This window comes from Phytophthora infestans, genomic scaffold (assembly GCF_000142945.1).
Source record: "Phytophthora infestans T30-4 supercont1.4 genomic scaffold, whole genome shotgun sequence".
Classification (NCBI taxonomy): Eukaryota; Oomycota; class Peronosporomycetes; order Peronosporales; family Peronosporaceae; genus Phytophthora; species Phytophthora infestans.
The window spans coordinates 2819733-2890288 of NW_003303755.1; the positions used below are offsets into that span (position 1 = coordinate 2819733).

The following is a 70556-nucleotide window of genomic DNA, read 5'->3' on the forward strand; positions in this document are numbered from 1 at the left end:
GTGTTGGTGTGACAATAAGGAGGCAGTAAGTAGCATTAAGGACCCAGCAAACCATACATCGACAAAACACATTGATATCAAAGAGCTGTATGCTCGAGAGATTCATGATAAGGGAATAATAATATTACTATACTGCAACACAAATTATATGATTGCAGATGCTCTCACAAACGCACAACCTCAAACTCAATTTGAGAAACTCAGAAGTTTCATGGCGGTAAAGAATTTAAGCCTCCCCTTACCACAATAGGTGTGGGGTATTTGGACTTTCGGCACTCTGTATCACAAGATACTTCGAAGTTGAAGAGCCAACATGTGGCATATCCTCGCCGTCCGGGTCAAATTGAAGTGCAAAGATACTTCTCAGGACGAAGGGCAAAAGATACTCTCGAGTTGAAGTGAAAGAGTAATGGCCAAGTTGAAGTGCACCAAGGATACGACTTATGGGGTTAAAGCAAAAGCAATAAGACGTAACGTTATGATATTGGTTAACTCTCAGACGCTCACATGTCAATGGTTATGTACTAGACTACGACAGAACACGATAGAGTGCGGAAAGCAAATAAGAACCACCGTTGATCGCATCTAGGAAGAAGGGACCCCCAGCCGTGCTTAAGTGGAACATGCCGAAGCGCTCACCAGTCTCTGGAATTGGTGGTATCACAGACCGAAGCCTGGGCATTTTACTTGACTGTCGTAGCCCCCCCCCCCGGAGGGTTTCATATCGGTCAAAGGCGCCAAGTCGAACCGTGAATGCTGAACGCAAACTGGAGAGTGAATGGACTGCCGGAAATTGGTTCCAGCAAAGACAAAAATAGTAGAGGTGCAATACAGAGGCAGAATCCATAGGGAAATCAGAAATGAAAATTGGTTGGGTCACAAAATTTGTAAAATGAGGGAATAGGTGTGAGTAATGGACCGTCCCAAATTTCGGGTGTCGCAAAATTTAGGAGCCATCTATTGTGAAAAGTCACAGTGCACCCCCAGATATAGCAAATACTATCAGAGAATCAAGAAAATTCCTGTCATGCTATAGTAAGAGCCACTATAAGGCAGCCCAGAGAGTACTAAAGTATATGAAAGGAACGTCGACGTACGGACTCGTATTTGCGGTATAAAATAAGGAAGTGATATATGAGCTGTACACAGACGCGAGATTCGCGAATGCTAATGAAAACCGAAAATCAGTGACTGAGTATGTGAGTATTACGGCAGACGCGTGAATTACTTGGAAACGTTCAAGACAAAGTACTGTGAGCCTCCATGCAGCGCAGGCTGAATTAATAGCCGCGAGTGAAGGTATTAAGGAAAGCAAGGTTATGAGAGCTATTATAGGAGCTGGGATTTATGCAAACACAGCCGATATTGTGTTGGTGTGACAATAAGGGGGCAGTAAGTATCATTAAGGACCCAGCAAACCATACATCGACAAAACACATTGATATCAAAGAGCTGTATGCTCGAGAGATTCATGATAAGGGAATAATAATATTACTATACTGCAACACAAATTATATGATTGCAGATGTTCTCACAAACGCACAACCTCAAACTCAATTTGAGAAACTCAGAAGTTTCATGGCGGTAAAGAATTTAAGCCTCCCCTTACCACAATAGGTGTGGGGTATTTGGACTTTCGGCACTCTGTATCACAAGATACTTCGAAGTTGAAGAGCCAACATGTGGCATATCCTCGCCGTCCGGGTCAAATTGAAGTGCAAAGATACTTCTCAAGACGAAGGGCAAAAGATACTCTCGAGTTGAAGTGAAAGAGTAATGGCCAAGTTGAAGTGCACCAAGGATACGACTTATGGGGTTAAAGCAAAAGCAATAAGACGTAACGTTATGATATTGGTTAACTCTCAGACGCTCACATGTCAATGGTTATGTACTAGACTACGACAGAACACGATAGCGTGCGGAAACCAAATAAGAATCACCGTTGATCGCATCGAGGAAGAAGGGACCCCCAGCCGTGCTTAAGTGGAACATGCCGAAGCGCTCCCCAGTCTCTGGAATTGGTGGTATCACAGACCAAAGCCTGGGCATTTTACTTGACTGTCGTAGCCCCCCCCCCGGAGGGTTTAATATCGGTCAAAGGCGCCAAGTCGAACCGTGAATGCTAAAATCGGAAAATGAAAATTGGTTGGGTCACAAAATTTGGACATAAGGGAATAGGTGCGAGTAATGGAACGTCCCAAATTTCGGGTGTCGCAAAATTTAGGAGCCATCTATTGTGAAAAGTCACAGTGCACCCCCAGATATAGCAAATACTATCAGAGAATCAAGAAAATTCCTGTCATGCTATAGTAAGAGCCATTATAAGGCAGCCCAGAGAGTACTAAAGTATATGAAAGGAGAGTCGACGTACGGACTCGTATTTGCGGTAAAATTAGGCAGTGATATATGAGCTGTACACAGACGCGAGATTCGCGAATGCTAATGAAAACCGAAAATCAGTGACTGAGTATGTGAGTATTACGGCAGACGCGTGTATTACTTGGAAACGTTCAAGACAAAGTACTGTGAGCCTCCATGCAGCGCAGGCTGAATTAATAGCCGCGAGTGAAGGTATTAAGGAAAGCAAGGTTATGAGAGCTATTATAGGAGCTGGGATTTATGCAAACACAGCCGATATTGTGTTGGTGTGACAATAAGGGGGCAGTAAGTATCATTAAGGACCCAGCAAACCATACATCGACAAAACACATTGATATCAAAGAGCTGTATGCTCGAGAGATTCATGATAAGGGAATAATAATATTACTATACTGCAACACAAATTATATGATTGCAGATGCTCTCACAAACGCACAACCTCAAACTCAATTTGAGAAACTCAGAAGTTTCATGGCGGTAAAGAATTTAAGCCTCCCCTTACCACAATAGGTGTGGGGTATTTGGACTTTCGGGCACTTTGTACCACAAGATACTTCGAAGTTGAAGAGCCAACATGTGGCATATCCTCGCCGTCCGGGTCAAATTCAAGTGCAAAGATACTTCTCAAGACGAAGGGCAAAAGATACTCTCGAGTTGAAGTGAAAGAGTAATGGCCAAGTTGAAGTGCACCAAGGATACGACTTATGGGGTTAAAGCAAAAGCAATAAGACGTAGCGTTATGATATTGGTTAACTCTCACACGCTCACATGTCAATGGTTATGTACTAGACTACGACAGAACACGATAGCGTACGGAAACCAAATAAGAACCACCGTTGATCGCATCTAGGAAGAAGGGACCCCCAGCCGTGCTTAAGTGGAACATGCCGAAGCGCTCACCAGTCTCTGGAATTGGTGGTATCACAGACCAAAGCCTGGGCATTTTACTTGACTGTCGTAGCCCCCCCCCCCGGAGGGTTTAATAATGGTCAAAGGCGCCAAGTCGAACCGTGAATGCTGAACGCAAACTGGAGAGTGAATGGACTGCCGGAAATTGGTTCCAGCAAAGACAAAAATAGTAGAGGTGCAATACAGAGGCAGAAGCCATAGGGAAATCGGAAAATGAAAATTGGTTGGGTCACAAGATTTGGAAATAAGGAATAGGTGTGAGTAATGGACCGTCCCAAATTTCGGGTGTCGCAAAATTTAGGAGCCATCTATTGTGAAAAGTCACAGTGCACCCCCAGATATAGCAAATACTATCAGAAAATCAAGAAAATTCCTGTCATGCTATAGTAAGAGCCATTATAAGGCAGCCCAGAGAGTACTAAAGTATATGAAAGGAGCGTCGACGTACGGACTCGTATTTGCGGTAAAATTAGGCAGTGATATATGAGCTGTACACAGACGCGAGATTCGCGAATGCTAATGAAAACCGAAAATCAGTGACTGAGTATGTGAGTATTACGGCAGACGCGTGTATTACTTGGAAACGTTCAAGACAAAGTACTGTGAGCCTCCATGCAGCGCAGGCTGAATTAATAGCCGCGAGTGAAGGTATTAAGGAAAGCAAGGTTATGAGAGCTATTGTAGGAGCTGGGATTTATGCAAACACAGCCGATATTGTGTTGGTGTGACAATAAGGGGGCAGTAAGTATCATTAAGGACCCAGCAAACCATACATCGACAAAACACATTGATATCAAAGAGCTGTATGCTCGAGAGATTCATGATAAGGGAATAATAATATTACTATACTGCAACACAAATTATATGATTGCTGATGTTCTCACAAACGCACAACCTCAAACTCAATTTGAGAAACTCAGAAGTTTCATGGCGGTAAAGAATTTAAGCCTCCCCTTACCACAATAGGTGTGGGGTATTTGGACTTTCGGTCACTTTGTACCACAAGATACTTCGAAGTTGAAGAGCCACCATGTGGCATATCCTCGCCGTACGGGTCAAATTGAAGTGCAAAGATACTTCTCAAGACGAAGGGCAAAAGATACTCTCGAGTTGAAGTGAAAGAGTAATGGCCAAGTTGAAGTGCACCAAGGATACGACTTATGGGGTTAAAGCAAAAGCAATAAGACGTAACGTTATGATATTGGTTAGCTCTCAGACGCTCACATGTCAATGGTTATGTACTAGACTACGACAGAACACGATAGCGTACGGAAACCAAATAAGAACCACCGTTGATCGCATCTAGGAAGAAGGGACCCCCAGCCGTGCTTAAGTGGAACATGCCGAAGCGCTCACCAGTCTCTGGAATTGGTGGTATCACAGACCGAAGCCTGGGCATTTTACTTGACTGTCGTAGCCCCCCCCCCCCGAGGGTTTCATATCGGTCAAAGGCGCCAAGTCGAACCGTGAATGCTGAACGCAAACTGGAGAGTGAATGGACTGCCGGAAATTGGTTCCAGCAAAGACAAAAATAGTAGAGGTGCAATACAGAGGCAGAAGCCATAGGGAAATCGGAAATGAAAATTGGTTGGGTCACAAAATTTGGAAATGAGGGAATAGGTGTGAGTAATGGACCGTCCCAAATTTCGGGTGTCGCAAAATTTAGGAGCCATCTACTGTGAAAAGTCACAGTGCACCCCCAGATATAGCAAATACTATCAGAGAATCAAGAAAATTCCTGTCATGCTATAGTAAGAGCCACTATAAGGCAGCCCAGAGAGTACTAAAGTATATGAAAGGAGAGTCGACGTACGGACTCGCATTTGCGGTAAAATTAGGAAGTGATATATGAGCTGTACACAGACGCGAGATTCACGAATGCTAATGAAAACCGAAAATCAGTGACTGAGTATGTGAGTATTACGGCAGACGCGTGTAATACTTGGAAAAGTTCAAGACAAAGTACTGTGAGCCTCCATACAGCGCAGGCTGAATTAATAGCCGCGAGTGAAGGTATTAAGGAAAGCAAGGTTATGAGAACTATTGTAGGAGCTGGGATTTATGCAAACACAGCCGATATTGTGTTGGTGTGACAATAAGGGGGCAGTAAGTATCATTAAGGACCCAGCAAACCATACATCGACAAAACACATTGATATCAAAGAGCTGTATGCTCGAGAGATTCATGATAAGGGAATAATAATATTACTATACTGCAACACAAATTATATGATTGCTGATGTTCTCACAAACGCACAACCTCAAACTCAATTTGAGAAACTCAGAAGTTTCATGGCGGTAAAGAATTTAAGCCTCCCCTTACCACAATAGGTGTGGGGTATTTGGACTTTCGGGCACTTTGTACCACAAGATACTTCGAAGTTGAAGAGCCACCATGTGGCATATCCTCGCCGTACGGGTCAAATTGAAGTGCAAAGATACTTCTCAAGACGAAGGGCAAAAGATACTCTCGAGTTGAAGTGAAAGAGTAATGGCCAAGTTGAAGTGCACCAAGGATACGACTTATGGGGTTAAAGCAAAAGCAATAAGACGTAACGTTATGATATTGGTTAACTCTCAGACGCTCACATGTCAATGGTTATGTACTAGACTACGACAGAACACGATAGCGTGCGGAAACCAAATAAGAACCACCGTTGATCGCATCTAGGAAGAAGGGACCCCCAGCCGTGCTTAAGTGGAACATGCCGAAGCGCTCACCAGTCTCTGGAATTGGTGGTATCACAGACCAAAGCCTGGGCATTTTACTTGACTGTCGTAGCCCCCCCCGAAGGGTTTAATATCGGTCAAAGGCGCCAAGTCGAACCGTGAATGCTGAACGCAAACTGGAGAGTGAATGGACTGCCGGAAATTGGTTCTAGCAAAGACAAAAATAGTAGAGGTGCAATACAGAGGCAGAAGCCATAGGGAAATCGGAAAATGAAAATTGGTTGGGTCACAAAATTTGGAAATAAGGGATTAGGTGTGAGTAATGGACCGTCCCAAATTTCGGGTGTCGCAAAATTTAGGAGCCATCTATTGTGAAAAGTCACAGTGCACCCCCAGATATAGCAAATACTATCAGAAAATCAAGAAAATTCCTGTCATGCTATAGTAAGAGCCATTATAAGGCAGCCCAGAGAGTACTAAAGTATATGAAAGGAGAGTCGACGTACGGACTCGCATTTGCGGTAAAAATAAGGAAGTGATATATGAGCTGTACACAGACGCGAGATTCGCGAATGCTAATGAAAACCGAAAATCAGTGACTGAGTATGTGAGTATTACGGCAGACGCGTGTATTACTTGGAAACGTTCAAGACAAAGTACTGTGAGCCTCCATGCAGCGCAGGCTGAATTAATAGCCGCGAGTGAAGGTATTAAGGAAAGCAAGGTTATGAGAGCTATTATAGGAGCTGGGATTTATGCAAACACAGCCGATATTGTGTTGGTGTGACAATAAGGGGGCAGTAAGTATCATTAAGGACCCAGCAAACCATACATCGACAAAACACATTGATATCAAAGAGCTGTATGCTCGAGAGATTCATGATAAGGGAATAATAATATTACTATACTGCAACACAAATTATATGATTGCAGATGCTCTCACAAACGCACAACCTCAAACTCAATTTGAGAAACTCAGAAGTTTCATGGCGGTAAAGAATTTAAGCCTCCCCTTACCACATTAGGTGTGGGGTATTTGATCTTTCGGTCACTTTGTACCACAAGATACTTCGAAGTCGAAGAGCCACCTGAGGCATATCCTCGCCGTCCGGGTCAAATTCAAGTGCAAAGATACTTCTCAAGACGAAGGGCAAAAGATACTCTCGAGTTGAAGTGAAAGAGTAATGGCCAAGTTGAAGTGCACCAAGGATACGACTTATGGGGTTAAAGCAAAAGCAATAAGACGTAGCGTTATGATATTGGTTAACTCTCACACGCTCACATGTCAATGGTTATGTACTAGACTACGACAGAACACGATAGAGTGCGGAAACCAAATAAGAACCACCGTTGATCGCATCTAGGAAGAAGGGACCCCCAGCCGTGCTTAAGTGGAACATGCCGAAGCGCTCCCCAGTCTCTGGAATTGGTGGTATCACAGACCAAAGCCTGGGCATTTTACTTGACTGTCGTAGCCCCCCCCCCCCGGAGGGTTTAATAATGGTCAAAGGCGCCAAGTCGAACCGTGAATGCTGAACGCAAACTGGAGAGTGAATGGACTGCCGGAAATTGGTTCTAGCAAAGACAAAAATAGTAGAGGTGCAATACAGAGGCAGAAGCCATAGGGAAATCGGAAATTGAAAATTGGTTGGGTCACAAAATTTGGAAATAAGGGATTAGGTGTGAGTAATGGACCGTCCCAAATTTCGGGTGTCGCAAAATTTAGGAGCCATCTATTGTGAAAAGTCACAGTGCACCCCCAGATATAGCAACTACTATCAGAGAATCAAGAAAATTCCTGTCATGCTATAGTAAGAGCCACTATAAGGCAGCCCAGAGAGTACTAAAGTATATGAAAGGAACGTCGACGTACGGACTCGTATTTGCGGTAAAAATAAGGAAGTGATATATGAGCTGTACACAGACGCGAGATTCGCGAATGCTAATGAAAACCGAAAATCAGTGACTGAGTATGTGAGTATTACGGCAGACGCGTGTATTACTTGGAAAAGTTCAAGACAAAGTACTGTGAGCCTCCATACAGCGCAGGCTAAATTAATAGCCGCGAGTGAAGGTATTAAGGAAAGCAAGGTTATGAGAGCTATTATAGGAGCTGGGATTTATGCAAACACAGCCGATATTGTGTTGGTGTGACAATAAGGGGGCAGTAAGTATCATTAAGGACCCAGTAAACCATACATCGACAAAACACATTGATATCAAAGAGCTGTATGCTCGAGAGATTCATGATAAGGGAATAATAATATTACTATACTGCAACACAAATTATATGATTGCAGATGCTCTCACAAACGCACAACCTCAAACTCAATTTGAGAAACTCAGAAGTTTCATGGCGGTAAAGAATTTAAGCCTCCCCTTACCACATTAGGTGTGGGGTATTTGGACTTTCGGCACTCTGTATCACAAGATACTTCGAAGTTGAAGAGCCAACATGTGGCATATCCTCGCCGTCCGGGTCAAATTGAAGTGCAAAGATACTTCTCAGGACGAAGGGCAAAAGATACTCTCGAGTTGAAGTGAAAGAGTAATGGCCAAGTTGAAGTGCACCAAGGATACGACTTATGGGGTTAAAGCAAAAGCAATAAGACGTAGCGTTATGATATTGGTTAACTCTCACACGCTCACATGTCAATGGTTATGTACTAGACTACGACAGAACACGATAGCGTACGGAAACCAAATAAGAACCACCGTTGATCGCATCTAGGAAGAAGGGACCCCCAGCCGTGCTTAAGTGGAACATGCCGAAGCGCTCACCAGTCTCTGGAATTGGTGGTATCACAGACCGAAGCCTGGGCATTTTACTTGACTGTCGTAGCCCCCCCCCCGGAGGGTTTCATATCGGTCAAAGGCGCCAAGTCGAACCGTGAATGCTGAACGCAAACTGGAGAGTGAATGGACTGCCGGAAATTGGTTCCAGCAAAGACAAAAATAGTAGAGGTGCAATACAGAGGCAGAAGCCATAGGGAAATCGGAAAATGAAAATTGGTTGGGTCACAAAATTTGGAAATGAGGGAATAGGTGTGAGTAATGGACCGTCCCAAATTTCGGGTGTCGCAAAATTTAGGAGCCATCTATTGTGAAAAGTCACAGTGCACCCCCAGATATAGCAACTACTATCAGAGAATCAAGAAAATTCCTGTCATGCTATAGTAAGAGCCACTATAAGGCAGCCCAGAGAGTACTAAAGTATATGAAAGGAACGTCGACGTACGGACTCGTATTTGCGGTAAAAATAAGGAAGTGATATATGAGCTGTACACAGACGCGAGATTCGCGAATGCTAATGAAAACCGAAAATCAGTGACTGAGTATGTGAGTATTACGGCAGACGCGTGTATTACTTGGAAACGTTCAAGACAAAGTACTGTGAGCCTCCATGCAGCGCAGGCTGAATTAATAGCCGCGAGTGAAGGTATTAAGGAAAGCAAGGTTATGAGAGCTATTATAGGAGCTGGGATTTATGCAAACACAGCCGATATTGTGTTGGTGTGACAATAAGGGGGCAGTAAGTATCATTAAGGACCCAGCAAACCATACATCGACAAAACACATTGATATCAAAGAGCTGTATGCTCGAGAGATTCATGATAAGGGAATAATAATATTACTATACTGCAACACAAATTATATGATTGCAGATGTTCTCACAAACGCACAACCTCAAACTCAATTTGAGAAACTCAGAAGTTTCATGGCGGTAAAGAATTTAAGCCTCCCCTTACCACATTAGGTGTGGGGTATTTGGACTTTCGGTCACTTTGTACCACAAGATACTTCGAAGTTGAAGAGCCACCTGAGGCATATCCTCGCCGTCCGGGTCAAATTCAAGTGCAAAGATACTTCTCAAGACGAAGGGCAAAAGATACTCTCGAGTTGAAGTGAAAGAGTAATGGCCAAGTTGAAGTGCACCAAGGATACGACTTATGGGGTTAAAGCAAAAGCAATAAGACGTAGCGTTATGATATTGGTTAACTCTCACACGCTCACATGTCAATGGTTATGTACTAGACTACGACAGAACACGATAGAGTGCGGAAACCAAATAAGAACCACCGTTGATCGCATCTAGGAAGAAGGGACCCCCAGCCGTGCTTAAGTGGAACATGCCGAAGCGCTCCCCAGTCTCTGGAATTGGTGGTATCACAGACCAAAGCCTGGGCATTTTACTTGACTGTCGTAGCCCCCCCCCCGAAGGGTTTAATATCGGTCAAAGGCGCCAAGTCGAACCGTGAATGCTGAACGCAAACTGGAGAGTGAATGGACTGCCGGAAATTGGTTCTAGCAAAGACAAAAATAGTAGAGGTGCAATACAGAGGCAGAAGCCATAGGGAAATCGGAAAATGAAAATTGGTTGGGTCACAAAATTTGGAAATAAGGGATTAGGTGTGAGTAATGGACCGTCCCAAATTTCGGGTGTCGCAAAATTTAGGAGCCATCTATTGTGAAAAGTCACAGTGCACCCCCAGATATAGCAAATACTATCAGAGAATCAAGAAAATTCCTGTCATGCTATAGTAAGAGCCATTATAAGGCAGCCCAGAGAGTACTGAAGTATATGAAAGGAGCGTCGACGTACGGACTCGCATTTGCGGTAAAAATAAGGAAGTGATATATGAGCTGTACACAGACGCGAGATTCGCGAATGCTAATGAAAACCGAAAATCAGTGACTGAGTATGTGAGTATTACGGCAGACGCGTGTATTACTTGGAAACGTTCAAGACAAAGTACTGTGAGCCTCCATGCAGCGCAGGCTGAATTAATAGCCGCGAGTGAAGGTATTAAGGAAAGCAAGGTTATGAGAGCTATTATAGGAGCTGGGATTTATGCAAACACAGCCGATATTGTGTTGGTGTGACAATAAGGGGGCAGTAAGTATCATTAAGGACCCAGCAAACCATACATCGACAAAACACATTGATATCAAAGAGCTGTATGCTCGAGAGATTCATGATAAGGGAATAATAATATTACTATACTGCAACACAAATTATATGATTGCAGATGTTCTCACAAACGCACAACCTCAAACTCAATTTGAGAAACTCAGAAGTTTCATGGCGGTAAAGAATTTAAGCCTCCCCTTACCACAATAGGTGTGGGGTATTTGGACTTTCGGCACTCTGTATCACAAGATACTTCGAAGTTAAAGAGCCAACATGTGGCATATCCTCGCCGTCCGTGTCAAATTGAAGTGCAAAGATACTTCTCAAGACGAAGGGCAAAAGATACTCTCGAGTTGAAGTGAAAGAGTAATGGCCAAGTTGAAGTGCACCAAGGATACGACTTATGGGGTTAAAGCAAAAGCAATAAGACGTAACGTTATGATATTGGTTAGCTCTCAGACGCTCACATGTCAATGGTTATGTACTAGACTACGACAGAACACGATAGCGTACGGAAACCAAATAAGAACCACCGTTGATCGCATCTAGGAAGAAGGGACCCCCAGCCGTGCTTAAGTGGAACATGCCGAAGCGCTCACCAGTCTCTGGAATTGGTGGTATCACAGACCAAAGCCTGGGCATTTTACTTGACTGTCGTAGCCCCCCCCCCCGGAGGGTTTAATATCGGTCAAAGGCGCTAAGTCGAACCGTGAATGCTGAACGCAAACTGGAGAGTGAATGGACTGCCGGAAATTGGTTCCAGCAAAGACAAAAATAGTAGAGGTGCAATGCAGAGGCAGAATCCATAGGGAAATCGGAAAATGAAAATTGGTTGGGTCACAAAATTTGGAAATGAGGGAATAGGTGTGAGTAATGGACCGTCCCAAATTTCGGGTGTCGCAAAATTTAGGAGCCATCTATTGTGAAAAGTCACAGTGCACCCCCAGATATAGCAACTACTATCAGAGAATCAAGAAAATTCCTGTCATGCTATAGTAAGAGCCACTATAAGGCAGCCCAGAGAGTACTGAAGTATATGAAAGGAGCGTCGACGTACGGACTCGTATTTGCGGTAAAAATAAGGAAGTGATATATGAGCTGTACACAGACGCGAGATTCGCGAATGCTAATGAAAACCGAAAATCAGTGACTGAGTATGTGAGTATTACGGCAGACGCGTGTATTACTTGGAAACGTTCAAGACAAAGTACTGTGAGCCTCCATGCAGCGCAGGCTGAATTAATAGCCGCGAGTGAAGGTATTAAGGAAAGCAAGGTTATGAGAGCTATTGTAGGAGCTGGGATTTATGCAAACACAGCCGATATTGTGTTGGTGTGACAATAAGGGGGCAGTAAGTATCATTAAGGACCCAGCAAACCATACATCGACAAAACACATTGATATCAAAGAGCTGTATGCTCGAGAGATTCATGATAAGGGAATAATAATATTACTATACTGCAACACAAATTATATGATTGCAGATGTTCTCACAAACGCACAACCTCAAACTCAATTTGAGAAACTCAGAAGTTTCATGGCGGTAAAGAATTTAAGCCTCCCCTTACCACAATAGGTGTGGGGTATTTGGACTTTCGGCACTCTGTATCACAAGATACTTTCGAAGTTAAAGAGCCAACATGTGGGCATATCCTCGCCGTCCGTGTCAATTGAAGTGCAAAGATACTTCTCAGGACGAAGGGCAAAAGATACTCTCGAGTTGAAGTGAAAGAGTAATGGCCAAGTTGAAGTGCACCAAGGATACGACTTATGGGGTTAAAGCAAAAGCAATTAGACGTAACGTTATGATATTGGTTAACTCTCAGACGCTCACATGTCAATGGTTATGTACTAGACTACGACAGAACACGATAGAGTGCGGAAAGCAAATAAGAACCACCGTTGATCGCATCTAGGAAGAAGGGACCCCCAGCCGTGCTTAAGTGGAACATGCCGAAGCGCTCACCAGTCTCTGGAATTGGTGGTATCACAGACCGAAGCCTGGGCATTTTACTTGACTGTCGTAGCCCCCCCCCGGAGGGTTTCAGATCGGTCAAAGGCGCCAAGTCGAACCGTGAATGCTGAACGCAAACTGGAGAGTGAATGGACTGCCGGAAATTGGTTCCAGCAAAGACAAAAATAGTAGAGGTGCAATACAGAGGCAGAATCCATAGGGAAATCGGAAAATGAAAATTGGTTGGGTCACAAAATTTGTAAAATGAGGGAATAGGTGTGAGTAATGGACCGTCCCAAATTTCGGGTGTCGCAAAATTTAGGAGCCATCTATTGTGAAAAGTCACAGTGCACCCCCAGATATAGCAAATACTATCAGAGAATCAAGAAAATTCCTGTCATGCTATAGTAAGAGCCATTATAAGGCAGCCCAGAGAGTACTAAAGTATATGAAAGGAGCGTCGACGTACGGACTCGCATTTGCGGTAAAAATAAGGAAGTGATATATGAGCTGTACACAGACGCGAGATTCGCGAATGCTAATGAAAACCGAAAATCAGTGACTGAGTATGTGAGTATTACGGCAGACGCGTGTATTACTTGGAAACGTTCAAGACAAAGTACTGTGAGCCTCCATGCAGCGCAGGCTGAATTAATAGCCGCGAGTGAAGGTATTAAGGAAAGCAAGGTTATGAGAGCTATTATAGGAGCTGGGATTTATGCAAACACAGCCGATATTGTGTTGGTGTGACAATAAGGGGGCAGTAAGTATCATTAAGGACCCAGCAAACCATACATCGACAAAACACATTGATATCAAAGAGCTGTATGCTCGAGAGATTCATGATAAGGGAATAATAGTATTACTATACTGCAACACAAATTATATGATTGCAGATGTTCTCACAAACGCACAACCTCAAACTCAATTTGAGAAACTCAGAAGTTTCATGGCGGTAAAGAATTTAAGCCTCCCCTTACCACAATAGGTGTGGGGTATTTGGACTTTCGGCACTCTGTATCACAAGATACTTCGAAGTTAAAGAGCCAACATGTGGCATATCCTCGCCGTCCGTGTCAAATTGAAGTGCAAAGATACTTCTCAAGACGAAGGGCAAAAGATACTCTCGAGTTGAAGTGAAAGAGTAATGGCCAAGTTGAAGTGCACCAAGGATACGACTTATGGGGTTAAAGCAAAAGCAATAAGACGTAGCGTTATGATATTGGTTAACTCTCACACGCTCACATGTCAATGGTTATGTACTAGACTACGACAGAACACGATAGAGTGCGGAAACCAAATAAGAACCACCGTTGATCGCATCTAGGAAGAAGGGACCCCCAGCCGTGCTTAAGTGGAACATGCCGAAGCGCTCCCCAGTCTCTGGAATTGGTGGTATCACAGACCAAAGCCTGGGCATTTTACTTGCCTGTCGTAGTCCCCCCCCGGAGGGTTTAATATCGGTCAAAGGCGCCAAGTCGAACCGTGAATGCTAAAATCGGAAAATGAAAACTGGTTGGGTCACAAAATTTGGAAATAAGGGAATAGGTGCGAGTAATGGAACGTCCCAAATTTCGGGTGTCGCAAAATTTAGGAGCCATCTATTGTGAAAAGTCACAGTGCACCCCCAGATATAGCAAATACTATCAGAGAATCAAGAAAATTCCTGTCATGCTATAGTAAGAGCCATTATAAGGCAGCCCAGAGAGTACTAAAGTATATGAAAGGAGCGTCGACGTATGGACTCGCATTTGCGGTAAAAATAAGGAAGTGATATATGAGCTGTACACAGACGCGAGATTCGCGAATGCTAATGAAAACCGAAAATCAGTGACTGAGTATGTGAGTATTACGGCAGACGCGTGTATTACTTGGAAACGTTCAAGACAAAGTACTGTGAGCCTCCATGCAGCGCAGGCTGATTAATAGCCGCGAGTGAAGGTATTAAGGAAAGCAAGGTTATGAGAACTATTATAGGAGCTGGGATTTATGCAAACACAGCCGATATTGTGTTGGTGTGACAATAAGGGGGCAGTAAGTATCATTAAGGACCCAGCAAACCATACATCGACAAAACACATTGATATCAAAGAGCTGTATGCTCGAGAGATTCATGATAAGGGAATAATAATATTACTATACTGCAACACAAATTATATGATTGCAGATGTTCTCACAAACGCACAACCTCAAACTCAATTTGAGAAACTCAGAAGTTTCATGCAGCGCAGGCTGATTAATAGCCGCGAGTGAAGGTATTAAGGAAAGCAAGGTTATGAGAACTATTATAGGAGCTGGGATTTATGCAAACACAGCCAATATTGTGTTGGTGTGACAATAAGGGGGCAGTAAGTATCATTAAGGACCCAGCAAACCATACATCGACAAAACACATTGATATCAAAGAGCTGTATGCTCGAGAGATTCATGATAAGGGAATAATAGTATTACTATACTGCAACACAAATTATATGATTGCAGATGTTCTCACAAACGCACAACCTCAAACTCAATTTGAGAAACTCAGAAGTTTCATGGCGGTAAAGAATTTAAGCCTCCCCTTACCACAATAGGTGTGGGGTATTTGGACTTTCGGCACTCTGTATCACAAGATACTTCGAAGTTAAAGAGCCAACATGTGGCATATCCTCGCCGTCCGTGTCAAATTGAAGTGCAAAGATACTTCTCAAGACGAAGGGCAAAAGATACTCTCGAGTTGAAGTGAAAGAGTAATGGCCAAGTTGAAGTGCACCAAGCATACGACTTATGGGGTTAAAGCAAAAGCAATAAGACGTAACGTTATGATATTGGTTAACTCTCAGACGCTCACATGTCAATGGTTATGTACTAGACTACGACAGAACACGATAGAGTGCGGAAACCAAATAAGAACCACCGTTGATCGCATCTAGGAAGAAGGGACCCCCAGCCGTGCTTAAGTGGAACATGCCGAAGCGCTCCCCAGTCTCTGGAATTGGTGGTATCACAGACCAAAGCCTGGGCATTTTACTTGACTGTCGTAGCCCCCCCCCCGGAGGGTTTAATATCGGTCAAAGGCGCCAAGTCGAACCGTGAATGCTAAAATCGGAAAATGAAAATTGGTTGGGTCACAAAATTTGGAAATAAGGGAATAGGTGCGAGTAATGGAACGTCCCAAATTTCGGGTGTCGCAAAATTTAGGAGCCATCTATTGTGAAAAGTCACAGTGCACCCCCAGATATAGCAAATACTATCAGAGAATCAAGAAAATTCCTGTCATGCTATAGTAAGAGCCATTATAAGGCAGCCCAGAGAGTACTAAAGTATATGAAAGGAGCGTCGACGTACGGACTCGCATTTGCGGTAAAAATAAGGAAGTGATATATGAGCTGTACACAGACGCGAGATTCGCGAATGCTAATGAAAACCGAAAATCAGTGACTGAGTATGTGAGTATTACGGCAGACGCGTGTATTACTTGGAAACGTTCAAGACAAAGTACTGTGAGCCTCCATGCAGCGCAGGCTGAATTAATAGCCGCGAGTGAAGGTATTAAGGAAAGCAAGGTTATGAGAACTATTATAGGAGCTGGGATTTATGCAAACACAGCCGATATTGTGTTGGTGTGACAATAAGGGGGCAGTAAGTATCATTAAGGACCCAGCAAACCATACATCGACAAAACACATTGATATCAAAGAGCTGTATGCTCGAGAGATTCATGATAAAGGAATAATAATATTACTATACTGCAACACAAATTATATGATTGCAGATGTTCTCACAAACGCACAACCTCAAACTCAATTTGAGAAACTCAGAAGTTTCATGGCGGTAAAGAATTTAAGCCTCCCCTTACCACATTAGGTGTGGGGTATTTGGACTTTCGGTCACTTTGTACCACAAGATACTTCGAAGTTGAAGAGCCACCTGAGGCATATCCTCGCCGTCCGTGTCAAATTCAAGTGCAAAGATACTTCTCAAGACGAAGGGCAAAAGATACTCTCGAGTTGAAGTGAAAGAGTAATGGCCAAGTTGAAGTGCACCAAGGATACGACTTATGGGGTTAAAGCAAAAGCAATAAGACGTAACGTTATGATATTGGTTAACTCTCAGACGCTCACATGTCAATGGTTATGTACTAGACTACGACAGAACACGATAGCGTACGGAAACCAAATAAGAACCACCGTTGATCGCATCTAGGAAGAAGGGACCCCCAGCCGTGCTTAAGTGGAACATGCCGAAGCGCTCACCAGTCTCTGGAATTGGTGGTATCACAGACCGAAGCCTGGGCATTTTACTTGACTGTCGTAGCCCCCCCCCCGAAGGGTTTCATATCGGTCAAAGGCGCCAAGTCGAACCGTGAATGCTGAACGCAAACTGGAGAGTGAATGGACTGCCGGAAATTGGTTCTAGCAAAGACAAAAATAGTAGAGGTGCAATACAGAGGCAGAAGCCATAGGGAAATCGGAAAATGAAAATTGGTTGGGTCACAAAATTTGGAAATAAGGGATTAGGTGTGAGTAATGGACCGTCCCAAATTTCGGGTGTCGCAAAATTTAGGAGCCATCTATTGTGAAAAGTCACAGTGCACCCCCAGATATAGCAAATACTATCAGAAAATCAAGAAAATTCCTGTCATGCTATAGTAAGAGCCATTATAAGGCAGCCCAGAGAGTACTAAAGTATATGAAAGGAGCGTCGACGTACGGACTCGTATTTGCGGTAAAATTAGGAAGTGATATATGAGCTGTACACAGACGCGAGATTCGCGAATGCTAATGAAAACCGAAAATCAGTGACTGAGTATGTGAGTATTACGGCAGACGCGTGTATTACTTGGAAACGTTCAAGACAAAGTACTGTGAGCCTCCATGCAGCGCAGGCTGAATTAATAGCCGCGAGTGAAGGTATTAAGGAAAGCAAGGTTATGAGAGCTATTGTAGGAGCTGGGATTTATGCAAACACAGCCGATATTGTGTTGGTGTGACAATAAGGGGGCAGTAAGTATCATTAAGAACCCAGCAAACCATACATCGACAAAACACATTGATATCAAAGAGCTGTATGCTCGAGAGATTCATGATAAGGGAATAATAATATTACTATACTGCAACACAAATTATATGATTGCAGATGTTCTCACAAACGCACAACCTCAAACTCAATTTGAAAAACTCAGAAGTTTCATGGCGGTAAAGAATTTAAGCCTCCCCTTACCACAATAGGTGTGGGGTATTTGGACTTTCGGGCACTTTGTACCACAAGATACTTCGAAGTTAAAGAGCCAACATGTGGCATATCCTCGCCGTCCGTGTCAAATTGAAGTGCAAAGATACTTCTCAAGACGAAGGGCAAAAGATACTCTCGAGTTGAAGTGAAAGAGTAATGGCCAAGTTGAAGTGCACCAAGGATACGACTTATGGGGTTAAAGCAAAAGCAATAAGACGTAGCGTTATGATATTGGTTAACTCTCAGACGCTCACATGTCAATGGTTATGTACTAGACTACGACAGAACACGATAGAGTGCGGAGACCAAATAAGAACCACCGTTGATCGCATCTAGGAAGAAGGGACCCCCAGCCGTGCTTAAGTGGAACATGCCGAAGCGCTCATCAGTCTCTGGAATTGGTGGTATCACAGACCAAAGCCTGGGCATTTTACTTGACTGTCGTAGCCGCCCCCCCGGAGGGTTTCATATCGGTCAAAGGCGCCAAGTCGAACCGTGAATGCTGAACGCAAACTGGAGAGTGAATGGACTGCCGGAAATTGGTTCCAGCAAAGACAAAAATAGTAGAGGTGCAATACAGAGGCAGAAGCCATAGGGAAATCGGAAAATGAAAATTGGTTGGGTCACAAAATTTGGAAATAAGGGAATAGGTGTGAGTAATGGACCGTCCCAAATTTCGGGTGTCGCAAAATTTAGGAGCCATCTATTGTGAAAAGTCACATGTTATTTCCGAAATGTCGCAATTTGATTTAGGATAAAGTATGCCATATGTGATCAAAACAGGATAGGAAAGAGTGTGTCCACTATTAAGATATCCACAAGTAGTCCAGAAATACGTAAGGTTATATGGTATTTTTGCTAGATAAGTCGCAGCTGGATTTAGGATAAGGCGAGTCATGTGCAACCACAGAAGGGATAAGAAGGATGTGCCTAAACTTTTAGTGGGAGTGTTAGAATACACTTTAACTGATCAAAAATGTATCCAATAGAAAATGTTCAAACATCCTACTTCTTAAGGAAACTTGATAAGTGAAAAACACATGGCCGAGGGATGTTAATAGCGAAGGAGGACGCGTGGCTTGCACCCGCTTTTAAAAGACCTCCTCACTTTGAAACTGATAGCCTATTAACTTAAAGCTTATTATGCACCTTTAACGGCCGTCATTTCATCGCGATGCTCGCTGTGCTCGATGATCCTGGGATGTGTAGTGCGAGCCCGGCTTAGGACGATTCAGAGTACTACGGCGACACGCACTGCTTCTGTGACGCTTCCTACTCCTGGCCTTCTGCCCTCTCGACGTGAAGGAAGATCTTGCAGCTTAAAGTCTCTTCGATCTGATCGCTGATACGCTATCTTGCTATAACAAACCGTGGGATTATGTGCACTTCATGGTTGCCGACAATTGTAGCGTCAGCCACTACATAGGAGATCGGGATGGAGGCATCCCTATGGTCGGCTGCGCTTTGCATAGGTTCAACCTGGCAGCGTCCGACTATGTAAAGGACTTCGAGCCGCTGCTGTCAAAATCCACACTCTAATGACCAAGTTACGAACCATTAAGGGGGGTGCCATTCTTCGTCGTGTAACGAATCTGTCGCCTCTTCTACGAAACGACACTCGGTGGTCAAGTACCCATGCCATGGTACAGCGCTATACGCAGCTTCAGGCAGGTCTAAATTCACCGGACCAAGGTACTAAAGTCGAGTTCGGTCTTCAGCCGCTCTATCTCCGACGGGCCGAGTCATAACGAGCGCATTCTCTTCTAAAGGTGCTCAACGATTTTGAGGGGGTCACTAAGACACTGCGACGCTCGACGCTAATGCTGTCTGGTGCTCGGCATCTGTTTGATCTCGTATGCCAGCGCTACCCACAGCTCAAATCTCGCCTTACACCAACGGCTGCCATCGTTAATAATGTGCCCCTTGAAAGTGGTATAGTCAAGCTTTAACGGAAGGAGACTTTGTGGCCCTTGTTCAGGTGTGGGCACAGCAATCGCGACGCTGCGATAAATTGCGGTTAGTGTGAGGTGGCTGTTGTCCAAGTGAAATCTGGATGCTCAGCCCAGTCTGTTCCACAGCTTGTCCAAGAAAACGCTCGCAACCTACCAACCATTTGCCTCTAGCTAGAGAACCGCTTGCTTATCATTTTATTTGGCATTTAGATGGGCGAGTTGAGCGACGTTGACCTCTGCGACCCTACTAGCAGCCATGGTCCGACAGGATCAGATCACCCAGCGCTTGGAGCGAAAGCCAAGCCTGCGCCGTTGGCTACTAGCTCCAAGAAGTCGAAGATTGGGAAGCGGTTCAAGTGGTCAGGCGAAATGATTGCAGGGCTGCTGAGGCTGCGTTTTGTGGACGGCGACGTCAAGCACCGACTTGAGAGTGCCCAGACGAAGACTCAGACGGCGCTAGCATAGCAAAAGTTTGCCAGTGTGCTGTCGCAGTCGCTCGGCGTTGTGATTACTCGTGAACAGGTTCGAATATTGGATGCCGCTTAATTGTGACGTGTTACAACGTTTGCTGGGGTGTGTGTACAGGTTTCACAAAAGTATAGGAAGCTTAAATGTATATATTGCAAGGAGAAAACAGAGTCGAAACTAATTAGTAACTTTTCTCGTGAATTACGAGAAATTGACGAAAGGCTGTGGACTACTTTGCATGACGCTTTTTCGGGACGTCCCGGAATTAGTGGAGAGGTTCTATTAGACTCCCGTCTTAATGAAAATGGAAGCGAGAGCGCGGCAAACGACAATGCTAGTCGTTCAGACGCATTTAAGAAGCCTAAAGCGGGTATTACCAAGGGCAAAACCACCCCAGTCGACAATCTAGCTAGCTCAATGCAAGCGGGTATGGAAGCTATTGCTGCGTCTCTCACAGAGCGGGCTTCGTCTTAGTCATATGATTTGTTGGCAAGCCTGGCGGAGACGCTGAAGCGTCAACACGAGGAGGCTCTCAAATGTCAAGTGCTCCAGCTGCAGCTACTGGAAAACTCACAGCGAAAGAGAAATTAAGACAGTAAATACGTTAGTCAAGACGTAATACAATCTCCACATCCATGCCTAAAACACTTAATTGTTTTACATTATTACACTATGAGATGAATATATCTGCTATGTCGTTTCGTTTGGATATTTTTAAGAGTGTGCGAAAAGGGCTGCTCCGATACCGGTAGTCCTCCGTCGTCATCATTGAAAAGTGGTTGTGATCGAAGCGGGTCGATACCTTGAGCATCAACGCTGTCCTTCGCAGACATCAGCATGTTATGTAGAGCAACACAGCTGTAGACCAATTTGCAAATACGTTCCGGTGTCTTCTGCTCTAGCTTGGCTGAAGAACAATTTCAGGATTCTTCTAGGCTTCCGAATGTGCACTCTACTGCTATTCGAGTACGCGAATGCAGGCGATTGTAGACACGGGTCCGGTAGCTATCGATGACTTCCGACTCCGAGGACGGAGTCACAATGTGCGCCCAAATCTTGTAGCACGCGTCCCCCAATAAGTGTTTCCCCCGAGAAACAAATTCTGACAGCCTTAACAAGAATGTTGCAGAGGCTAATATGATTTAGCAACAGCTTTTGAAATTCTAAATACAATCCATAAAACACTTTACCGTTTTCGGCCCCCGGACCCATTCCATAGAGACTGATCGTTGTTGGAGCCTGCGCGAATGGAAATGGAGCGAAATCGGCCTAGATGGCCAACTATCGCATGAATATTCACAGCAGGAAACCCTTTTCAGCAATATCATCCCTCGAGTCATGAGGGCGTGGTATTGCGACGAGCGTTCCATCCACGGCTCGAACTACGTCAGGGAGGCCAGCTACTAATTGAAAGCCCTCCTCCACTTCTTTTACTTCCGAAGAATCAGGGAGAACAACGTACTTGGCTGTCATGTGACTGAGGACCTCCATACATTCGTAAATGTAAACAACCGAGAAATTCCCATTATTGAGGCAGCCGAGTCCATAGTTCCCCCCTATGCATTGCTAAAGCAAGTTGTTTAGCTAGTGGGCACATACTGTTCGCAGCAGGCTTGCATTCGTACGCAGCGTGCACCTCTCGGCATATCCGTTGGAAGGACTTACAATCACACCTCAGTTTTTTATGAAACCAGTCAGTGTTCGAAGCACCCAAAGCGTCTTCGAACGGTGCTGTAGGGAACGTGAAGACCTTCGATGTCGGACGCCTACAGTCTCGTTAATCAAGTGTAGCAGCTGTGACAGCTGCAGCGCATGCAGTGAGCACCACGATCGCAATAGTGACACCCTCAGGGTCTATTTGGTCCTTGTGTGGGTTTATAAATGCGTAGTAGCACAGCTGTGCTCCAGTCAGAACACCGATGCACTCGCAGACTGAAATGTATCGTGCTGGAACACGAAATCTGAAAAAAGGTTCAGTGTACCCTTCTATTCTGGCCAATCAGAGTCACTTTGAATTTTAGCACAGAATATGTGCCAGCACTTAAGCTAGGGCCTGACCACTGCTGAACGCGTTGCCTGCGCTGAATTTCGCCGTGGTGACCGTGGAACGTCGTAGGCAACGCATTCAATGCAGCCCACGTCGGAGCTTTCGTTGGTACAGCAAGAGTTCAAGAAACGCCAGACTACGAGGCGCGTACTGTATTCTGATGTTTACTTTAACGGAAAATCTACTGACCAGGTTGTTTTTACATAGCCGTGCGACAAATGACCAGGGTATTGACCAGGTAATCAGTACGGTATTGACCAGAATGTAATTAAAAAGTAAATTACAATGATGTGCAAAGATTCCCCTTACCCTATCAAATCTTAAGATTTTATACAACGGTGGGCGGTGAAACGTTCTCCTGGCCTCTTATTTCTCAATTTGCGCCGAAAGCCCACAATGAAGCGGAAACTGTGTAATGTGGAAGACGTCGACTCCGACGAAGACGACGAAGCTGTGTCAACGTTCGGTGAAGGAGGAGATAGTTCAGGCGACGACAATGAAGACACGGACCGGACGCAGCTAGCCCAGGGCACGCAGTTTGTTCGGGAGGGCAGCGAAGACTCACTCGACGATCTCTTACTCCAGGAAGATTCATTTGAAGGGAAGGAGCTGAAGCGGCTCCACGCCAGCTGGGACGCTTGGGAGAGGTATCGAGTTAATTACTGCGAGGAGGAGAACGCGCAGCTAGTCGTTCAAGAAGCAGAGAGTGTGTCGAAGCGCAACAAGCAGCTGCGTGAGTCCAAACGTGCGAAGAGTGGCCGGGGCGTCCGCTACTTACCTGACGACTTACCGCGGTGGCGACGCAGGTATATTTGCACCCATGGAGCGAAATCTCGGCGCCGTGGTATGGGAAAGCGGCAGCAGTACCGACTTCGTGGTACTGGCTGTCCGTTTCGATTCACAGTCGAAAGTATTTTCGTCAAGGGCAAGTGGATTGTAGAGGTGAAGAACCCTATATATACGCACAACCACGCGCTATCCGAAGTGGTGTTCGAAAACTATCCACATAATCGGCAGATACAGATGTGTGAGCCTATTGTTGAAGACCTCCGGCTGATGGTTCGAGCGGTCGGTAAAAGTTTGCGCATTTACGAGTACATTCGTGACTATTCAAGCTACAAGGTGACGCGCAAGGACGTGGCTAACCTCCTAGTCAAGATTCGCAATGAAATGCGTGGAGAAGCAGACGACGATTTGGCTGTTGCAGAGTTTCTTATGGAGTTTTGTGAAAAGGACAAAGACAATGTGGTTAGTGTGGACGATACATCTTCCGGAGAGACCGGTGCTATTTCTCTGACTACGAGACGTATGCGAGCCACGTTCGCCAGGTTTCCAGAGCTCTTGTTGGTTGACTGTACCCACAAAACCAACAGGTAAGGTTTTCATACAGAATTTGCCAGGTTTCATTCCAGGTTTATGCCGGGTTAGACACCAGGCTTTCACATAGGTGATTGGCCAGGTTGAGTATCAGTTATAAACCAGGTTTTAATCCTTACTAATTCAGTTCACGTTTGTACCTTCAGATATGACTACCAACTTTGCAGTTTAATGGTTATGGATGCGTTCGGTCGAGGGCAATTCGTGCAGCATTCGTTAATTGAAACGAATTCCGACTGGCACATGCGCAAAGCTCTTATTCACTTCAAGACTGCCAACGTTGGTTGGGACGCACTCCGTGTCGTGATGGTCGATAAAGACATGACGGAGATCTCTGTGATCCGTGAAGCTTTTCCTGAAGCGACAGTTTTGCTCTGCCATTTCCATGTGTTGAAGTTTTTACGTGGGGTTGTCCGTGAGGCGCGCTTCGGGCGTTATTCGCCAAGTGAATACGATGCCATGGGTCATCTCTTCGCTAACTTGGTGGAAGCTACTTCAGAAGAGGTCTACGCTAAGAATTTTTATCTTTTAGAGACGTTTTCTTGCGCTCAAGGCAACGTGTCGTTTTGGGAGTACTTTTGTCAAAACTGGGATGAAAGCAAGGATATATGGACACACTACAAACGTCAAACATTGCCGCATTTTCGTAACAATACGAACAACCGTATCGAGTCGAGCTTTGAAAAGATCAAACTCGATCTTGACGGTAGTTGTTCAATGTAGGAGTGTCTGGAGTCTCTTCTTCGAACTCAGCGTCGATGCGATAACGAAAGTCTGGCAAGGGTGGCGTTTGAGGGGGCGTGGACACATTACGGCTACGATCAAGAACTTAATTTGGTATTACGTCTGTGTACACCTTGGGTAGCATCTACGCTGCAGCCTGAGTATGAGCTCGCTATCTCCGACGTCGCGGTCCGGCTGTACACATTTAACGCAACCTCTGACAACACAGTGGAAGTGGAGCGGGGTTTGAAACGATACTCATTTAGCAAGGCTGACTGGATTTGTGATTGTGACTTTTCGACAACTCTCAAGCTTCCATGCCACCATGTGATATGCTTTCGCCGCTTTGCTGGACTTGTTCCGTGTATTCCAGTGTCCTACATTCACTCGAGATGGTTAATTAAGGATTCGTTGTCTTTGATAAGCTTGCCACACGTGGATGTTTTCAATTACTCAAAGACTACCAAACCTATCGGGGAGTACAACGTGGATTCGGTGCTGGATAGTCGACAAAAATACAGCATATCAAGGAATCTGCTTAACCGTGTAGCACAGGAGCTAGCTGACTTGCCGATGCGACTTTTCAGCAAAGAGATGGAGTACCTGAAAGACTACCTGGGCCGACTGCGCACTGGTTTGCAACCTGTGGAGATACCTGCAGGTGAACCTGTGAAAAAACCTGTAGTTAAATGTGTGGAAAAACCTGGTACGCAACCTGCAGAGAAGCCATGTCATCAATCTGCCGAGCATTCTTTAAACGAGTTGGATGGAGTTGAGAATGGAGACGACGAAAAAGAAGATGAAGGCGAGGTCACGGATGACGCAGTTGTAGAACCTCCAGAACAAAATTTGGAGGTTCAACCTGATGAAAAACCTGGAAGTGAGCATGAAGAAAAACCTGTAATGAACCCGGGTGAGGTGTCTGTAAAGAAACCTGAGGAAGAACCTGTATTGTCATCTGGCAGTAAACATGTTACAGATCGTGTAGTAAATCCTGTTACGAATCCTGTGGGTACACCTGATGTACTAGATGAGAATCCACCCAAGCCCATCAATTTGAGCAAGAAGGTGCGGCGGGCTGGGCGACCGAAAACAACTGCAGCGCAAAACTCCAAGAAACGAGCCACAGCGCGTAAGAAATTCAATACACGACTGGAGAAAGGCGGAGCGCTATCATTCGAGGACGTCGGGGTTGTTGCGCGCATCCTTGGCGACATAAACATCAGTTTTACCGATATTTCCGAATTGCTGGATGTTTATCCAGTACAGTATGAGAGTGCTGCTCGTAAGCATCCAAAAGTTGGTGGAGATAAGAAGCCGATTCTGAGCGCTGCTCTACCGTTCCTACTGCCTGCTCCATTAGTGAAGAAATCCTTAGATGTAATCTACGAGTCTGGCGCAGTTCCGTTGCCAAGCCAAACCGATGAAGAACCCCCATACGTCAAGATTACCGGTATTGGCAATTTTTCGCTGTATCAAGTCGACTGCATGCAGAGGGTATGGACAATGAAAGAGGCTGTTGTGATGGGCAAGAGACTAGTGGAGTGGTTGAAGTGTGTACGCGTCCGAAAGAAACGAGCAGAAGACGTTCTTAAGCGCGTTCTGCAAGCGCATCCATTTGAAATCGTGGAGGGTAATATCGGTGATTTGGATTACTCAACGCTGTACAGACTCCGAAGGACTGGATAAGCTCAAAGATATTTGAAGCAATGGGAGAGATTTGGAAAAGAAATCATAGCGTGACCGTGGTTACAACTGCAGGGTTTAAGCTCAACAGAAAGGTCAAGGGGGTCGACGTGCCGGCTGGTTTGTTGGACAAACTTACGTCTATCACTTCCAGATTGGTGTTTATACCTGTTAACTTTGCGCAAGTGCATTGGACTGCGATTATTATCAACACGACGACGAAGAGCATTTTTGTCTACGATCCGCTGGGGGACCAAGACTACATCACGTTTCTCACCAAGCTTCAGAGCAGCATCACTAAAGATCAAGCGTTCAGTAGCTTCAAACTGGTTTTGGTCGCGTCGCCGACGCAAGACGATGGAAACAGCTGCGTAATATACATTCTGAACTTCATGTGGAGACTGATTGACGAAAATGTGAAGAGTGCGCATGAGGACTCTGGACTCAATATCTTCCGGCTACGTGTGCTAGCAGCCCTGCTTAATCTGTAATACATTTGTTTACTCTGTGTAATTGATGTGTACGTATTCCCGTTATAGCGTAAGTACCTGTGCAAAAGACGCACCAGACATGAAAAGAAACTTGTCCATGAAAGACAGAGAGAAAACGTGAAGAAGCTATCGACGCCTTGAATAACCACAAGGTGCTCAAACCTGGTAAGCGACCGGCATCAACCTGGTTTCCAGCCTAAAACCAAAGCAGTATTGAAAAAAAAACAAGTTCGAAAACCTGGCAGAAACCTGTTTGAAAAACCTGGTGTAAATCCTGACACCAAAATAAAAGGAAAGGATACAATCCATCTTATCACACCTGCACTTACACCTGGTGCGCAACCTGGTATGTAACCGGACACGCAACGAAGACGGAGCTACAGCTCAGCTTGCAGCCGGATGTCGTCCAAGCACCATGATTACTTTGGAGCCCGACTTCGATATAAAATGGACGCGCAGATCTCTTTATGAATCAGTATTCAAGAGCTGCAGAAAAACAAAGAACATCCATTTATTTATATTACGGTTATATTACAGGTGAATTTTATCTTACAGCCTGTTTTACCCTGCCAAATTCAAATCAGAAGATAAAACAGGTTAAATTCGCGCGGCTATGCAAAAAGAACCTGGGCAGTATACTCGTTCTTATTTTAACCAAGATAAAGCACCGCTACTTCGCAGCATCTATGCGACTACTGCCAAGGAGCTGGTACAAAAAAAATTCAATTCCCACTCGAGTCCCAGTTGTAAAAATGGGCAGGAATATCTACGGTCAAAATCTCCCTTTGTTTCTCTTACCCATTTTATGTGGCGCACACAATGAACAATTGACAAGCATAACTTTTTGGTTGGCTGAACCTGCGTAGCCATTCGGTCCCTCGCTGTGGCAATCTACCGGTAGCATCATGGGCAAGGCCAAGAAGCTCCGCTCCATGAGCCACAAGAAGCGCGCGCCTCCCACAGGCGGCCCATCCACCGCGGAACTCGAGGAGTTGCAGGCCATGGACTTAAGCACCATGGCGGCAGACGAAGCGCAGCTGTTCAAGGGTCTCGTGGACTTGCAGGGCGCCGTGCGTGAGGCTACTTGCGTGGCAATCGCCACCATGTTCGGTGACGTAGAGAGCGACGAAGCAGAGACCAAGAGTCGCCGCAAGCTGCAGCGTATGGTGGACGCAGGTCTACTCAAAAAGCTCATCCCGCGCGTCGTCGACCCGCTTCCCATGGTCCGTCAGCACGCGCTTGGCGCGCTGCGCAACATGAGCGTGACCGGTGGTTTGGAGCTATGCGAGCTCATGACCACACAAAACGTCGTCACGCCACTGGTCAAGGTCATTACAGATAACGCCACAGACGCCGCACTTAACGGTAGCAGTGATCTGCGTGCCGTGCAGCTACTGGAACAGGCCGTCGCACTGCTTGGCAACCTGTGCGAGAGCTGCCAGGCCGCCATCAATGAGCTGACACAGGGCGAGCTGCTTCCTCCCATCTTTAAGATCGCGGCACAGGCTCGCACCCACACAGCGCTGCATCTCGAGACGCTTAAACTGCTGCTACTGATCACTGAGGGCAATGCGCAACTAAACGAGATCATTGGAGCCAATTCCGCCTACCAACAGACGATCGGCGCACTAATCCAAGCACCGGCGGACCAACTGTCGCTGCAGGTGCGACTGGAGGCGGTGGGTATCGCCATGAACTTGCCGGCGATCATGCAGCTGGAGGACAATGTGGCACGTATGGTGCCTCTTCTGGAGGCGGCGTTGGCATATGATGCTGTGAACGTTGTGCAGATGGCACAACAAGCGTCGGAGAACTACGAACTTTCGCAGAAGTCTTTACTGGAGGACGAGAATGTGGACGATGACACGCAAACCAGCGAGGAGGAGCAGAAGATCACGGCGGCACAGCTGAAGGTTCGGACATGGCGTGACAGTGTGCATACACTGACACTGGCTCTGGAACTGGTTGCTCAATTGGCTGCATCTGGAGACGAGAACGATGAGGAGGAGGTGTGGGCCAGTGACGACGAGGACGCTATGGAGGAGTACGCAGCGTCGCACATGGACACCGGAGCGATCGGAGCTGCTGATAGCCCCGTGTCAAAGTCATTGGAAACCAGCCGCGTCTTCCCGCTTTGTGTTACCATCTTACAAGGACTCGTGTCGATCCCGCAAGTCTCTACAAAGATTATAGGTAAGTCCTCAAGCTCTTGTTATGTGTTCTGCTCCTTGTTGTACTAAAATTTTATAAATTTGCTCACTATATCAGCTAAAGACTTCGAGAAGATGCGTATCCGTGTGTGCAACGCTGTCAATAATCTCCTGTTGAGCGTGTCGTGGGAGGTTCTCGGCGAAGATGTTGTGCCCCAGATCTTCCGCAACCTCTGTGCACTCTACGGAAATCTCAATCGCGAGAGTGAAGCAGCTTCCGCTGCTCCTATGGATTTCACGCTTGAAAGCAGCGCCACAAATGATATCGAAGTTGCTGTGACTGCGGCTATGCTATCGGCACTACGTCGCAGCACTTCGGAGAACCGTCAGCTGGCTGTTGCTGCGGAGGATGCTCAGCTGATCCTGAACTGCGCGGCTCAGGGACGCTCCGCGGAGTCTCGTCTAAACGCTATTGGTATGATCGGCTGTGTGGGCAAGCGCTGCTCCAGTCCGGCAGAAAAGGAGGCTGTGGGTCGCGCTCTGGTGTCACGACTGGATGACTCGAGCCTCGAAGTGGTGGCCGAGACGCTCAACGCCGTCTTCGACGTGTACGACGACGAGGAATTCGACGACATTTTCCGCGCTCTCAACTTCTTGAGTGCGCTAGAACGTACATCCAGTGCGTTAAAGTCGAAGCTGAAGGCAGAGCAGAAGCAGTTAGATCGTGCTCTTGTTGCCCACGTGAAGGAGACGCGTCTCAACCTACTTCGCTTCATCAAGTACAAGAAGAAGCATCTGTAATCGCACCTCCAATTAGCTTCAATTGTACTTGTTTATCTATGCAGTTCCTCAATAGTATGGGTCAGAGGAGTCATATAGCTGGACACGAGAGCAGCGGTAGCCGAGTCGGATGAGCCGCTGTGCAGCTCGACCTGTGGAATAGTCTTTAGCTGTACCATCTTGCCAATACGTGACTCCAGACACCAATGGACCATTCAGGTACCAGCGGATCCCAGTCTCAGCGAACACGTCTTCTAAGCAGCCCGGCAGAACGTACTTTTGTGTCTGACTGGATCCGGTCGACGTCTTGACCACTGCTGCAGATGCCAGTGTTGTGTTGCATACGCACTCGACCAAGCTCGGGTAAATAGCAGTGGATTTAGTGGTGGTCGATGTGGTGACGGTGGAGATGACTGACGCTGCCGATACGGAGCGCACAGCCAAGCCGATGAATAGCCACAAGAAGAAGGATACTCTGATGAGTTGCATAGTTTCACACTGCGACGGAGAGTCGCTTGGTAACCAACGACCCTGACTGGACGTTGGTATCATTCCGGTCTACAAGAACAAGCATGCAGTTCACACCGCAACAACTTGTTGGTGCTGGGCGCTATGCGCCTATTACCCGCATCGGTAATTGGAATGAGGACTTGATGCTGGAAGAGGCTCGGATGAAGGATTTTACTCTACGCAAGACACAAGGATCGCTGCTGGCTACTCACACACTTAAAGCGGCGTTCCTGAACCAGAAAGCACCTCGCTCTTTCGATCTCGACAGCCGTATCTGCTTGAATCAAGCGATAGCTCTAGGTCACCTCGAATCAGACGCGGTGCTGGCGTGCAACATCTTCGAAGAGACCCCGTCGATCGGATCGGACGAGTATCTCGTCACCGCCATGTCATCGAACACTCCGGTATCGCGCAATACTTTCCGTCTAGTGTCACCTCAGACCTGGAAAGCGGCAGTAGCTCGTGGTGGCTTCGACCTGAGCGCCCCGGGAGAACCACTGCGCTATGATGAACCGTTTCTCATCATGTGCAATGAAGCTTTACTTGTGGATGACAAGAGTGTGTTACTTAAATCTCCTCTGTTCCTCAAGTCCGGTCTGAAAACTGAACGATCCATGAGTCCCATCACATACAAACAGCATGTGTGGCTGAGTACTGAAGCAGATAGCGGCGCTCTTTGGATCTGTGCCAAGGCAGATTTGGCTGGAACGGAGAAACTACTCGCTGCTGGACAACAAGTTAAGACTGGGGACCGCATTGCGATCACACACAAGATGACCGGACAAGCACTGTTCGCGAGTAGTGGCAGCAAACAGCCCACAGACTTTGGCGTGGAGCTCGAGGTTTGCTGTCATTCTGTGAGAGGCACCGGTAAACGTCACCATCTAGCAGCCGAAACGGAGGGGATACGTACACCTGATACGGAAGGACTTCACAACGTGAACATTAACACTTGGACGTTCGTGCTGGCTCGATCGGTTCACGAAGCTCAAGATGATCGCTCGTTGCCTCACTTTGCCAGCGCAGCGTCTGTCATCGAGGTGCTTCAACGATGCTTTGCTGCTGACAGCCTGTACACGTTCCGAACACTCCTTGTTGCCCTTACGCGGGCCGATACTCGGGGAACAGGGCATCTAAACCACGAAGATGCCAAGTGGGTTATTCGTCAGCAACACAGCAGTCTTCCTCTACGTGATGAGCATCTAGATCTGCTTTTCGACAGCTTTGACAAACGTAAAACTGGTTTCTTTCCGCTGGCTGAGCTCATCAAGGCACTGCGTGTTCCTATCTCTGCCAGTCGCCGAACTCTTATCGATGCTGCCTATGATCGACTGAAACAACAAGCGCCTGATGGACAGCTCACACTTAATGCCATTTGTGGAGCTTACGACCCGTCTATCGATTCGCGCGTTACTGCACAACAACTCTCCGGGAATGACGCAGCTGAAGCGTATAGGAAGCTCTGGCCGAATCAGGTTTGTTGATATTATTCGAGTAGTAGTTTCCTGTGGTAGTGATGCCGTGTTGCTAATCTTGCTGCTTGGCATCAGGATTCAAACGCTGAAGTATCTTACCGTGATTTCACCGAAGTGTACTCGGACATTTCGATGGTGGTGGCGCAAGACGCACACTTTGAGCAACTGCTTGCAGAGAGTTGGAAATGATTTCCAGATCTACATGTACTGGCACGATGCATTCGCATTTATTAACGATAACCCTTTCAAACTATATATCATTATCTTGTTGGCTAACGTTGAATATCCTTCACGTTGGCCTCGATTTTCTTGAGCAAAAGCATCGTAGCCTCACACTTCCGTTGCATCTCGTCAATCCACGCAGGATTCACAGACCCCATGTCTGTGTTTGGGTTCACGCTTTGAATATTCGGGATAGATGTGCGAACTGGAACAAGTTTTCGCGTCTCTAGCTGCGTTTGGTGGAGCTTCCCAGCGGAAAGATCCATCATTGTAGGTCCAGTCGAAGTCGGGCTTAAGTTTGACGCTCGTTGTTTAGCCTCTTGTCTTCGTTGTCCAAGCACACGAGCTCGACGATAGTACATTTTCTTCATTCGAATGATGTCACCAAAGGTAGCTCCAAGACCTGCTGTAATGACTTCGACGTGCTTGGAGAACGTGCTAAGTGGGTCGCCATCCATGTTGTACTTCATAATTTGCTTGATACTGTTCTGAAAGCGGCAGGCGTAAAGCTTCTTTTTCACCTCGTTCGGAAGTCTCTGTAGTTAAACATCAACACAAAAAAAAGTTAGTTCAGTTTGTTCAAAACATATTCAGTATTGTGGCCGCTTTTAGTACGTCGGATAGTGGTCGATAGAAGGTGTTGCAAAGTTTCTGTTGGTGCCAGACTAAAGAGTGTCTGTACGACTTGCAGAAACGAAACGTAGCCTGCACCGCCATGACGGCGCTGATTTCTCTCTTTTTGCTGAGTTCTCTCCGGTAAAGGAAGGCGTGTACCCTTGATTCCATTGAGGAGAAAGAAAACTTCCGCATGATGATGGAGAAGAACATGGCGTCTAGCATGACTGCAATGCACGCGGTAATAGCAATAATGGCTCGAACTCGTCCACTTTGTGGAGAAACGTCTCCATACCTAGCCGTAAAAAGTAATGGTCAGCATCATGAAAAAAAAAGTTCTAGGCAGACTTACCCAATGGAGAGAAACGTCATGAATATCATCCAGAAGGAGTCAGAAATGTACAACTCATTGCATATTGCATCTTCACTTTTCACAGTTTCTCCAGCGTCTTGCCTCCAGGAGCATTGGCCGGTGATGGTCTCCGTCGCATGCAGCAGATACGCTACAATTGCCCCAAGCAACGTGTAAAACGTTACAAGCTTACTGATAGGCGAGTCGTCAAGTACTTTCTTGATCACGAACTGCCGGTAGCTGAACTCTGCGTATTAATTAATGCTCCATACAATCAGAAATACGTAAAAACATCAAACTATGCGCAGACTTACCTAAGTTACCGCTAAAGCTTGCCACCTTTTCTTTCTGCCGGATCGGGTATGGGTAGTAGAGCCACTGCCCCCAGCTAACAGTGCGTAAGAACGATGAAGCGCTCAGTATCACTAATGTGCCGCCGGGTAGACGTGGAAAAAAAGTTTCAAGACCAGGATACGGGAAGATGGCAGTATACGTCAATTCGAGCCCGAATCGAAGAATGTAATCCTAAGTGGCAATCGCACAGTACAAAAATTTAGATAAATCACAGCAGTTGCATCGTCAATTCAAACTGGACCTACCACTTTCTTATAAATTGGAGACTCCTTGAGGTGTTTTTTCTTCCAGAGTTGGCTGCAGCGAATAAACAGCCGAACCAGCCCCAGGATTGCTATGATAACTCGGATCACATTGATTGCAGCAAAGTTGCTGTCGGGAAGTGTATCAAAGCAATTGGGTCGACTCAGGCACGCTCGTTTTTCACGCTGTCAGAAATGAAGGGAAAATAAAAGCTAGTACTATAGAAATTTCACCGTGTAACTTGCCAACATACCCAATGCGAAGATTTGTACGACCATTGCAGCTGCGCCATAGACAGAAACATGATGGCAAATTCAAGCGTGGCAACTCTCAGGTCGTTGTTAAAAACAAGCCGCTTCTGGTATGTTCGGAGAACGGAGTTGCGCTGCGTAAAGTAAGACCACCCTCTCTTGTCCACAGTAAATGAAACAGGAGGAGCCTCTTCCCCTTGTTGGTCCTGGTCATCGTGAACAAAACTCTGGCGACGGAGGCCGTTAACCTTGTTGCCGTCGGTAGGAGCTACGTTGCTGCTTGTACGCAGTGATTGCTCCGATAGGGCTTTCATTCGAGCACTCAGGCTTCGATGTATGCTCGACATCTTTGCCAATCAGGTATGCCTCGCCATCAAGGTCTTGCGTTTCAATCTCTAATTCGAGCAATACTCGATCCTAGCCAAAAAAAACGTTTTTAAAAGATATTTATTCACTGCTCTGCGACTGTAACTAGAGATGTAACTCGAGATCTTGATCGCTTTTCAAATAATTGGACTCCTGCGTTGAGCTCTTCGCGGAATATGAGTGCGTTCACCGATCGATGGATGAGAGCAGCAGCACTGAATTGGTTTAGCCGGTGAACTGAGATGTCGCTCTTGCGAATATTCCGTCCAGCTAGGTATTTTCGCCATCGTTTCTCAAGATTGAGCGACTTGGGTAATGCTTCGAGTGGCTGGTCACTTAGCTACGTGATTTAATGAGATGAGGCAGAGTCATGAAAATAATTGCCAATCCCAACGACTTACCTCGTCAATGACAAACTTGCCTACACGTCGAGCAACATCGTTGAAAAACACTTTGTTATCGCGAAATATGGGCACGTCAAGATAGGCTACACACATCAAAGATTAATGCTGCAGTCGTAAAAACAATCAATGAGAGGAAATCTTCCTTACCTACAAAAACTTGAATATCTTTCGACGAAGACCTGAGATTAGTCCCCACACCCATTGGAGGATCTAAAGTGGCAACAAATGATGGTAGTAAATGCCATTCGAGGAAACCTGTTGCTTCAGGATCGAATTGACACCACTTCTTGACAAACGTTTCGTACTAAACATTCAGAAACAAAACAGACGTGAGCTTTCCAAGCTGACAGGGCCCGATACTACAGTACAGCGTACATGTTGAGGTAGTAGAACGCCGTCCTGACGGTCTTTTTCTTTCGCGAATCCCTCCAAGATCACAGCGATGAAAATATTTAGAAGGATGAATGTGACGAGTAGCGTGAAGCTGTATAGATACACGAAAGCCACTGGCGAGCCACACCCATTCAGCGGTACACAGTCTACAGCACTACTGATACCGCACGAGTTGGGGTCGTAAGGCGGGTCAGGCACGCAGTCTTTCTGGTTCGCGAGTTCGTACATGACATCATTCCACCTCTCCCCGGTAGCACAACGAACCTAGAGGACAAATAAAAACATGAAATAACAGTAAAAAAAAAGTTGACTTGGGTGAATCGAACAACCATTACCAGGGTGATCATGGCAGCCAATAATGACTGGAAGTTTGCCGTCGAAGTAATCAAGTCGCCAAACTTTATTTTCGCGAACAACTGCACCCCCATTGCAGCATAGATAAAGAAGACTAGAAAGAGAAGTCCACCGATGTTTGCAAGTGACGGGAGCGTTATCAACAAAGTATTGAAAAGTTGACGTAACGAGGGTGCCGAGTGTACCAACCGGAATAAACGCCCCACGCGGAAACTTCGCACTGTAGAAGCCGCAGTCCCGATGGAGCTCCCGCCAAACATTTGGTATATCACACCGAAAAGCGTACCCAGCACAACGATAAAGTCGAAAATATTCCACGGCTCTTTCCAATAGTATTTGCCCAAACCAATTATCTTCACCACTGCTTCAAGTGCAAAAATGCCTGAAAAAAAGTAATTCAGATAGTTTAAGCCGGTCTCGTATAAATCTTCTTCTCCAAAATAATCCATGGCCATGAACACAGTGTTTAGCAGCACACAGCCTATGATCAATAGCTCAAGTGTGGGGCTAAGTGCAATGCGAAATAATGCTCGCCGAGTCGTATGACGTGGCGTTTTCAGCTTACGTACAGGTCGTAGATTGAGCATGGCGTCGTTGATAGTTAGCCATTCTCGTTGAATCTGCGATAGATGAAACGTTCCATCCAGCTTCTCTTTCATGTTGTTAAAGTTCTCGATAACAACACCGACGAAAAGTTGCATAACAAAGAATGTCCCCACCAATATGAAGCAGATGAAGAAAAATGCCCAGCTCTCGTGGTGGTTTGGGATCGGCTGCATGTCAATTTCCGTGGCATCCACGCTGGTAAGCATGATGGTGACCCAGCCCTCCGTTGTAGTCATCTCAAAGAACGTTTGAATACCATGAATCACGTTATCGAAATTCTGTGGTATTGTTTTGTCCCATGCTGCTCCAAAGAGATTACAGATTGCTCTCGACGTCAATGGTCCGTCACTTGATAAATTGCTGATCACTTCGGCTGTCGAGTGGTTGAACCAAGTTTGTTCTGCTACTGTCAAGTTGGTCCAAGGTCTTGGTGAAGCTATAAACGCTTGCTGGGCTGAAGACAAAGCAGCAAACACGTTGCCTTGGCAGCTGTAGAACTTTCCCTTCAGGTTGTTAACAGCTAAGATGCTGAAAATCATGAACACCAGCAAACATACCATGATAACGTTCACAATCTGCGGGATGGACGCAATCAGTGAGCTCACCACCAGTTTTAGACCAGGGTTCCGATTAATCATTCGCAGAGGACGTAGAGCCCGAAAAGTCCGTAGTGTTTTCACAAATTTGAACTGAGAACTCCCTTGGAACATGAAAAATGCCGCCGTTGCTGTGATGACAAAGTCCATCAAATTCCAGCTATTGCGCAGGTACGCTCCCTTGTGCAGCACGAACCCGTACGCAATGATCTTGATAGCTACTTCGATCATGAAGAGCACAGTTAAAACTGCGTCAAACCACGATAGAATGTTGGTAAGCAAGCTATCTGGTGAACTGAGTGGGTTGTCAATAGCTAACTCGATCGTGCTGACGATTATCAACGCCAGGGAGAAGTTGTCGAATTGCGGATGCAGAAGAATTCGCGTCGCTAGTTTTCGAATGGGATTGTCCAGTGCGAGAATGAACAGTGAGCGATGCAAACCCAATCGGTTCTTAAGAAAACTCGAGCCATGACGTCGCACAGCACCTGGAAGTTCATGGAACATACGCGACGAAGTTGCCAGCGCTTCTCGGCGACCACCGACAGTTAAACGACTTCGACTCTGCGTTCGGCTTCGACTTCGAGTTCGACTCCGACTTCTTTCCTCTGTAGTGCTGGAGCGGTAGTCCACGTCACGTCTAGAGGATAACTGGTTATTAGTGGTCGGGGCGACTCGAGATTTACGCTTTAAGGCCTCACGTTGGGCGTCTCTTTCCTCGTCGTTTGACTCGTCAAAGTTCCCGAGTAAAATTGCCAAAAACAAATTGAGCACGATAAAGTTTCCCAGCACTACTAGCGAGACGAAGTAAAGCACGGCAGACCACCCAGACGACCTCCATCCGTCCATCATTACAACGTTCCAGTTTTCACCTGTGAGGATCTAACGTAGGCTGTAAATGCTTAGTGCAGCACAAGCATTCAGACAGGGTAACAAACCTGAAATACAGTGACCACTGACCACAACAGCGTATCGAAGTTCGCCCTTGGAATATAAGCAGCCTCGTGGTTCCGGTCCACAGGGTATCCGTACTCATCGAAGCGAAACTGGTTCGCGAATGTTTGCATCCCAATAAGTGCGTAAATATACAGAAACAGCATGAACAAGACGCTGAAATTGCCGACTTCTTGCAAAGTGCTGATCATTGTAGTCAACAACTTCTGTAGGGAGGGCCAGGAGCTAGCAGAATAAACAGAGTAATCCGTTAGTGTACTCAACTACATCGTAGAAATTAGGCTATTTGGAACTTACCGTGCGAGTTTAAACAATGCAAAGAGTCGAAAAGATCTCAACCCTGAGAAGGAAGATGCCGTCGAAGACGCGCCTTGTTGACGTATAAATGCTGGCGGTGACAGGATTAGCTCCACGGTACTGACCACAACAATCACGGCATCGAATTGGTTGTATCGATCATCGCGCCATCGTTTCCAGCCCAAGCCGACAACCTTCAGGAGAGCCTCAATAAAGAACGCGAGCGTCAGAGCAAAGTTGATCTTTTCCACCGTCTCATTAAGCTTCCTGTCGATGGGGTATTGATCCAGCGATAAAATGATGGTGTTTAGCAAGATCAGAGTTGTCTGGACCACATTGAACATCCAGTGATTTACTATAGCACCGAAAAGACTCTGCACGCGTGAAGGCGAGGCCCCGTCGCTTGCAGCTTGGGCTGCTCGTAGTGCTAGTGTGAGGGCTCTCGCTTTCTTCTGTGTCTTCCTTTCCTCCGCTTCGAGGAACGAGGCTTCCGAGAAGTTGTCCCAAATGACCGCCAGTGTCAGATTGAGCATGAAAAACGAGCCAAAAATGATAAAGGACACGAAGTAAATGACAGCAACCGTGCCATATCCGGCGTCCTGCAGCATGTACATGATATCACTCCTGCAATAGCAATATTCAGTTCACTCTCACATAACTACTACTCTAGGACAAAACCAAGCGTTAAATCTTACCAGCCTTCACGTGTAATACACTGAAAGATTGCCAATGATGCCGACCCAATGCTGTCGAAGTGCAGGAAGCCCCAATTTAAGTCAGAACTATACGTTGAGCTCTGGAGAACACGCTGAACGATTAGCGAGTCCGGGTGAGTAAACCGAAGGTTCCCAAAGTCGTCATAATCAGACCCGCAGATCTGACACACAAGGCACCCAACATTGCATTAGACGTTGATTTATAATGCATAAGTCTGAAAAATGACCCACCTGCCCGTCCGGGCACTGACGGAACTGGTCGTCGCCGAGAGAACACGTTCGAGCGGGGGTCTCATCAGCTACAGGCCAAAAGCATTGCCGCGGAGTTCTCCATGGAGAAGTGTCGTGAGACCAGGATGCATTCGAGAGTGGAATTTGATCGTTGTACTCGTCAACACAGGGAAAAAGCGAATAGTTCGCTAGTACTGTCGCTTTGTACTCGTCGAAGGTTCCAAATTTGACGTCGGGGTTCACGTAGACCGGATATGGCGTGACACGACACCGAGGGTGCAATACACCACTCCACAGCTGCACTCCAATTACCCCGTACAGAAAAAATAGGAAACAGAGAAATGCTACGACCGTTAGCAGCTCTGGAATAGATTTGAGCAGCGCCGATACAAGTTTCTTCATGCCTGTAATTCATGAAGACAGCATCAGCATCTTTCATGCATGAAAATCTTTTCACAAAACATTATAGAAAAATATAATTACCAGCGACAGCATTCAAACTTCGCAATGGACGTAATACCCGGAACACTCGTAGCATCGACACGTTGGGAATACCGGGAATTACGGCCAAAATGCTATGTACATATCATCGGTGAGCGAGCTGAAGCGCCTTGTCGGCTCAAAGAAATAGTTCCCTCTAACGTACCCGATGAACACCACGATAAAGTCCATCCAATTCCATGGATCCATCAAATAAGCGCCTTGGTCGCCAATTAATCCCATGGCGATGATCTTCATCGTACACTCGACCGCGAAGAGAATGGTGAAAATGGTGTCTGCCGACGTCACAATAGCATTTCGGGTGGATTGAGAGCTGTCCAAGTCTCCTTGGTTATCCACCTTGCTGTAGTCGGCGATGGCAAGGATAATCGAGTTCGCAAGAATTAAGAAGAGGATAAACTGGTCGAAGCGTTTCCAAGTGATGCACCATATCAAAGCCTGTCGAAAACGACTGCGCTCAGGGAAAATACCCAGCGAGCATGGCGCAAACTGGCAAAAGCAACAATAAAGTGTTAACGTCATTTTCATCTATAAAATACACTGGTGTTATTTACCAAAAAGCGCTTCCGGTGCACGAAAAAGTTGTAGCGATCTGCGATTTCGCTCGATCCGTCGTCTCCAGGGTAGCATCCAGGCTGCAGCACCATAAGAATATCAATATTGGTGCAACAAGAAAAGTGTTTCTCGTGTTGGAAGAAATGCGCACTGCCGCGTTGATGATTTCCTGGATGACGTCGATACTACTGTCGGTCTCCACTTGCAGCTTGACTGTGCTCTTACTCCGTGCCTGTGTAATCGCATGCGAGCGTTGCGAGTCCAGCTGAGATTTCTTGAGCAGCAAGCCAGTGGTGGTACCATGCATCGACTTGCTCCTGTGCCGCAGCTCGGAGCTCATGGTCAAAAGATAACGTCTTTTCGTAGCCTTGAAGTTGCTCTGTATTTCGGCCAATCCGTGATCGAATTATTTTGACCAATCGCAGTAATTCACGTGGCGCACCCGAGTATCTTTTGGAGCCATTCTCGAAATTGACTGGGAAATTAAAATGCGGGGAGTGTTCGTGTTCGCGGCGGCAAGCCTGCTGGCGAGCGTCCGGGGTATGTACTCGAGTGAGGACAGCGTAAAGGTACTGGACCCGGAGAGCTTCCGTGAGCAAGTGCAACAGGACTCTGGAGTGTGGCTCGTAGAGTTCTATGCGCCATGGTGCGGCCACTGCAAGGAACTGGCGCCTGAGTACAAGAAGGCCGCCAAGGCGCTGGAAGGCGTTGTAAACGTGGCTGCTATCGATTGCCAAGATCACGAGGAGTTTGTGAACGAGTTCGCGGTGCGCGGCTTCCCGACCATTAAGATCTTCGGTGAAAATAAGGCGAAACCCTTGTCTTTTGACGGCGAGCGCACAGCCAAGGGCCTCGTGGACGCCGCACTCACGGCCTCGCGTCGAATGGTCAAGGCACGTATGTCGGACGGCACGGAGAAGAAAAAGCGGAAGCCCAAGCCTCAGCCCGAGAAGAAATCGCCCAGTGGTAAGAGCAGTGTCATCACTCTCACTGACGATACGTTCGATGAGATGGTGCTTAACAGTGGAGACGTGTGGCTCGTGGAGTTCTATGCCCCATGGTGTGGCCACTGCAAGGCTCTAGCCCCAGAGTGGGAGCAGGCCGCGTCCGACCTGAAGGGGTCAGTTAAGGTCGCTGCACTTGAGGCGACGGCCAACGAGCTGAAGGCGTCGGAGTACGGAATCCAGGGTTTCCCGACGATTAAGGTGTTTGGACCGAATGCTATGGGTCCCCAGGATGCTGAGGACTACCAGGGTGAGCGCACAGCTTCAGCTATCACCGAGTTCGGTCTCGCGGCGCTGGATACCTTGGGTGGCGGATTGCGCATCAAGGAACTTGTGTCGGCTGACGCTGTCACGGACTTTTGTGAAGGCAAATCCAGCTGCGTTATTAGTGTATTGCCTCACATTACAGAAGGTGGCAAGAGGGCGCGTGAGGGCTACATAAGCACACTCGAGGAGGCTGCGAAGCTGGTGCGTGGCAAGCCATTTAAGTTCGGATGGATGCAAGGAGGCGACCAGCTTGACTTTGAGAATCGCTTCGAGCTGACGTTCGGGTACCCGTCGCTAGTGGCTATCAACTTGGACCGCAAGCGCTACGTGGTGCAGCGTGGTGCCTTCACGGCGGAAGCGATTGCTGAGTTCTTGCAGGGCGTCATTCAGGGTCGTGAGTCGACGGTTGGCTTCGACGAGCTGCCGGAGATTAAGACGATTAAGCCGTGGGATGGCAAGGACGTGCAGCTGGATGAAATTGAAGAGGACGATGAGGACGACGACATCATGAACGAAATCCTGGGCAACGCCGCTGAGAAGGATGAACTTTAGGATCAAAGTGCTGCATAGAAGATCATAGCGTGCGCTCTGAGCATCATTCACACAATCGAAACGTGTTTTTTTTCGCTAAGATTTCTGCTTGTGCCTGCACACATGGCTACTTCTGATGTACAGTATTTGAATGGCATTGTTTTTCTAAGCATGACCCAGTTGGATTCTTGCTGTACATGTAATGTCCGCGTTGGAGAGCGGAAAGCCGATATCGTTCTGACGGAGAAAAGCAGGATCAAGTCGTGCATGCAAACAGAGAAAGCCTCCAAATCTACGCTTTTCGCTCTTCGTCGACGGACTCGGTCACGGAGCAACCACGCAGGGACGTCACGCCTAGCAAACGTTTCTCTACCGCCAAGGTGACCAAGCAGAATTTTGAAGCGGGGCGCGATGCAGCAGTGTTGCAAAACGGTCTTCACTGTAAGAGTGGTGCGACGTCTTCATAATAAAAGAGCTACATGTATCGCCATCATGGTGAACACGACCTCGAGTCACGCGTGCGGCGCGTCGAGCGATGCAAACGCGCACGTCGTCGGTCCTGTAACAACGCCGCTTATTACGCCACTTCAGTGAAAGTACGCCGATGGGACGTGAAGTCTTCACGTCCCATCGGCATGCGTAGTTACTATCGCATATAAACTCGCATACACGCCAAAAAATCAAATCCGAAAAGCCAAAAAGATTCGATCTTCCGTCAATCAGCGATTCTTCTCAAGAATTTTCGCTCTACCATTGGTCAAAACTTTTGTCGACGGCAACAACACCGCAACAAAGAACAAGCACATGGTTCTGCTTGGTGCCGTAGTTCAACAAGCGCAGGGAGACGCTCGCTGCCGCTGCCTTCTTCATTCTTCATTTCGCCTCCAAGCGTCCGTGTTCCCAAGCTTCACTAAGCCCCATCCAAGCCTATATACAAAGCAATACCATGCCCAATCTTCTCAAGGATCTCGTCTCCATGGTGTCGCCTCAGTTCAAGCGTCCGATGCAGTCGCCCACCACCACGAATCGCCTCTCACCAACCAAGCAGAACGTGGCCTCTGGCTCCTTCTCCGACTTTGCGGCCCGAAGAGAAAACGCCAACGCGGAAGTGACCGTGGAGCAGCAGCAAGACCAAGCCAAAATGGACTCCTTCGTCTTCTTTAACATGATGCGGTAGAAAGACCCGTCCGTTGGCCTCGTCGGGGAGGCCGTGACTGCGAACGCCATGGTTTCGACTTGCCACTACAAACAACTCAGTACCATACTTCGATACCAATGACGGGGACTGAAAGCTCGTCTGCATCTGCGTTGGCCTTCTGGGGAAGCAACCAATAAATATTTTCTCAAACTCTCGTGCTTTGCACGGGAGTCCCCTTGCTTATTGACCATGCTGTCATAGTTCATTTGACCGTTGCACTTTACAAACTCGAAAGCTCCTGAGATGCTTCAGCCCTGATTTCGCTAGTGTGCTGTCCGGAGCCGTTTTCGATCGAAAGAACACCAAACTTAGCTTCAAAGTTGATGACTTTAAGTCGTCGATGTAAGATGTGCTGCAAAAATTCTGTTAAACAGGAAGAAAGCGATGAACAGCAGCGTGTACTCGCGTTTAAACCGAGACATTGTGATCTTAAAGCACCAGTCGCACTACTCTAGTCTAGGCTTTGACAACCTCGATCTCGAAAATAAGGTCCGAATTGCCAGGGATGTCGGGTCCCGCGCCCTCTCGGCCATAGCCAAGACGCGACGGAATGGTAATCGTGCGCTTGCTGCCAACACGCATGCCCTCAATACCGATGTCCATGCCCTTGATGACATCGCCGATGCCATGACGGAAAGTAAACGGCTTCTTGCGGTTCTGATTGGCGTCAAATTGCTTGCCGTTGGTCAAACGACCACGGTACAGGATACCCACCTTACGACCGCGCACCACGGGGCGACCCTTGCCCACAGCACTGCAATAGCATAGCAAACACTACAACGTTAGAGCGAGGTATTTCCAGCAAGCAGTTGTATCCGAAGCACTTACACATCCTCGATGTTGACGCCCTTGTGCACACGCGTAGCAATCTTGGCTTTCTTTGGGACATCCAAAGATTCTACCGGGGCCGCACGCTTCTTGCTCTTCGGGTTGGTAGCAGTTACTTCGGCGAGCTTCTTGGCAGTTTTCTTCTCTTTCTCTGCCTGCTTAGCCGCCTTAGCTTTCTTTTTGGCTGCCTCTTTCTCCTCCTGCGCCTTTTTCTCAGCCTCAGCAGCAGCAGCAGCCTTTTTCGCAGCAACCTCCTTCTTCGATTCCTTCTTCGATTCCTTCTTGATCTCCTGCTTAATTTCCTCCTTAATCTCTTTCTTGGGTGACTTTTTCTTGGGTATCGGCTCGCTGTGAGAACGCTCCTCGAGTACTTCGAAGCGGTTCTTCTCCTCGTCATTCAGCTCCACTTCTTCTTCATCAGCTTCGTCGACATCACTATCACTCGATCCGTCACTGCCAAACACCATCATCTCTTCCTCGCTATCGCCGAAATCGTCAAAGTCGTGCTCGTCGCCGCTGTCCTCCTCGTCATTTACCTCGATAAATCCCGTGAGATGGATAGCGTTAGGTCCATCCACTACGAATTCGACAGCACCATCCGTAGGCGTGAATGTCTGCGTTAGGTTCCATTGCTCGGCTACCTCGGGCGTCAGCGTGCACAGCGCAATCTTAGACGTTTTGGCCACGACAGACAGCGTAGAGCGGCCCTCAGTCGCATCCGCTCCGAGCGCTGCAGAGTTCAATTGCATACAGAAGTCCTCGACCTCGTTCGGCCACTTAAGCGGGTGTCCAGGCTTCACCACGTGACCGAAGAACCCGGGCACGGGTGCCACCTCTGCTGGTACGTCAGACTTCTTGCCCATTTCGCACAATTTGTTGTGACCAAGGTTTGGCAGTGATTGGCGGAGCGAGCGTCAAAAAGTCAGCTACCGGTATTTCACCGGTAAACTACATGTAGAAAAAAGGCAAATTGACGTTGCAGTGGGCAGACGACAATGGGGTATGATGGTTACAAGGCCTCATATCTTACGTTCGGGCTGTATCGCTAGTTGGTGGCCTTTTAAAATGCATTCAATCTGCAGCACAACGACCGCTTGAATTAGAGATACTGCAAGTCTAGATGTATGAAAAAAACTCACCCGGCACCCTCCTAGCGTGATCTGCTTTCCTGATTCCAGACGCTGAAGATCGCGTACAAGGCGAACGACAGACGCCAAACGTGGAGGTGTCTCTTTGGTTCCGATGTGCACAATGATAATTGAAAGGAGTCGATACAACAGTTCTTCGAACATATTTGGGTCGTGGAAAACAGCCAAGCGCAGGACGACAAGATCGGGCCCCCAAGTAACAGTGTACTTGCGAAGCATAGCTCGTTCTGCAGATGCAATCAAGATCGTTAGAACTACAGGTTACAAATACAAAGTACCACTCACAGACAGCACGCTTTGCTTTCGTACCAATTAGTGCGAACTCTTTCTTAGCTTTGTCTGAACTCACCTGGAACCTAGCAAACAGATCCAGGACCTCAGCCCCTTGTTCCCTTTTAACCCGCTTCAACTCCTGTTCAAGTGATAATAATCAGGTCAATATGTTGCTGTTCACATAAGACCACGTATAAATTGCAGTTGTTACCTGGCGGATCCGCACACGGTCGTACATGAGATCATCATTGGACGGATCGTGTATCCACGTCTGCTGAAATCGATCACACGTCGCCATCAACTCATCCTTGGTGACAGAGAGCAAAGGTCGCAAAAGTGTCGCCGAGTAGTCTGAGTCCAAGCCTTTACCGTGAAATGAGCGGTCTGGTAACCCCTCAAGCGAGAGAAACGGCAGCTGGTTTGCAATCCCTGCCAGGCCGTTAATGCCACTCGCCCTTCCAAGACGGAAGAGTGTCGTCTCTAGTTGATCACCAAGATTATGGGCCACAAACAAACAGCGCACACCGTACTCCAGACATACCCGCCGCAGCAAGTTGTATCGATACTGTCGCGCCTGCTCCTCTATCTTGCTATCCCGTGGCTTTACTGGCCTCAATAAATCACTCTGTTGTTCTCCTCCTGAATGCTTCTCTGTGTCTCCAAGATGCCATTCGCACACTTTCGTAACATGTGTTATGCCTCCGCGCTCAGCACAAATTTTGGCGACCTCCAGCGCCTCTCTGCTGCTCCCAATGCGCAGCTGATGATCCACAGTGACCGCCAGTAGCGGCGTCTTGATCCGGTTCCCATGCAAATACTCTCTCAGCAGCAACATCAGCGCCATGCTGTCTGCACCACCCGAAACCGCCACTGCAATGGGGAATTTCCCCTTGGGTGCGCGTTGCCCCTGATCCATTGGATAGAGTTGATGATGAAGCCTCTTCTTGGACAGTCCGCATTTGCGCACATTCTCCGCAAATATGTTGGCCGATACGGAGTCTTCACAGTTCCTGAATGGCGCATTGGCTGCTTCCGTAGACAAATACGACCTAATAAGCGTGCGTTGCAAGCGCTGGGCATGCCCAAACGACACTAGACCGCGAAGCATTGAGCTCATTTACAACAACAAAAAATTCCAAATAAAAAAAATTGATGGACCAAACAGCAAATTTGGTACCTCAAATACTTAAGTACGGTACCAATTGTGTAAAAAAAGAAACTGAGTTTTATTTCAATTTTTTTCAGATTAGACTTGCAGCTTTTTATTTTTGGTTGAAGTGAGCTATTAATGGTCGAGGACGACTTACCAAGCTGTTCAAGTGTAGCTCACCGAACTCTATATCACTAGCTGTGCCTGCCTGTCGCGACATGGAGCTTACGCAGGAGCTCGTGAAGAAGAAAATCGACTTGCTGGAGCAGCAGAAGGCCAAGTCAACTAAGCTGAATGACCTTTTCGACGGTGAGCGATGCTAATGCAGCTTGAAGCTCTATTGCAAATTGTCATGATCTCTTGTTGCGCACTACCAGCTCCTGGCGGGTTCAACGATGTCTCTCGAAAGACTTGCAAGAACTTGGAGGCAGCTATCACGGCATCCAAGCGGCCAGGATACTTTTCGTACTATGAACAACCCGAACACGCCAAGAACGCCGTGCGTAGCGGCGAGGTACAGCGATTGCAAGAACAGATTCTGCAGCTCCAGAAGCAGATCGACCAGCTCACTGTAAAGATCGAGAAGAGTGCCGATGGTCAAGACATGGGGCACACTGAAACCACAATTACCAGCTTGAAGCATTGGCTTGCGACCTACGGCATGCCGAAGCAGCAATCAATTTCGGACCTGTACACCGTCTTCACTCCAGACAGGAAGGTCTACGGTGGCACAACACACTACTCTGCCTTTCGCAGCCAGTCTAGCACTATGAAGAAGGGCCGCCTAACCAAGTGACCAACGTCTGAAAAGAATGAAAAACTAGAACGAGAACTACGTGTTGAACCTTAAGCCCCTCGAATTAAAGAGAGCTTTAGATCATATCAAATGTGGATGCAAGATACTTAAAAGGTCGAGTACTTGCCGAGCTTCTCCACGTCACGGAAGTCCTCGCCGGCGTAGCGAGCCTTGTTGCCAAGCTCCTCCTCAATACGCAGAAGCTGGTTGTACTTCGCCAGACGCTCCGAACGGCACGGGGCGCCAGTCTTGATCTGGCCGGCACTCAGACCCACAGCCAGGTCAGCGATGAACGTGTCCTCTGTCTCACCACTACGGTGGCTGGCCATAATGCCCCAGCCGGCCTTCTTGGCCATCGTCACGGCCTCGATCGACTCCGTAATGCTGCCAATCTGGTTCACCTTCAACAGAAGAGCATTGCAAGCCTTCTGCTCGATGGCCTTCTTCACACGGGTCGGGTTCGTCACCGTGAGGTCGTCACCCACGATCTGCACGTCCTTGCCCACCTTGCCCGTGATCTTCACCCACGACTCCCAGTCATCCTGGTCGAACGGGTCCTCAATGGACACGATCTTGCTCGAGTCAGCGCACTTGGCGATGAAGCCCTCGTACACCTCCAGCAGCTTGTCGGCCGGGATCTTCTCCGACTCTGCAGCGTTCTCGTTCTTGAAGTCAAGGTTGTAGCGAGCGTCCTCGGCGCCAGTGTAGAACTCCGACGCGGCAACGTCCATGCCAAGACGCACCTGGTTCGTGTAGCCAGCGGCCTTGATGGCCTCCTCGATCAGGTCGATGGCCTCACCGTTCGACTGGATGTTCGGGGCGAAACCACCCTCGTCACCCACAGCAGTGGCGTCCAGGCCGTAGCGACCCTTGATCACCTTCTTCAGGTTGTGGTACACCTCCGAACCGATCTTCATGGCCTCCGTGAAGTTCTTCGCACCCACAGGAAGGATCATGAACTCCTGCATGGCCAGCTTGTTGCCGGCGTGCGAGCCACCGTTGATAATGTTGAACGACGGCACGGGCAGGCATGGGGTCGGGTTGCCGGCCAGGTCGGCGATGTGCTGCCACAGAGGCTGCTTCTTGGCAGCGGCACCGGCACGGCACAGAGCAAGCGACACACCCAGAATCGCGTTGGCGCCCAGCTTCTTCTTGCACCAGCCCCACTCGTTCTGCGTGCCGTCCAGCTTCTCCACCATGAAGCGGTCGATCTCGGCCTGCTTCGTCACGTCCTTGCCGATAAGAGCAGGAGCGATGATCTCGTTCACGTTCTTCACAGCGTTCAGGACACCCTTGCCCATGTAGTCCTTGCCGCCGTCACGCATCTCAAGGGCCTCAAATTCGCCCGTGGAGGCTCCGCTCGGGACAGCGGCACGGTACTCGCCGAGCTCGGTGACGAGGTCAACCTCAACGGTGGGGTTGCCACGCGAGTCAAAGATCTGACGGGCCTTGATCGACACAATCGACACCATTGTTTTAGAGGAGGAGAGCTTGTTTTCAGGAACTTGAGGCTTAAGAGGCCAATTCGGAAATGATCCCGTGACGAAAGCACCCCTAGATCACCCCCTCCGATCTTTCTCCCCCGTCCTTCTTAAGACTAGGACGTACCTGATTAAATTAGGTTTATAAGAGATTAGAAATGCTTCTGTGAATCTGACAAACGCCTTGATTAATGAGTCAAACCCTAGTCTAGGATCGTGCAATTGGATTGGTCAGTACTATCGCAAGAGACACGCACCAGCATGGCGTGAACACTGTATTACAGTATGATATTTGGTTACCATTAGCCCCTGTTCAGAACAGGGCTAATGGTAACCAAATATCATACAGGTACTCCGTTCTGAAAAAGATAACCATTTCAAATTACATTACAGCCTACCCAAAACAATACCCCCTCTATGCCGATCACTTTTTGGATTTCGAATCTCCCGCGCTTTCCCGACCAGACTGGCTCCCGCTCCCAGCTTTCATTTTGAAAGCTGGCACCTGGGGGAGATCACAGACAGTGAGCGCCAGGCCGTCTGGGAGACCTTACTGTTTCGCAGCGTGGGAGGAGTGCTCAACATGGAGAGATCGTTCGGGTTGCAGCGTACTTCCGTGTGGGCCGCCAAGTTGTCGAGCGAATTTGGAGGCGTGGAATCAATTCGATGGGAGATCGAGTAGCAGCCGTGGTCAAGTCAAGGAAGAGCGCATGTGGTAGGAAGAAGGTGGCTCGAGCTGAGCTGTGCGAGAGAATCGCTGCAGTTCCTGTCAATGAGCGCGAAAACCAGCGTCTGCTTAAGCGCGCGTCCAACATGAGCTGCTACCTGGCTCAGCAGCTGATAAAGGAAGGCTACATACGGCGTGCGCTCAGACAGACCCGCCCACTACTTACACCCACGCACAAGTTGGCGCGCCTCCGGCACAAGGACAAGCAAGTACGAGCTGGCACTCTCCCTACGTCACTGCCTTGTGACGCTACCTCACTCGCCAATGCTAACGCGTACATGCTGCTGCTTGCAGCGAGCAGCCCCCCACCGCCTACCGCTGAAGTTCCAGAAGCCCCACTGAGCACCCCTTCAGAATGTGGCGATGTAGCTGCCGTCCCTGATCCGTTTTTGTATCTGTAGTTGTACGGCGGAGCAAGAACGCCTGTGCCTTGCTTAGTTTCTCACTGTCTGCTCTCGGTCATAAAGCTAGCTAGCCAGCCTCTCACAAATTAATAAACGCTCAAATGAACAAGGCGGAGCGCTACGCAAAAAAAAAACAAATGGTTTTCTTCTTCCGAGCGGAGGTAGTATGATATTTTTGATAGTAGTAGTACTATTTTAAATATTAAATAGTAATATTAACTCATTTTTGCAAAAGCTAGCATAATATTTTAATATTAACTCGGAGAACTGAAAAATATTAGATATTACATGATATTTTATGATATTTTCCCACTCAAGTACGTGTCTTGCCACCTTACCCTAGCGGAGCCAAAAAACTTTTTCGATCAGGTTATCTTACCTCTACCGTCTGTCAGTCCGTCCGAGGGTAGGGTTCTAAAATGTAACGCAAATACGCGCGTTCTACTGGCTGCCGAGCGCAGCGAAGGCGGCCTCGATTCGCTAAAAAGCTGTCGAGTGCAGCGAAGGCGGCCCTCATTGGCTAAAATCGGTATTTTGTTTTGTACACACTATATGTGGACTACACATCGTACTTAAAACCACCGTTTAAATTTCATTTTGCCTTCATTTCTAGCTGCGGAGCGCCACCTCACGCAAAGGGCGCTGTGTGTGTGCGAGTTAATTTGCATAATTAAAAGGCGCCGATGAGCACACACGTACTATATCGTAGTAGGAGCTGTTGAAAAAATTTGTAGGCTTCGGTGACTCATATTCCGGGCTCAATCGAAACTTTAGTACTTATTGGATATAGAATGATGTTTTAGGCTTCGTAGTACTTTATTTATACAACTTACAATATTATTTTTCTTAGTACTATTATCAAGGTATTTTATATTTTTGCTTGCAGTCATTTGTAGTAGTAGTACACATAATAATTATATCAGCGTTTAATAATAAATAACAATTGTATTACTATTAATAATAATGTGAAAAACGTAAAATATGACTATTATGGCTTACACCCCTGCACCCCACACTGCCTCCGTAAGAAAGTATTGTCTTCCTTTGTATTTGCGCGCGTAGTGTGCGACCTTGTAAGCTTTCCAACAATATATATTGGGAAAAGCATTTGTTATTAAGTGAACGCGGAGGCACGTGACTAAGCAAGAGCACGAAACGCGAAGGAACATCGACCCACACTATGTAGACGACGGGATAGAAGAGCAACACGAAGCACGGAAGGCAACGGACGATGATAGAAGACTTAGCCGATGCAAACCATGAAGTTTCATGCGTAGCGTGAAAGACGGAAGAACACGCAGTCATGAAAAGGACAGAAGGTCAAGAATAGGACGAAAGCGTACGAGCCACGGATGGGAACTAAATATATAAGCACCCCAGCATACTGAAAAGCACGGCTACGGAAGAGCACGCAGCGGTAAGAGTGCACTAACAGCAATTCTCCCATAGCATCACGGTAGAGCACGGAGCACGGTCGACGGACCAGATATATAGACGCGGGAGACCATAAACGTGAAAACACCGAGCATTTGAGCACAATACCCGGGTAGAACCGGATCTTACCGAGCCAGGGAGCACGATACTACGGTAGCTCATAATAGAGCGGACGGCAGACCAGCGCCGACACCACAAAATAAAACGATGACTTGGACGGTGGCCAAGACACTAAGCCATGATAGAAATGCGGCCACTGGAGCTGTAGACGCGAAGTCACCTAGCCACGGCGCACTATATCAGTGTAGAACCTGAGCTTACCATGCCACGGAGATCAATAGCGCATTAGAATTCGATTGCACGGACGGCAGACCAGCCACGAAATGGAAGGGGGCTCGGGGTGACCACGATTGTAGAGGACGATGCCGCTGAAGAGCACGATAACATGGGCAATGCAGATGCAATCTGCGAGCACAATACCATAGACAGCAAAACCATATCGCAATTACACGATGGCGTTATAATGCGGTCGATGAAGCCTCACCAGACGAGCCCGATACACGGGTGCTGGAACAACACGACTGCGTGGAGGCACCAAACCACGGAAAAGCACCCTTCGGCTAGAGAACCAGCAATGGGAGGCGAACGGTCACGAAATACTGTGTATCAGGAAGCCGGTGCAGCCACGAAATGTTTGAGAGCAGGAAATAGTTAGCAGCCACGAAAGACGCAGTACTAAAAAAAACATGAACCCAAAAGAGAGAGCTCTTAACCACTAAGCAGCGTGGGTCACGGGTGAGCAGGGACACACGAAGCCAGGAAGATCACGGAAGAGCGCCTGCCACTGTAGAACATGACATCCAACCTGTAGTACGGGGTAACGAGAGCGTACCAAACCACGATATTATACAAGTCAACATAAGACTACGGAATGGTAGGTGGTTAAGTCCTCGAAGCCAAGACCTACTGAGGTAAACGACACTTACAAAGTCGCGACATCAAGAAACACTTAGATTTGCGGGCCACCTGATCTCCAACAAACCATGCCACTCCGCCGCGTAGCGGCGGGCGAGCGGCTAGTCTTACCCCCCTAGTGGAGTCTGGTGTCTGTCCGTCCGTCAGTCCGTCCGTAACGGGCTAGGGTTAATAAAAATCACGCTAATGCGGGCGTTCTACTGGCTGCCGAGCGCAGCGAAGGCGGCGTTGATTCGCTAAAATTGCAATATGTGGTGTAAACACTGTATGTGGTCAACACATCGTACTTAAAAGCACCGTTCAAATTTCATTTTGCCCCCATTTTTAACGCGGAGCGCCACCTCACGCAAAGGGCGCTGCGTGTGTGCGGGTTAATTTGCATTGGTAGGCTTCGCCGACGTGCACACCGGTACTACGGTACTATTATATCGTCGTAGGCGCTGTTGATTTTTTTAGACCCTGGCGACACCACTGGATCGCATTTTAGCAAAGTAGTAATTCAACACTTCGAAATACTTAGTTTAATACTTAAAAATATTATTACTAATTTAATAAAAACGTTTCTAATAAAACATTTCTCCAATGGAACGTTTACCTCCCATGTGCTCGACGTGCCAGGCGGTCATTGTGCACCCCCCGCTCGAGCCAGACGGTCTCGGGCTGCAGCTCCGGCTGTGCGCCTGTTGCGAACAATTCTTAGCATGGGATGCATTCGCACAGGGCCAGGCTCGAGCGGGTGCCCGCAGGTGCATCGCGTGCGCCTCTGGTCCATACAGCCAGGCGTTTTGGCACCGCCCACGCACACCAGAACCGAAGCCAGCCACTGATTCGCGCCAACAAAGCCTGGCCTTAGTTGCCGCCGCTATGGGGCCCCCACAACCGCCGCGGCGTGTTGTCCAGGAGCGCATTAATCGCCGCCGTCGTCGCTGGAAACCTCGCCAGCGCAACAAACATCCGCGTAATCACCAGAAAAACTGATTGGCTAAAAATAAACGTTTTCCATTGGTCACAATTACTTTCGTGTTTAGGTGCGTTGTATGGGAGGTTAGGACAGGGCGTGAGCCTAGGTGAAGGTGCGAGCTTCTCGAACTGGATTTGTAGGGCAGAAAGAAACAGTATGTACGATGGAGGGGAAACAAATATGAACACAGAGCTACAAAGCACGGAAGCGGGCCGATGCAATTAACATGTAAAGTTATGAAAGCACTGAGAGTCACGGACTCTGTTAGACTTTCTACCTAAAACCGGGCTAGAACACGTAGCTGCTACAGAGCACGGAAATCACCTACGATACAACACGGTAGACCACGAAGCACGGTAAAATACGAAGCACAAACGGCAGATCAACCGGGACACCACAAGATAACTAGATAGTATGGTCTGGGCCACTATGCCATGGGAGAACGCAGCCGCGGAGCTATAGTCAGAAAATCTTCGAGCCGCGGAGATCGATACAAGTGTAGAACCTGAGCTTACCGAGCCACGGAGAACCGTAGTACATGGGAACACGATTTAACGGACGTCGGACCAGCCACAAAAAACACGAGGGGGGGGGAGGGAGGGGGCACGTGTGGGGTGGCCATGATTGCACACCGTGGAGCACGATGCCATTGTAGAACACGATAACACGGGCAACGCAGATGCACTACGCGAGCACAATACCATAGACAGCATTACCACACCGTGATTGCACGATATCGTGATTCCGCGGTCGATGACACTTCATCAGGAGATCACGATGCACGGGCGACGGAATAACGACTGCATGGAGGCACCAAAGCACGGAATAGCACCCTTTGGTTAGAGCACCGGCGATGGAAGGCCAATGGTAACGAAATAGTATCTACCACGAAGCCAGTGCAACCCACGTAAACGTTTGAGAACGGAAAACAGTTAGCTTTAACGAAAAGACCGTACTAAAGAGCATGAACCCACATGAGAGAGGACAGAACCGCTGAGCAGCGTGGGCCATGGGTGAGCAGGAACCTCGAAGCCGGGAAGAGCACGAAAGAGCATGGACCATTGAAGAAAACAACACCCAACCTGTAGTACGGGGTAACGGAAGCGTTCCAAACCACGATATTATACGGGGCCGAATGAGACTACGGAAGGCAAGAGGTTAAATACACGATGCCAAGATCTACGGGGTGAACCACGCTCTCAAAACACGCGACACCAAGAAGCACTAAGGTTGCGGCCACCTCATCTCCAACAAACCATGCCACTCCGCCGCGTAGCGGCGGCGAACGGCTAGTCTTACCCCCCTAGTGGAGTCTGACGTGTGTCTGTCCGTACGTCCGTCCGTAACGGGCTAGGGTTAATAAAACTCACGCTCATGCGGGCGTTCTACTGGCTGCCGAGCGCAGCGAAGGCGGCGTCGATAGGCTAAAATCGCATAATGTGGTGAACACACTGTATGTGGTCAACACATTGTACTTGAATCCAGCGCTCAAATAGCATTTTGCTCTCATTTTCAGCTACGGCTCGCAAGGCCACGCAAAGGGCGCTGCCTGTGCACGCGCTAATTAGCATTAATAGGAGGCGCCGACGTGCACACACATACAATATCGTCGTAGGAGCTGTTGACATTTTTTGTAGGTCCTGGTGACTTATGTTTAGGCCTTAATCGAAACTTTAGTAGCTATTGGATATAGAATGATATTTTAGGCTTCATAGTACTTTTCTAAAAATTAAACTTACAATATGTTTTGAGTAGTACTATTATCAAGACATTTCATATTTTTCCTTGCAGCTATTTGTAGTAGTAGTACACATAGTTCTTATATCAGCGTTCGATAATAAATCACAATTCTATTACTATTTAAAAAAATGTGAATACTTTTAAAAAAGATTATCGTGCCCTGCACCCCACACTGCCTCCGGGAAAAAGTGTCATCTTCCTTTGTATTTGCGCGCGTAGTGTGCGACCTTCAGATATTGTGCGAACTTTCCAACAATATATGTAGCGTACATCAAACAAAATGGGAACAGCTATTGTGTTTAAGTTAGCGCGGAGGCACGTGACTAAGCAAGAGCACGAAGCCCGAAGAAACATCGACCCACCCTATGTAGACGATGGGATAGAAGAGCAACACGATGCACGAAAGATAGAAGCCTTAGCCGATGCAAACCACGAAGTGTTTCACGTAGCGTGAAATATGGAAGTGCACGCAGCCATGAACAGGACAGAACGACAAGAATATGACGGGAGCGTACGGGCGACAGAAGGGAACTTAATCCATACACACCTCAGCATGCTGAAAAGCACGGGCTACTAAAGAGCACGCAGCGGTAAGAGTGCACTAACAGCAATTCTCCCATAGCATTACGGTAGAGCACGGAGCACGGTCGACGGACCAGGCATAAAACCGCTGGAGACCATAAATGAGAAATCACCGAGCATTTGAGCACGATACAGGGTAGAACCGGATCTTACCGAGCCAGGGAGCACGATACTACGGTAGCTCATAATAGAACGGACGGCAGACCAGCGCTGACACCACAAAATAAAACGATGACTTGGACGGTGGCCAAGACACTAAGCCATGATAGAAATGCCACTGGAGCTGTAGACGCGAAATCACCGAGCCACGGAGCACTATATCAGTGTAGAACCTGAGCTTACCATGCCACGGAGAACAATAGCGCATTAGAATTCGATTGCACGGACGACAGACCAGCAACGAAATGGAAGGGGGCTCGGGGTGACCACGATTGTGGACGACGATGCCGTTGTAGAGCACGATAACATGGGCAATGCAGATGCACAATACCATAGACAGCAAAACCATATCGCAATTACACGATGGCGTTATACATGTAACGCGGTCGATGGAGCCTCACCAGACGAGCCCGATACACGGGTGCTGGAACAACACGACTGCGTGGAGGCACCAAACCACGGAAAAGCACCCTTCGGCTAGAGAACCAGCAATGGGAGGCGAGCGGTCACGAAATACTGTGTATCAGGAAGCCGGTGCAGCCACGAAATGTTTGAGAGCAGGAAATAGCTAGCAGCCACGGAAGACGCAGTACTAAAAAAACATGAACCCAAAAGAGAGAGCTCATAACCACTAGGCAGCGTGTGCCACGGGTGAGCAGGGAACCACGAAGCCAGGAAGATCACGGAAGAGCGCCGGCCACTGTAGAATATGAGATCTAACCTGTAGTACGAGGTAACGGAAGCGTTCCAAACCACGATATTATACGGGGCCGAATGAGACTACGGAAAGGCAAGTGGTTAAATACACGATGCCAAGATCTACGGGGTGAACCACGCTCTCAAAACACGCAACACCAAGAAGCACTTAAATTTGCGGCCACCTCATCTCCAACAAACCATGCCACTCCGCCGCGTAGCGGCGGGAAACGGCTAGTCTACCCCATCTAGTGGAGTCTGGTGTCTGTCCGTCCGTACGTCCGTCCGCGGCTAGGGTTGATAAAACTCACGCTAATACGCGCGTTCTACTGGCTGCCGAGCGCAGCGAAGGCGGCCTCGATTCGCTAAAATTGCAATATGTGGTGTACACACTGTATGTGGTCAACACATCGTACTTAAATGCACCGTTCAATTTTCATTTTGCCCTCATTTTCAAAACGGAAGCCGTGAAACGCCACGTTACTCAAGATACGCTGCGTGTATGCATGTTAGTATACATAAGTACTACCTGCGCTCGGAAAATAGATAACCATTTGTTTTTTTTTGCGCAGCGCTCCGCCTCGTTCATTTGAGCGTTTATTAATTTGTGAGAGGCTGGCTAGCTAGCTTTATGGCGAGAGCTGACAGTGAGAAACTAAGCAAGGCACAGGCGTTCATGCTCCGCCGTGCAACTACAGATACAAAAACGGATCTAAGACGGCAACTACATCGCCACATTCTGAAGGGGCGCTCAGTGGGGCTTCTGGAACTTTAGCGGAGGCGCGCAAACTTGTGCGTGGGTGTAAGTAGTGGACGGGTCTGTCTGAGCGCACGCCGTATGTAGCCTTCCTTGATCAGCTGCTGAACCAGGTAGCAGCTCATGTTCGACGCGCGCTGAAGCAGACGCTGGTTTTCGCGCTCATTGACAGGAACTGCAGCGATTCTCTTGCACAGCTCGGCTCGATCCACCTTCTTCCTACCACATGCGCTCTTATTTGACTTGACCACGGCTGCTACTCGATCTCCCATCGAATTGATTCCACGCCTCCAAATTTGCTCGACAACTTGGCGGCCCACACGGAAGTACGCTGCAACCCGAACGATCTCTCCATGTTTGAGCACTCCTCCCACGCTGCGGAGCAGTAAGGTCTCCCAGAGGGCCTGGCGCTTACTGTCTGTGATCTCCCCAGGTGCCAGCTTTCAAAATGAAAGCTGGGAGCGGGAGCCAGTATGGTCGGGAAAGCGCGGGAGATTCGAAATCCAAAAAAGTGATCGGCATAGAGGGGGTATGTTTTTTGGTAGGCTATAATATAATTTGAAATGGTTATCTTTTTCAGAACGGAGGTAGTAGCTAGCAAGACACACATACACAGATAGTCCGAGGTTCCTGGGGCTGCTTAGGGGGTAGCTTATAACTTGCGGGATTCTATCCTGCAAGTAGGTAGCCGTGCTAAGGGGATTTAGTTCTAGAACCCTCTGGGTTCTTGGGGCTTCATCCCACCGCCCACTCTGCGCGAGAGCACATTTGGCACCTGGTCCATTGACCACAAACCCAACAGCGAACCAAGACAGGTTATGGAGGTGACGGAAGGTCGAGCGGTAGCTTTTGAAGAGCGGGAGGAGAAGACGGAAGAGTCCGATGCTGCGGTACATCAGCGTCGGTTTGCGGCCCAGATGGAGGCAGCGTATCAATCGGGAGCCACTGAGGTGGCTTCATTGACTGTGCCTGTCGTACTACAAGATACTGTTTAAGAGCGGATCCCTGTCTCGCCTGGACAGCGCGTTCGCGGAAACAGAGATAGCGATATACGATCCCACAAAGAATGCCGTCGTGCCAGTGATGCTGAGAGAGCCCGTACGAGAAGAGCCAATATGACGCTCTCTCAGCGTGATCGTACCAGGAAGAAAGACGCTGAACGCAAACGCGCCCGTAGAGCTCAATTGCGCGGACAGCAGCTTAACGAGCGACGCGAGCAAGAGAGAGCCCGACTACAAGAAATACGTGCTGGTTTGAGCCAACAAGACCGCGACTGCGAACGAGAGATCAATACTCTGTCTCGCGGTGTCAATCGACAGTTGCTGAATGAAAACGATCTCTCCGCACTTCGGGCTACTAACAGGGAGCAGCACGCCACGTACAGAGCGGGGCAGTCTGAACATGAACGGGAAGCCGACCGGGAGCTAAATCGTCAACAGGAAGCGAATCGATGTTCTCGCCAGACAGCGGAAGAACGCCAGCAAGAACTCGAGCGGGTGCGCACTCGACGCCAATGCATCCGACATGGGCACGCTTTTATATCCCTCGAAGACTTCGATGCGTCCATGATAACGGGTGACGACGTGGTGAGCGGCCGGCACAAGCTTCCGGCTACAACCGTTTGTCCGATCCGCAATGCTTGGAAGTGGCCTGGCGAGTCTGCGATATCATGCTGTCTGGCAGGCAGGATAAAGCTACCTCCACTGCACCCCGCGCCACCAAAGCTGCTTCAGCTGTACGGAGATCCCGAGTTCCGCCGTCAAATCCGTGCCTACAACCAAGCTTTTGCTTTTACGTCGATTGGTGCTTCGTGCTCAAACCGATCGTTTCAAAATGTGCATCAAGACGAGAGCGTTGCAGGTACACACGGGGTATACACATATCGCATTCAAGGGGCTATGGGGCACTACCTAGGGTCTCTCCTTCCCCACATAGACCGTCGGACAGGCGCATGGGTATCTCCGAAGTTTGCGCAGATCTACATTGTGGATCCAGACATGCAACGCCGCGCGGAGCGACGTCTTGGTATATTCGCGGATCTGGATCGTGTTGCACTACTAGACATCGAGAAAACGATGGCAGAGCACAACCCATTAGCGCAACAATTCCTCCACTTTGGGCAGCAAGTGCGCCAACACAACACGGAGGCTCCAGTAGACTTGGTGTTCCGTCTGCATGACAACCCCTCGCGACCGAGGACACATAACCGCCCCACTGTGTCTGAAGTGGCTGCGACTCTCATTGAGGATGGCAACCTGGCTCAGCCTCGGGATCTACTACTCTTTACACGCGATCAAAGGCTGCTACGTTTGTACGAGACTCACGCCGATTACGATCCACTCCAATACCCGCTTCTCCTTCCATATGGAGAGAAGGGCTGGACCTACACAGACGAGTTCGCGAATGGTGCTGAGTATTGAAACAAGAAGGCGATGTCGCTTCGTGAACACGTTGCGTTCCGCCTCCACCAGAAAGTGGATGATCAGTCCGCTCTCCACCAAGGTGGGCGTCTATTTCAGCAGTGGTGTGTAGATCAGCGTGCAAAATGTGAGCAAGAACAGCTTCGTTGGGTGGCCGACAATCAGAAAACACTACGCGCCGATCAATACAGGGGTGTTCAAGACGCTTTGCTCAACGAAGATACTTTGGCTCTGGCGGAAGGAGAAGTACTGCTGTCGGAATATGACCGGGCCCAGAACAGATTGGTGCACCCAGACCGGGACGGAGGCGGCAGAGGACGACCTACCCACTTTCTTAACCAGGTTGGCAAGCGTATCATACTACCGGCGTCACACCTGGGTAGCCCGCGGTCCATGTACAAGTCGTATCAAGATTCGATGGCAATTGTTCGGGAGTATGGACGGCCCGACGTCTTCCTGACGGAAACGTGCAACCCCAAATGGGACGAGATTCTTGAAGCGATACCTTCCAATATCCAGACAGCTCAAGATCGACCAGACATCGTGGCTCGCGTGTGGCAGCAGAAACTGCAAGCGACGCTTGACGATTTAAACCAAGGCGTTCTGGGGCTAGTGCGCGCGCGGATTTACGCTGTCGAGTTTCAAAAACGAGGGCTCCCCCACTCTCAAGTACTGATTATTTTGGCTGACGAAGACAAACCTCGAACCCGCGAGATCGTAGACAAGATGGTATGCGCTGAGATCCCAGATAAGGATACAAACCCTCAGCTGTATGAGACGGTCATGTCATGCATGCTCCATGGTCCATGCAGGCCTGCAAACCCTTCCTGCGCGTGTATGAAGGACGGCAAGTGCACCAAAGGATATCCGAAGCCCTTGGAAGAAGTTACACAAGCCAATGCCAATGGATATCCAGTCTACAGACGACGTCGACGGCTAGAAGGTGTTCTAAAGTTCAAAGGCAGAGAATACGACAATGCTACGATCAACCAGTGGGTTGTACCGTACAACCCGTACTTATCCCAGAAGTACAACTGCCACATCAATGTGGAAGTGTGCACGGACATAACTGCGGTTAAATACCTGTACAAGTATGTGTACAAAGGACCCGACATGGCTATACTCACTGTGGAAGAAGTCCGAGGAGGGCAGCAGAGTGCGCGTCGAGAACCCAATGAGATTCTACGTTTCTTGAGCGCCCGGTACATTTATCCGGTGGAAGCTTGCATGCGCCTGCTCGATTTCACAATTCAGGGGAAAACCCATGCGGTGACACAGCTAACGGTTCATCTCGAGTCAGGCCAGACAATTTGCTTTCGCGAGACGGAAAACCCGGAGGCGGTTTTGGAACGTGGTAGTCACACGATGCTGACCAGATTCTTTGAGCTGTGTGCGAGTGAAGAGCCTCAGAATCATATTGCCAGGACGATGTTGTATCAGGATATCCCCACAGAGTTCTGCTGGAAAGCGCCGGGGAAAGGGCAACCGAAAAGGTGGGCTCGCAGGAAACAGTATCAAGCTGCGGCTGGTCGCATGATTCATGTGTCTCCTCGACACATGGAGCGGTTCTATCTTCGGCTACTGCTCTGTCAGCGTAGAGGTCCAACGTCGTTTGAAGACTTGAGAACGGTTAACGGGATTGTCTGCCCCACATTCCAAATTGCGGCGCGGGAGGCTGGCTACTTGGAGAATGATAACGAGTGGGTTTCGTGTTTGAGGGAAGCGGCTGAGTTCCAAATGCCGTATCAACTACGCCAGCTCTTCGTCACCATTCTGGTGTATTCAGCTCCAGCAAATGTTGGTGTTCTATGGGATCGGTTCCTTGCGGATCTTTCCAAAGACTTCGCACGCAAACATCAGGCTTTGATGGACCCCTTTAAGTCGGCGTTGATCGAATTTGAAACGCTGATGAGCATTCAAGAACTACTTGAAGCGAACGGGTATGCGGTAGGAGACTTCGACGAGCTTCCTCAGTTGGGTTCATTTCCAACATTGATTCGTGAATCGCTTCGCCAAAACGGCTTACTTCGACGTGAGCTCACTGGATACGATGCGTCAGCTTTGGAGGCGATTGTAAATACAGAAGACCAGCTGAACGAAGGACAGCGAGTGGCTTACGACCAGATTGTTGAAGCAGTTGAATGCCCGGAGGAAGGCAAGAAACTATTTTTTGTCGATGGCCCGGGTGGTACTGGAAAATCTACACTGCTTCGAAACATACTGGCCAAAGTCAGACTCTCGGGGAAAATCGCCATCGCTGTGGCGTCTAGCGGCATTGCCTTGCTCTTACTTATGGGAGGTAGGACAGCTCATTCTACATTCAAGATCCCTTTGAAATTGAACGAGAGCTCGACGTGCGGTATCAGGAAGAACTCCCATATTCAGGAGTTGATCAAGCATGCAAGTTTGATTATTTGGGACGAAGCACCTATGGCCCATCGCCACGCATTCGAGGCAGTAGACAGAACACTACGGGACATACTTGATAACGATACCGAGCCTTTTGGCGGGAAAGTGTTTGTACTTTCGGGAGATTTCCGCCAAATTCTCCCGGTCGTAAAGAATGGAACACCCGTCGAGACAATTGACGCTTGCCTCAAGTCGTCTAGGCTGTGGCCCCAATTCCAGACGTTCCGTCTCGCGGAAAACATGCGAGTGCGCACCGCTGATACTGCAGACACTGCTGAGGAAATGGCTGCGTTCTCCGAGTTTCTGCTGCAAGTCGGGGAGGGAAGGCATGATGTAACTCCTTCCCTAGGAAGCGATTACATGAAGATTCCGCGCGATATGCTGATTAAGAATCCACCTGTGCCTGAGGATGAGAACCAGGAAATTCGTCCTGGTGTTATTCCAAGAGGCATGGATCGGATCATCGACGAGATGTATGGCGAGATTAACAACACACAAGCTGACCCTCAAGGTAGGAATGCCTATCATGATGATGCGGAACCTGAATCCAGATCTAGGGCTTGCAACGGAACACGGCTTCGAATTGTGGCCCTCAAGCCACATGTCATCCACGCCACTATCATGACAGGTGAGCGACAAGGGCAACATGTGTTGATTCCTCGCATTGTTTTCATCAGTGACGGAGACATTCGGAGCTTTCCGTTTCATTTGAGACGCAAGCAGTTTCCTGTCCAACCGGCCTTTGCGATGACGATTAACAAGGCGCGAGGACAAACGGTGCAGTACTTGGGGCTGTATCTTGCTACGCCTTGCTTCTCCCACGGGCAGCTGTACGCTGCGATGTCGCGAGTTACTCCAAGATCAAGATTCAAGGCGCTGGTCGAGTACCCAAAGCTGGAGGAGGAGGATGGGGTCTACGCCCAGAACATTGTCTACAGGCAGATCTTTGGTTGAGAGTAGGAATGTTCAATTTCATATGCATTTAATACATCACGTTTACATAAATCATGTTTACGCCGGAGCGTAGCGAAGGCGGAAGACCATTTCCCCTGGGACTAAAACCTGCCACCTCCGCCGCGTAGCGGCGGCGAACGGCTAGTCTTAAACATCTACTGCAGCAACCTGTCTGTCCGTCACACTAAATTGTCGTGCCTGTCACGCTTTTCCGGACAAATTATTGGATAAAATAATTTAAATATTCCTACTGGCTGCCGAGCGCAGCGAAGGTGGCCACGATTGGCCTAAAAGCTGCCGAGCGCAGCGAGGCGGCCCAAATCGGCACCTTCTGCAACCCTGCGGGCATTTGGGCCCGCCTGAGCCACAATCTGCCAACCTACCGTGCGAGCAGTGAAGCGAGCCCGTGGCGAGCGGAACGGTGGCAAAACACAAGGAGCGACATTCATTCTTACCCGCCGCGTAGCGGCGGCACTCGGCTAGTAGAAAAGCAGTAGGCTTTAAGACTGATGAGTATTTGCTCTAGTATTTCACTGTGACACAGACAAAGGCGATCGAGATGGAAAACTGCAAACGCTTGCAGCTGTTTAACGTTGATAGAGCGAAATCAAGACATTTGTTCTTGTTCTCTTCCGATCTCCTCGTCGACATCGTGCGTCTAATAAACCTGCTGCCTGTGGCGCTAGATTAATGCGCTCAGCAGTGCCAACACACAACGCCAACCTTGCCGTCACTCACAATTGTCCCGGTACTCACGGTTGATTAGTAATACTTCAGCTAGTCGAGCGTTAACGACATCTGATTAGTTAATGTAGCCCGATTACGCAATCATTGAAAAATATAATATCGTATTAACTAATATTAAGTTGATATTTAATAATATCATATTGTCTCAAAAGAAAATATTAGGTGATATTTTTTATATTAGCTGGTCTACAGGTGATATTTTCACAATATTAACTTCACCGATTTTGGAGTTACCATTAACCCCTGCACACACGACGCCAACCTTGCCGCCACTCTCACAATTGTCCGTTGATTAGTAATACTTCAGCTAGTCGAGCGTTGGCGACATCTGATTGGTGAATGTAGCCCGATTACGCAATCTTTGAAAAATACAATATCGTATTAACTAATATTAAGTTGATATTTAATAATATCATATTGTCTCAGAAGAAAATATTAGGTGATATTTTTTATATTAGCTGGTCTACAGGTGATATTTTCACAATATTAACTTCACCGATTTTGGAGTTACCATTAACCCCTGGGCGTGAACGAGCTCAAACATTGATTGCACGGCTCGCAGCGAGCCTCCATGATGGAGGCTCCATCACGGTGAGGAAGCAAAGACAGCGGGGTGAAGCGGTCGGAGTCGGAGGCTCCCACGACTCTCGTTAAATCCTGCCTCAGTATCTATCCATTACCTCGCTTACTTTTTCAATCGAACAGTGAGCTTGACCAAACGAGCTGCTGGCAGTGCCGGTGTACATGTATTACGCCTAGAGGATACGTCCCAAGCAACTTTTGTTCAAATGATATATGGTAGAGTGCCCTGCGTTATTTTAAGGGTCAAAGATCTACGATTTTAGTTTGAAGCTCACTTCAGACGACTTTCCGCTTTTAAGCGGCAACATGACGCTGAGCTTACTCCTATATAAAGGTGTGCAGCACTGCTTCAAGCAGCATTGCAGTAGCTACCGGTAAGGCCATGCCTCCATGCCGCGAGATTCCGTCGAGCAGGCAGTCAGCGGCAGTCTGGGTTGGGATGTAGCCACTTGGGCCCGCAATCAGCACGTGTCTCCGGTCCTTGTGGACACGGGGGGCAGTCTGCAACTAACATTACATGTATTGTTCATCGCTTCTGTGGTAAGTTACGCCTAAGGCTCCTGTTACTGCACATGTGCGGTAACGTTGTGCAGATTTCCAATTGCCTTGTCAGTATTTTCAGCTTCAACTTCAGCAATACAAAAATGAAGTGCGTCGATTAATTCACCTTCACGAAACACTAATGCTAACCTACTCGACAACGCGTGCACGGGACTTAAAAGGTCGAGTACTTGCCGAGCTTCTCCACGTCACGGAAGTCCTCGCCGGCGTAGCGAGCCTTGTTGCCAAGCTCCTCCTCAATACGCAGAAGCTGGTTGTACTTCGCCAGACGCTCCGAACGGCACGGGGCGCCAGTCTTGATCTGGCCGGCACTCAGACCCACAGCCAGGTCAGCGATGAACGTGTCCTCTGTCTCACCACTACGGTGGCTGGCCATAATGCCCCAGCCGGCCTTCTTGGCCATCGTCACGGCCTCGATCGACTCCGTAATGCTGCCAATCTGGTTCACCTTCAGCAGAAGAGCATTGCAAGCCTTCTGCTCGATGGCCTTCTTCACACGGGTCGGGTTCGTCACCGTGAGGTCGTCACCCACGATCTGCACGTCCTTGCCCACCTTGCTAGTGATCTTCACCCACGACTCCCAGTCATCCTGGTCGAACGGGTCCTCAATGGACACGATCTTGCTCGAGTCAGCGCACTTGGCGATGAAGCCCTCGTACACCTCCAGCAGCTTGTCGGCCGGGATCTTCTCCGACTCTGCAGCGTTCTCGTTCTTGAAGTCAAGGTTGTAGCGAGCGTCCTCGGCGCCAGTGTAGAACTCCGACGCGGCAACGTCCATGCCAAGACGCACCTGGTTCGTGTAGCCAGCGGCCTTGATGGCCTCCTCGATCAGGTCGATGGCCTCACCGTTCGACTGGATGTTCGGGGCGAAACCACCCTCGTCACCCACAGCAGTGGCGTCCAGGCCGTAGCGACCCTTGATCACCTTCTTCAGGTTGTGGTACACCTCCGAACCGATCTTCATGGCCTCCGTGAAGTTCTTCGCACCCACAGGAAGGATCATGAACTCCTGCATGGCCAGCTTGTTGCCGGCGTGCGAGCCACCGTTGATAATGTTGAACGACGGCACGGGCAGGCATGGGGTCGGGTTGCCGGCCAGGTCGGCGATGTGCTGCCACAGAGGCTGCTTCTTGGCAGCGGCACCGGCACGGCACAGAGCAAGCGACACACCCAGAATCGCGTTGGCGCCCAGCTTCTTCTTGCACCAGCCCCACTCGTTCTGCGTGCCGTCCAGCTTCTCCACCATGAAGCGGTCGATCTCGGCCTGCTTCGTCACGTCCTTGCCGATAAGAGCAGGAGCGATGATCTCGTTCACGTTCTTCACAGCATTCAGGACACCCTTGCCCATGTAGTCCTTGCCGCCGTCACGCATCTCAAGGGCCTCAAATTCGCCCGTGGAGGCTCCGCTCGGGACAGCGGCACGGTACTCGCCGAGCTCGGTGACGAGGTCAACCTCGACGGTGGGGTTGCCACGCGAGTCAAAGATCTGACGGGCCTTGATCGACACAATCGACACCATTGTTTTAGAGGAGGAGAGCTTGTTTTCAGGAACTTGAGGCTTGAGAGGCCAATTTGGAAATGATCCCGTGACAGCAGCAGCGAAGCCTGGCACTGGGCCGCCCAGGGTGCACGCAGTGCGTTACGCACTGCGTACGTGGCGGACACCAAGCAGAAATTTGATGTGCAGCGCATGGACGGGGCAAAGGATACTGTCCTTACCGCTGCAAGATTAATTGCACGCCGACGCAAAGATAGAGATACTCTTCAGGGAAGAGGTGACCCGGTCGTTTCCTCCGAAATGCGTTCGACCCTCATTGTTCGCCGTCGCCGTCGAGGCAGGGCGACGTTTTCGCCCTCTAATTCAGCATCGGACTTGTTCCAACTAACCCGCCATGTCCCGGCGGACCGGGCCCTGATTGGTCGATTACGCGCCAATCTTCCTGGGCTCGACACCGGCGCGTCGCCCCGAGATCTTCATGAAGTTCATCAGCAATGTCTCGCGATTCGCGAGTCGCGAATGCTATGCGCGTGAGCTGTTGCAAGCTTCCAATCGTTGTGTGTTTGTGCATTCGCTAAGTCTCGTCGCTCCGAAGTTTTTAAGGCCGTGTTCGCGCACCTGTTAAAATGTTCATTTCGAGCCCAAAATGCTATTTTCGAGAAAGTGAAGCCCGTAAACACGAGAAAAGGAAAAAAAATGAAGCATTTCAAAATTCGACTTCACAGCCGAATTTTCGGCTTCATCCTCTCTTGTGACCCCCTCTCTTGTGACATAGGAGTGATGGTCGCAGGCATTTCCTTTGGCGCTTCACAAAGGGAAACGGCACGAACGGAGAGCGCAGAAAAGCACACACGAGCGTCGCGCGCAATAACGCCGAGCTCAATGACGTCAGACCGGGCCAAGTGGAACGAAGATCAAGTCAAGAAGTTCCTAGACGCGTTCCTGGAGGCGCGCAACAATCCGTCGTACAAGGCCGACAAGGGAATCAAAGCAAAAGGATGGACAGACATCGTCAAAAAGCCCAACGCCGAGTTTGGAGTTGAACGCGAGAAAGGTGGGAGCTGATATTGTATGGGTCTATCCTCTGGTGCTGACTGCTGTGAATGGTTTGATTGCTGCTCATAGCGCAGTACAAGTCCAAGCTCGATCGCATCATGAACGACTACGATCTGTTCAAATACATTTCGGGTTTGAGTGGAGTTGGTGTGTGTTCCACGACGGGAAAGACAACCATGGGAGAAGATGCGTGGGAGCGTCTACTTGCGGCAAAGCCCAAGCAGAAGGCGCGTTTGCTTCAGTTTCGCGAAGAAGGCTTTGAGCATCATGTTGTATGCAGCCACATTGCCGGTGAGTGAGATGGATCAAATGTGGCCTAGATATGAGAGCTGACGGGATCGTGCAGGTGATGCTCGAGCAACTGGTGAAAGTGCGTCGACGCTCGATGACGTTTTGTCAAATCTGGAGTCGGCCGCAGAAGATGGCACGCGAGTTGCCGATCCACCAAGTGCTCAAAAGCGGAAGGAAAATATCAAACACATTCGTGGTGGTGCTCAAGCGGAGCACCGAGAAGCCAAGAAATCAAAAAGCGGTGGAAACGAAAAGATCGCGATGATGAAAGTAGTCACCGAGTATTTCGAGATGAAGATCGCTCAGGCCAAGCGCTCGGAGGCGGGAAGCAAGGACTGCGAAGACTATGATGACACGGGGTTTTCGCCATCTCACTCACCGTAAGTCTAGATGGCACTCATATGTGGTCGTCAACGTATTATGCGTTGCTTTTAGTGCGCGTGCTTCTCGAATCGCTACGTGATTATCGTTCCATTCTATAGATCCTCTTCTTGATCATCGCTATCTCGATCTTCATCTCCCTGGCCGTCCTCGCTGGTCGCGTAGTCGCTCTCACCGTAGCTAGCCTCCTCTGGGGGCCGCTGAAACTCTACATACTCGTCCCACATGGCTTGTGCCATCCAAGATCGCCACGCCGTGCCGTTGCTGAAGTCAAATTGGATCCGCTCTGCGTCGTCTACGTGTTCTTGTGGAGAGTCATCGTCCTGCGGAGGCGCCTCATCACTATTGGTTTGCTGTGCTTGCCTGTCGCGCTCTGTGCCGACAAATCGAGGGACCTGCGATAGATCCTGAGCCTGATCGCTGGCGTCTACGGCCCGAAGGAAGTTGTGCAGCAACATACACGCGTAGATGACGGATTTAGTTGTCGGGAATTCGCATTCCATACCGCTGCGAAGCACTCGGAACCGGCGTTTTAGGATACCAATAAGTCGCTGAACGATGTTGCGAGCCTTAGCGTGGCGCAGATTGAACAGCTCCTGTGGGGTTTGAGGCCGGCCGTTCGGTCTCTTCGCCCATTCCTTCAAGTGGTACCGTGTGCTTCTGAATGGCGTCAAACCCTCCTCGGTAAGACCGTATCCAGCGTCAGCGAGAACGAATATATCCTCGGGAACCATCGCAATCAACTTGCTCCAGTCCAATACGGTCGCGTCATGCGCACTGCCTTCTGCTCCCACGTATACAAAGCACACGCGCATGCTCCAATCGCTGGCAACGAGTACGTTTGTGGAGATCCATCCTTTTCGGTTCCGGAAACGGTCACAGTCGGCTCTAGCAACGGTGATAGGGAAGTGGGCACCATCAATTGCACATATCGCTTGGTCAAAGTAGGGGAACTTCGTCTTGAACTTGGAAGGAACGCGCGTAGGAAGCACCATCAAATCGCCAAGACCACGTAAGATTGCCGTCAACCCCAACATTCTATACTTGTGCACGGTCGAGTACGACAAATCAAAGCATATCTCCTGCTTTCTGCACGCTAGCGCACTCCCAAGCCAGTCCAGTGTCACCCCGAGCGCCTCCCGCTGGTCACGTATCGTCTCGGGGAAAAATCGCGCGCAGCGGTCAAAGAGCACATCGAACGATGAGCGGCTCATACGGAAATGGTCACGAAACAGCGAGCGATTCCGCGAGTTGTAGATCGCCTCGAACGGCCTCTCTCCGTTCTCTGAAGTCATCCCAAGGAGCCGCGGGATCTTGTCTGCAGGCGCGGGGTCATCGTCGTCACTGCTGTCATCGATGAGAAGCTCTAGCGCGAGTAGTAGCATCATATCTTCCTCGACTTCGTCCTCCGTTGGCTGGTGCATCTTGAAGTTTGCTTGTGTTCGGAAACTGGTGGTCACTATTTCTGGGTCTTCAACCTCGTTTTACTGTCCATCGATATAATGACGAGATTGACTTTCGTGCGAACACGTTTTTCTAAAATGTCGTTTTCGGAACTGACGCTTCTTGAGCGAGACCAGCCGAAATGTTCGTTTTCTAGAAATGAGACTATCTGCGAACACGGCCTAAGCTAACTTTTATTAACCCCCCAAACCCGAGAGCCTGTATGAGACACGATTCCGCAAAAAGCTTAACGTGTCTGAGACACGTTAAGCTTTTATATGTAAAGTTTGTATAGGACCATACAAATTGTCAGTCAAGAAGGGGTAGGCATATTTCCCATCTTCCCGCACAGCAGTACATAGCTATGCGTGTGCCTTGAACTTGGTTTTTCTAGAAAATTAGAAGACACAGGTTTGATGGGTGTCACACAAATCAGCATAGAGGATTGCAGGTGGAATTCTGCGCCACCCATATCTCGGTCATTCGAGAATTTTCGCCGCTGCCGCTCAGATGTCCGGGTTCAGAGGCCGATGGCGAGAGCTTCTGAAGTAAGGATGGAAATCAAAGGCCCCTACGGGCCTGTCAAACGACTACACGTACCTTATGCCGGGGAAGACGAAGAAGGACGTACGTGGCGTGGACTTTTTCGTTGGAGAGGCTGCGTTGATGGCATATTTGGACCGTATCGCCTTGGGTAAGTAGTATCGCCTTTCAAGGTCTTTGTGTGGACTCTAATACGTGTGCTTTGCTAGAGGAGATGAAGAAAGCTACCGCGGCGAAGCAACAAGCAAAAGCAGCAGCGACTCAACCTACTCCGGAAAGTGGACAGCCTGAAACCGATGTGCCTGACAGACAAGATGGTGCGTTTGATCTTATTGTGTATGTACGTGTTATGATTCTAACGCTATCGTGTATATAGTTGCTGACCGAACTGTCAGTCCAGATCCAGACACGACGAAGACTGTTTGTCCGAGCATTCAGGCTACGTCTCCACACCTGGCAGAGAGTGATTTGGGCAATTCAGCTGGTGATGAAAACGGTAAGCTGTCGAATATCTTGCTCGTACCTGTGAACTACTGCTAACGCTAGCACACCACTCCCTTATAGGTGCAGACGAGTATCTCAATTGTAGTTTACATGCTGAATTCGATGCTGCTGCTACATCTGGCTCAGAGTATGCCTGCTCTGAGCCTGATAGCGACGGAGAAAGCACGATGCCAGGTGAAGAAGGGCAACCGGCCGCCATACCACCTGAAGAAGTGCAACCAAGCGTCAGCCTTGCACATGGAATCAGAACGATGATGGGTAAGCTTATGGTGTGTATACACGTTAAGGGTACACGTTATGGATTCTTATAGTGTATGTGGATGTAGATGACCCAAACATTATCGCGCCT

General features: G+C 48.4%; 11 protein-coding genes across 11 annotated transcripts; 5 read left to right on the top strand and 6 right to left on the bottom strand.

The window, feature by feature from the left end:
- Positions 1-20200: 20200 nt before the first annotated feature.
- PITG_03688 (uncharacterized protein) lies at positions 20201-20455 on the top strand (the record flags this gene model as incomplete). Its single annotated transcript, XM_002906695.1, has 1 exon — positions 20201-20455. The coding sequence occupies one exon, from the start codon at positions 20201-20203 to the stop codon at positions 20453-20455; it is 255 nt and encodes an 84-aa protein (XP_002906741.1).
- A 9326-nt stretch (positions 20456-29781) lies between these two features.
- On the bottom strand, positions 29782-30264 carry PITG_03690 (uncharacterized protein; the record flags this gene model as incomplete). The annotated part of the gene is made up of 2 exons (XM_002906696.1): positions 29782-30185; positions 30249-30264. 2 exons carry the CDS (start codon positions 30262-30264, stop codon positions 29782-29784), a joined length of 420 nt encoding a protein of 139 aa, XP_002906742.1.
- Positions 30265-30284: 20 nt separating this feature from the next.
- On the top strand, positions 30285-31886 carry PITG_03691 (uncharacterized protein; the record flags this gene model as incomplete). The annotated part of the gene is made up of 2 exons (XM_002906697.1): positions 30285-31697; positions 31773-31886. 2 exons carry the CDS (start codon positions 30285-30287, stop codon positions 31884-31886), a joined length of 1527 nt encoding a protein of 508 aa, XP_002906743.1.
- An 83-nt stretch (positions 31887-31969) lies between these two features.
- PITG_03692 (Voltage-gated Ion Channel (VIC) Superfamily) lies at positions 31970-33787 on the bottom strand (the record flags this gene model as incomplete). Its single annotated transcript, XM_002906698.1, has 7 exons — positions 31970-32096; positions 32223-32455; positions 32535-32829; positions 32887-33133; positions 33201-33411; positions 33486-33668; positions 33737-33787. 7 exons carry the CDS (start codon positions 33785-33787, stop codon positions 31970-31972), a joined length of 1347 nt encoding a protein of 448 aa, XP_002906744.1.
- Positions 33788-34185: 398 nt separating this feature from the next.
- PITG_03693 (Voltage-gated Ion Channel (VIC) Superfamily) lies at positions 34186-39389 on the bottom strand (the record flags this gene model as incomplete). Its single annotated transcript, XM_002906699.1, has 11 exons — positions 34186-34440; positions 34502-34587; positions 34652-34808; positions 34880-35161; positions 35233-37335; positions 37392-37632; positions 37705-38328; positions 38400-38581; positions 38652-39055; positions 39135-39226; positions 39298-39389. The coding sequence occupies 11 exons, from the start codon at positions 39387-39389 to the stop codon at positions 34186-34188; spliced, it is 4518 nt and encodes a 1505-aa protein (XP_002906745.1).
- A 793-nt stretch (positions 39390-40182) lies between these two features.
- Positions 40183-41609, top strand: PITG_03694 (disulfide-isomerase, putative; the record flags this gene model as incomplete). The annotated part of the gene is made up of 1 exon (XM_002906700.1): positions 40183-41609. One exon carries the CDS (start codon positions 40196-40198, stop codon positions 41528-41530), a length of 1335 nt encoding a protein of 444 aa, XP_002906746.1.
- A 683-nt stretch (positions 41610-42292) lies between these two features.
- PITG_03695 (uncharacterized protein) lies at positions 42293-42998 on the top strand (the record flags this gene model as incomplete). Its single annotated transcript, XM_002906701.1, has 1 exon — positions 42293-42998. One exon carries the CDS (start codon positions 42456-42458, stop codon positions 42684-42686), a length of 231 nt encoding a protein of 76 aa, XP_002906747.1.
- Positions 42999-43087: 89 nt separating this feature from the next.
- PITG_03696 (uncharacterized protein) lies at positions 43088-46045 on the bottom strand (the record flags this gene model as incomplete). The annotated part of the gene is made up of 6 exons (XM_002906702.1): positions 43088-43461; positions 43536-44370; positions 44566-44611; positions 44675-44910; positions 44993-45095; positions 45168-46045. The coding sequence occupies 6 exons, from the start codon at positions 45870-45872 to the stop codon at positions 43164-43166; spliced, it is 2223 nt and encodes a 740-aa protein (XP_002906748.1).
- Positions 46046-46324: 279 nt separating this feature from the next.
- On the top strand, positions 46325-46902 carry PITG_03697 (uncharacterized protein; the record flags this gene model as incomplete). The annotated part of the gene is made up of 2 exons (XM_002906703.1): positions 46325-46415; positions 46484-46902. The coding sequence occupies 2 exons, from the start codon at positions 46325-46327 to the stop codon at positions 46900-46902; spliced, it is 510 nt and encodes a 169-aa protein (XP_002906749.1).
- A 20-nt stretch (positions 46903-46922) lies between these two features.
- PITG_03698 (enolase) lies at positions 46923-48424 on the bottom strand (the record flags this gene model as incomplete). Its single annotated transcript, XM_002906704.1, has 1 exon — positions 46923-48424. The coding sequence occupies one exon, from the start codon at positions 48372-48374 to the stop codon at positions 47010-47012; it is 1365 nt and encodes a 454-aa protein (XP_002906750.1).
- A 16221-nt stretch (positions 48425-64645) lies between these two features.
- Positions 64646-66010, bottom strand: PITG_03700 (enolase; the record flags this gene model as incomplete). Its single annotated transcript, XM_002906705.1, has 1 exon — positions 64646-66010. The coding sequence occupies one exon, from the start codon at positions 66008-66010 to the stop codon at positions 64646-64648; it is 1365 nt and encodes a 454-aa protein (XP_002906751.1).
- Between the last annotated feature and the right edge of the window lie 4546 nt (positions 66011-70556).